Below are 60,948 nucleotides of genomic sequence, written 5' to 3' on the forward strand. Positions count from 1 at the left end.
TTTGTATCGTCCCTATATAACCAGCAGTATTTGCACATCCATTTGGATAACCCCGTATCATCCAAATGACGTCTTTATCCAACCTGATATGACTGTATCTGACCGGGCAGAAAATCAATATCAGCTTCTGATGTTTATCTTCTTTACTTTTGGAAGTAAACCATATCAGAACCTTGACTTTGGCTTATGCTGATACGTCGTCTTAGAGTGCTACGCGGCCCGATAAGGAAAACGCCATTTATTAATCTATATTTGTATTTTAAAACAATGAGTTATCCTGTTTCCTTAGTTGATAAATGTCTGTTCAGTGGAAAAAGTGGAAAATATAAAATAATATTATTCGTAAAATTAATTAAATTCTGATCAGTAAATAGAATTATTTCACGATGGAACCAACAAACAAATATTGTATTCCAAAACAAATTGTCAGCTCTTCTTTTCTCAAATACACGAAGGAGCTTGAAAAAAACGCACATCTAACAAAAACTCAACATTGTATGACCGAAAGTAAAACTGGCTAAATATCAGAAAGAGATGCAGATTACTTAATACTGTTACGATGTAGCAATCGTAATGGATCTCGTGTTATCAATAATTTATAGTAGTAACTTAACGAGTCAGCGGTTTTGTTTACGTTTTACCATAGCTATTGTAACAATTGAATGTTAACTTGTGCCAAATATTTTATAATAAATTATGTGGTAATGTGTTTACCTTTTTCGCTCACATATTTTCTTAATGTGATAACTTGTGTTTTAGCCGTAATCAATTGAATCCGAGCAGTGCCATAGTTTATTTACTAGAGAAGCCATATTTATTTGTGTCTTGACGGTTTATTACACGATATTGCTTGTTAGCATAACAACATTTTGATTGGTTGATCCATTGGTCGGAAAATTGTCAATAGAAGGTTGACGAAGAAACAAACTTTAGGATTATTCTCATCGTCTGCAAGAGCAGTCACAAATTTAGCCTAGTCTTTATGTTTAGTAAACCTGCTAATAGTAAAAATGCCTGAACCATAGTCAACCATTAGTCTGGTACGCAGGTTTGAAATATTTTAAGAAAAACTTAAACCTTCTAGCTCATGGCTTTTGTTTGTTTTGCACAAGTCAACCTTCGACCTATGGGAATGTCCCGTAAACCATCGTTATGTCTATCGATACGATCACATGGGAGAGGTTTTCTGGAAATCTAATTTCATTTCAACAGAAGGATTTAGATACATGAATATTTTATGAAATTAACTCTTATAAAAATTTTATACTTTCGGTAACAGAAGGTTGAACAGTTTAACCTTCTACCAAATCAGCCTACGGAAACAATCAACCTTATTGAAATTTGAAGTCAGACTACCGGACCAATGAATTATAGCTGATTACGGCATATTGTATATGATTATAAATATATGTTTTTTATGATGAATTGTATATATTTGATTATATAGATGTTACATAAAGTAAACTTAGTTATCATTTCAACCTTATACCAACTCAAAGGATCCATCTGTTAATGATCTCTGGTGGCCTCTCCTGGTACCTCTCATGTTTTACATCACTGTGTAGGCAGTGATGCATGTGGCTATGGGAGAAGGCTGATGCAATCATTAACCGTATCAGCATATTCAGGTAATCTAATCCAGAGTGATAAAGGATGTGTATGATCCAGTAGAAAATTTAGAACAATTAGCATAACTAACTTTTTAATTTTAGACTGTTATTGAAAAAGTTAATATCATTCAATTTATATGTATAAGAATTAATTATATAATTATGTATCACAACAGATACTTGGTGTATTTTCAGATGAAATAAAAATAAATTACAAAAAAAGAACTATATAACAAATGACAATTGTAGATATGGTTTTGTCCATCCTTAAGCCTCGGTCACACCTTACCGGATAGCTCGAACGGACGCCTAACTTCTTTTTAATCCGTTCATGTCCGTTAGACGTCCCTTCTTATCCGTTAGACATCCGTCAATATTCGTTGCATGTCCGTTAAGCGTACGTTTTATCCGTCGATGTCCGTTCTGTCCGGTGGAAAATTTTGAGCATGTTCAAAACTTTGAACGGACGTCAAACGGATAAAATGTCCATTGAACGTCCGTTAGGCGTCCGTTTTGTACGGTACTCGTCCGTTTCGTTTCCGTTTTGTATCCGTTACGTGTCCGTTATATATCCGTTGGAGGTCTGGAAGATAAATTCACCAACGGACTTCTACCGGACGTTTAACGGATAAAACGGATGCTGAACGAATGAGCACCGGACTTCTACCGGACGTATAGCGGATAAAACGGATGATGAACGGATCTGAATCGGATAAATGCCAATAGAAAATTTCGCGTCAAAAATGCCAATTATTGGTATGTCAGATTTCTTAAGGTTCATGAATTCTTATTATTCATAATCGATTTTAGAGTAAAGGCACGTCTTCACAATCAAGCAGCTCTTATTCAGGCAAGACACTGTACTTTTGCGGCATTTTGAAGAACAAACCAAAACCAGTTACACAGAAACATTTTGAATATTTATGCGATTTACATGTATTATTATTGTCGCCTTTAATTTTTCCGTATATCTTGTTCATCCGTTTTATCCGGTACGCTTTCGTTAGGTGTCCATTTTATGCGGTACTCGTCCGTTGGATGTACGTTCGACATCCATTCTGTCCGGTACGTTTCCGTTTCTCGTACGTTGCATATCCGGTGTGTGTTCGTTATGTATTCGTTACACGTCCGTTTTATTTGGTCAGTACATCAACGGACTCTCAACGGATAACAATTTTGTCAGCGGACAACTTTTTTTTCATCCGTTAGGCGTCCGTTCGTGCTATCCGGTAAGGTGTGACCGAGGCTTTACATGCAAACTATAAAAATTTAATTTTTTTGTGGGAGGCACCATTTTGGATTAAATATTCAAAATATATGAAAATGGCAGGAAATTACATATAGCGGCTTCTTATCGCTACCAAAAAATACTGAAGTGCCTCCTTCCCACAAAAAGACTTGAAAAGTAGTTAACTATGTGGTACTAAGAACCATCACAGCCTAATTACTGAACTGGATAAGTAAATGTCACATCAAAATATGCCTGTTCCATGTACAAATGTATTATTTACACCATATCCCATGGTGGTACTCCTCAGATAGGAGATATATATAGTACACACAAATAGCTAAGTCCTTGTTTAACATAATTGACCACACAGTCAGAATGGTGGATAAAAAAAATTAGCAATTTGTATATCTACAAATGATACCTAAAAATAATCCTATGAAGTTTTAATTAATTCTTACAAATGGAAATGGCAAGCGATATGATGATGACATTTGAAATAGAGTAATGGCTAATTAGAAAGTCCATGTTTTTACCATGGGAAACCCCTAATATTAACTTGTGTATCTGCAAATAGTACCTAATTACATTTCGAAATTTTATCAAATTCCCTTGGAAACTTTTAAAGATATATGTTGATATGAAACCTCTACATGCATAAAAATTGTTTTTTTTTCTGAATTAGTACATAATGTCTGCATCCGTGGTATGTCTTTCAGCAGCAATAATAAAAAGAAAATATTTGTCTTATATTGCCTGACATCAAGCTTTACAGTATGAAATAATGAGCAACTTCTGTCATTTATTTTGCTCTGAAAATTCAATCAAAGAGATTTTATGTCTGTTTTCCCTATATTTAGCCTATGTGCACTCATTTTTAGAGGTCAAAAAGTCTCTTGGATGGCCGGTGACCCCCAGATTTTATTCAAATTTTATAAAATAGAGACTTCAAGCTTTACAGTATGAAAAAATAAGCAACTTCTGTCATTTATTTTGCTCTGAAAATTCAATCAAAGAGATTTTATGTCTGTTTTCCCTATATTTAGCCTATTTGCACTCATTTTCAGAGGTCAAAAAATCTCTTGAATGGGCAGTGACCCCCAAGTTTTATTCCAATTTTATAGAATAGAGACTTCAAGCTTTACAGTATGAAATAATGAGCAACTTTTGTCATTTATTTTGCTCTGAAAACTCAAACAAAGAGATTTTATGTCTGTTTTCCGTATATTTAGCCTATTTGCACTCATTTTCAGAGGTCAAAAAATCTCTTGGATGGCCGGTGACCCCCACAATTTTTATTTCAATTTTATGAAATAGAGACATCAAGCTTTACAGTATGAAAAAATTAGCAACTTCTGTCATTTAGTTTGCTTTGAAAATTCAATCAAAGTATATTTTTGTCCATTTTTCCTATATTGCCATATAACCTATTTGCCCTCATTTTCAGAGGTCAAAATATCTCTTAGATGGCCGGTGACCCCCATTTTTTTTTGCATTTTTTCATTTCCAATACTTCAAAGTTAAATTTCACAAAGTATAAGAACATTCTGTCATTTTTTTTTCTATACCCCTGAACTACCTTAAAACCAAATATTAACATATGTATTAATGTATTACAGTTAAACATCACTGGATGGCTTTCTCATTGAAAAATACCGTGTATGGTTATACCTTTTTTTATTATAGCAATAATAAGGCTTGGGGGTCGGAAGGACCTTCTTTGGTCCATAGTTTTAAGCCGTGCTCTTTTGCAGAGAATGTTAAATAATGAATATGTTTTTTTCATAAATGCTTTTCCGACTCTTTTTCTCTTTACCTGAGTAATAAATAACAAACCGAAATCATCACAAGACGAAACAAACGCTCAAAAACATCGAACGAATGTATAACAACTTTCATATTCTTGACTTGGTACAGGCATTTTCTAATGTAGAATATTGTTGATAAAATCAGGTTGTGAAGCATGCAGTGAAACGTATTAAAAGAATGCCGAACTCAGTGATAAATTTAAGAAGGGAAAGTTCGTGAAACATATACTGACAATTTCGAACGTTGGATTTTAATCAACCGAAGGAACGAATGTAAAACAACTGTTGAAATCCGATTAGCAGCTACAAGGTCTTATACATATATGTTTGTCATAAATTAATTTATGGTACTGATATGATCGATACAGTCAAATTCTGGGCCTATGTAGATAAATGAGCTGTATAAGAGAGAGGTGAAAGATACCAACCTCATAGATCGAAAATATACTTACAACACCATTGCTAAATGAAAAAAAAAGATAAACAGACAAATAATAGTACATAACAAAAACCAGCATAGAAAACTAATGACTAAGCAAAACGAACCCCACTAATAATTGGGGCCGGTCTCAGGTGCTCTGAAAGGGTGAGTAGATCCTGCGGTGCACGTGTCATTCAACGTGTTGCTCATGCAATTACAAATCTAATAAATAGTCTAATTCAATAATTTATGTTCGTGAAAAGGGAACGGTATTATTGTAACGACATAAGGAACATAACATGTATCCTCTCTGCATTGGATTTTCCATAACGGTCAACCAACTCTTAATGTCGTCCTTAAAATGTACGAAGGAATTATTTAAACTGCACCATTTGGAACTATTCTTGGTTTAATAGCTCCTTTGTGTACAGCAAACAGTTAAATCACAAAACGTTCTTGTGAGTGGTAACCTACTAAATGTAATATCTGTCATTTATTTTATCTCTAAATCAGGATGATATATCATTATAAGCCTATCAGAAAACTGGATTATTAATGGAAAAAAATCTTAATATACCAATATGTGAAATTAAGAAATATATATTTTTTTTAAATGTATCATGACATTTTAATTAGTATTTGTTCTGTTGTTGTGAAGAACCAACTTATACAGGTGAATAGACATAAATACGTACTTTCACACTTTGGTCGACATGGTATGCGTGCTTAAGTTTTCTTGAAGTTTAACACATGTAGAAAAAATAAAAAATGCAAATATGGCAAGTAATAGAATTTGACTTTAAATGTTGATCATGATTCACTCATCAAATTGAGTAGTACAACCAAATATAGAAAAACAAAACGAAAAAATATTTTACATAGCATGTCCCTTTACTCATTTCTTCACAAATCATGAAGAAAGACGGAATTATTATTATGCAAACTAATTGTACTTTGCAAAACGTGTGCATTGGTATTGGTAACATAACTGTATCTGGAAGGAATAAATATCTTCTCTCGGAATTGAATGATTGGGAAGATTTTATTGTGGCATTTTATCTAATTTGTGTTGGTGAGTTCAATGTCTATTTATTTTGTAACATTATAAATTGTAATCACTTAATCGTTAATTACAGTTCAGTGATGTGTGGGAAAGGGGGAAATTTGTCTCTTCGGTTTTTTCTTTAGGAAAAAGGCTGTTTGTATTTTTTGTTTATTCACGATTTTATGTTCCGATTATGTCTCCCCCTTTTTTTGTTACCAATATTTACACACTGTTATATACATCAGATGAATATGACGACTAGCATAATACATATATGCATCATGTATCAATATACATATACAAATGTTATATATCCGTGAAATAGATAGTAAAGCAATAACACTGTTTAGTTATATTAAAATAAGAGGTATTTCATATCTCTTATATATTAACAACATTGCAAATGAAGGCAATGCCAAATTCGACATTATGAAAACATCTGTTGGTATTCAAAACTTTGTTAGGTAACATGTCATATACTTACAAATACTGGTTACATTTAGATAATAATTAACACATGTTCCCAATGAATAAATGTTTATTACATAAAATAGCACCACAAAGGAGAAAGTCCGATAAGGTATATTTTTGATCTTAGATTCGAAGTACATCTGATATAATATTTTTACACTTATCAAATTCGAAATCAATATGTTCTTTTCAAACGATTTCATTTGTTTTTGTAAAAAGATATGAATTGATTAAGACATTATTGACGCTAAAATTCATGCTTAGAAAAGAATACTCTATTTTATATTCCATAAAACGTCTCTTTTCTAAAGATTTTTTGTCTAAAATAAGACCGGCTGCATTCGTTTTAAGTTTCATCCTTCATATATGTTATGTGAATTTAAATTGTGTTTTGTCATATACGAAATAAGATGTTATATGATGTCAAAAACTCTCGGGTAGAAAGTCAGATCGATGAAGAGCAAGGTAAACTATCCCGAACATTCTTGTCGATTGAGTCAGACCAGTCTCCCAATCACGTAATTCAGCTTGATCGGGCTTGATCGAGTTGCTATGATCGGCAGCGTGAACCTAGCTGTATGAAGAGTTTAGAAGTATTAAAGGTAAACTGTAACAGAGTGTTAATTACCCCGACCATACGCGTATGGTTGGACCATATGAGTATATACCCATATGGTCATGACCATACGCGTATGGTTCAAATACTCATATAGTCCAGAACATATACATTATCAAATGAATTACCATAGACATTATGTGTTAAGTGAAATTCAATAAAAGGTGACAACCTTTAAACTAATTCGAAAGGTTCCAAATTTACAGTGTGTTGTTTTCATATCTAAAACATTGATTTGCGACGAAAACAATTTTTAGGGCATTATTTGAGATTTCAAAAAAACTTTTTTACCAATGCAATAATTTAGAAAAACGATATTTCATCCCATCAGTTTCAACATAACTTGATTAGCATAGTGCATTTTTTTAGATAAATTTGAAAATTCATTTAGTGCTTAGAAAAATATGAGTCGATATTTATCCATTTTTCCGCAAAAAAGATTAGCAACCTTTGGTCGTTTACATGGAATTTAGTTATCATTTTCTTTTATATTTAATACTTTTTGATAAATTTTATTCCAAAGTCGTGTAACGTTTCTTTTGTTGACTAGTATAGAAGTAGTTTCTGTTAGTTTAAATTGTCAGATACTTTTATTTTAGTATCCTGCAGTTTTATCAAAATAAGTGATCATTTGATCTTCAGCAGAATGGAAAAAAATAATACCAAAAGTGTTCGAGATTTCCTCCATTGTTGAACTGTACGATGACAAAGACTTACCTTAATCTAGTTTCTGGACTGTCGTCATAAAAGCATACTACCACGTAAACATCTTCTTATATATATGTAAGCAAATGAACTGTCCTAATTGTTTCTCCTGGTCACGTTTTCATCGCGTTAGAACATCAGCAGACCGTTACCTTATCAGTCATTGGCAATATTCATGAAAAGCCTTAAATTGATCATACATTAGTTCATCTTCTTGAAAATAAAAATAAAAATAAATATAACTGCATTAAAAAACACAAAAAAACAATTTTAATATTTTTTATACACGATTTCCACTCTAAATTGCTAGAACAATACTTGCACTTTAAATCAAGAGATTAAACAGGAACTTGCAATTAAGAGACTAACCTATGAAATTTGTTTGATATGCATTGTTCTGATCGTTCTCGTTCCAATTAGTATTTACAGTGTGTTTTGTTGGAGCCTATATTGCTAGTTAAACATATTAAACGGAATATATTGTGTTCCTGGTTTAAGGATCTTTTTTTACCCATAGTAAGTTATGTCTACGTAGTTTTCTAACGGAATGTCATCACATGGCAATTATACCACGTGTGCACCTTCTTATTATTATATATATCTAGGAACATTTACAGTCATAACTGCTACTACTGATGACGTTCTAGTCAAGTTAAAATACCATGAAACCATAAACTAATTAGTCATTTGCTATATGCATTAAAGGCAAAAGGTAAAGTTTTATCTTCAACAAAACGGAGACAAAAATAAAAATAAATTATTCGACAGTTAGCAATTAATTTTAGGTGTAAGATGGATCATATTAAATTACATCTACGTCATTAGGTCTCTTATGGGTTATTATCACATTTGCATTAATACCACGTAAACATAGGTATAAGAAGATGTCATATTAGTGACAATGAATCAACTCTCCATCCAAGTCACAATATGTAAAAGTAAACCATTATTAATCATTGTACGGTCTTCAACACAGAGTTTAGGCTCACATCGAATAGCAAGCTATAAAGGGCCCCAAACTTAACTAGTATTTACATATTTATACTTATTTTGGCAGATGCACAATTATATTTGTAACTGCTGATCATGTTCTAGTCTTGTAAAGACACCATAAACAGTTAACTGATATTTATAAAAGGTCATAAATTGACCATTTGATCTTCAGCGACATCAAAAAACAATTAATAAAACGATATAAGATTTAGTGACTATTTCAACTGTTTAGTTAATTAAACAGCCTGGAATGTTATAACTGATTTAGTTGGAGCAACTAATCAGTCACCTACAACTTTCTTAAAAACATTAAATCTTCTGCAAAATAAAGAAAAATAAACCACAAAAGAGACAATTTCAACTTTTTTCACACACTTTTCACACACAATTGCAAAAATGATATTAACTTCATGTCCTGTGTTTATACATGAAACCGAAACTATCGGACTTGTTTAATATATATAAACAGGCTGTTCTTGTTTGAATTAAGTTTCTTATTCACATTAGTTGGGTTGGAATATTTTAAAGCTCTGTCACGGTATTGGTTTCCAATTGTTTTATTTTTTTTTTTAAATTAATAGGAAACTAAGGTTCTAATTCCCTCAGGCAAAATTGACTTTCGATGCATTTGGCTATCTATTTTAGGTATTTTTGTCATATAGCTCTTCAACGGTTTCGTTAATTATATATTTTCGGATTTCAAATGTTTGGCTTTGAGCGTTCCTGATGAAGGTTAATCATGAAAAGCGCTTCGGACGCATAGACTTAATTACATATACATGATTGTGTCTCTATATGTTGTTATAACATTTGCTTTTAATAACACGTGCCCATCTTATTATTTTTCTATATATCTAGATCCTGGACAATATTCATAAAATGCCATAAAGTGAACATTTGATTTTCATCTTAAATATTAATAGCATACGTCAGACGCGTAGAGAGCCGCTAGTTTGTACATACATTTTAAACCAATGATAAACAGTCAATACGAAATGTCAACATACTATAAAAATAATTGTTGATTTCTCACAAACTTAATAATAATATAGACACTGATGCTCATAAGTCACGAAATGTGTTAAAATAGTTAAATAGTCTTATATTTATAAATATGGAAAAGGAATTAATTGAAAAATGGCTTATTTGTAAACAAGAAGCAAATTGTACGTTTGCTGATAATTTTCAGTATGAAAACCACTCATTGCTGAAAGGGAACACATTATTCTTGTCAAAATTGGATATTTGGGAAGATTTCATTGTAGCAATATTTCTCCTAACAGTTGGTAAGTAACGACTTGTGTTGCTTTAAATAACGACTTAACAACGGAAGATGCATATGTTTTACATGTGCTTCGTAACAACAGGAAACAAAAATCAGACAAACTTATGTTGTTTCAATTAAACTACTACCTAACAGTTTAAGAAACAAATCCAGACAAAGGATTTTAAATACATGTAGTTGACAATGATATCACATAACTTCACTGATTTTTCAAAGTTTATTTGAACTGTTAGATGCATTTATCAAAATGCACTTCAGCTTAAGATCAAGGGACAGTAAACGGACATGTGAAACATTTGGAATATCACTTTGGCTCGTTGTACTATATCTGAAAGTCGAATTAAAAAAAATAACAGATCGATTGACTGATAAGCTGGTGTTTAAAACCACTTTGAGCAAGTTTTTGTATATTTCCTTAAATAGATATTCATAGTAATATTAGTGCAATATTAAGCGTATACACACATAACAGGTATGCTACTAGTGAATGCATAGGCAATACATAGTGTTACTTGCTTAGACATTTAAGATGATATACACAATCGTAAAGTTTATAGTTATGAGAAAAGAAGTTAATCAAACTATCAGCAAATAAACCTAAAGTAGTGCAAAAGTAGGACAGTGTAATAATATTAATACACCGTTTTTGACAAGGGACTTTCCGTGTTGAACAATCCTTTGCGCTCTGTGTTTTAGTTATTTTCTTTTTTTATTAACTAACGCTTTTGTTTTCAGGAGTTGCATCTATCGTGCTAAATGGTCTGGTTATGTATCTATGTATTCGAAAAGTCAAAAAGTTAGTTTCCTGTGATTTCTACATATTAAACCTAGCTATTATCGATATAGTCATGCCGGTGTTTGGTTTTCCTTTCACCATCTATTCATCTTTAAATCACAAATGGATGTTCGAGGAAATTTGTAAGTATGAATAAAATATTATATATGGTTCATTGTACGTGTTAGAATATATGGCAAAATTTAATCAATTAATTGTATGAGTGTCTGGGTTGTCTGTGTACATGTACTTTATTAACAGTAACCACAAGGCTGACAAATCGGAGGTTGTGGGCTCAAGTCCCGCTCGTTGTTAGGTGTGTTTGACATCACTCTACATTTAGAAGGTACAGTAAAAAAGATTTGTGGAACTCTCTGGCTACTCCGTTTAACCCGACCACAAACTGAAATCGACAGCGTCATGATATAGCCAATTGTGATTCAAGTGGCATTAAACATCAACAATCAATTATCAATAAGTTATTGTCATGTAACCAAATCTGTTTCTGATTTAATTGATATTTTAACAAAATAATTGCCTAGGAAACATGTTGTCCCTATCCTGGACTTTTTCTTTATAGTTTCCAATTTCAGGAAACTGGACGACCTTGCCCATCTCCTAATACAAGTACATATCAATTGATGTCACATTTTTGCTTTTTGTTTCAGTTTGTGCAGCGTATGGTTTTATTTGTTTCTTCTGTGGAGTTGTAAGCATAACAACCCTAGCTGTTATTAGCTATGTACGATACCTCAAAGTATGTGGAGTCAAACGTGGTAAGTTATTAGAATGTTTATTTATATTTTCTTTTTTCATTATAGCAAAGTAATTATTGTTCACCTAAATGGTGGTATTTTAGACCTAGACTAAGATATACAGGTTATTGTCATAGTAAATTAACTTATCGAATACATTCAAAAGAACGGACGGAAAGGTTATAACAAAAAAAAATATTTTCTTTTTATTATCTTGAATTTGAATGATTAATTTTGTTTCAAAAAGAGAAAGAGCCAATGTCCCATACAAGAACATACACACTGTATTAAGAAAATTTACACTTTCTATTATTTTTTTTCAATTTTTTTTTTTTTTTTTTTTTTGCTTCCTTATAAAAAAAAAGTGTTATTTTGTTTCATTCAATAATAAATAGTCTTGCCTTCTTCTGTAAATTGTATTGGTTTTTTTTTCATGAATTGTAGTGTGAACTTAATACGATATATTTTTCGAAATATCATTTTTTTCATACAGTACAATGTTTATTATTGATCAATTAAAAAAATAAATATTTTCACAAACCTTTGAAGTATTTAGTCTTAAGTTGATTTTATTTGACAATTTCTGTGAAAGTTATACTGATCTTCTTAAAACTTGGGACGATTTAAAATATTGATATATTGATACCCGTAAATGGTTAATATCTGTATGTTGCTATATATGTGTATATTTCTATCTATAGATGTCTTTTTAATTAAGAGAAAGAGAGACAAACAACAACACGGGCATATTTAAACTAATCAACCGACAATAAACTGACAATGTCATGGCACAAAATGTAAAAAACGGATAAAAAAAAATAGTACACAAAACACAACCTAAAAATATAAAGACTGCGCAAAACAAACCCTTCAAATAGTGGATGTGATATCAAGTGTTTCGGAAGAATAAGCCACTGCTCAGTGTTGACTCGTGCGTTTCTAGTACAAAAATGTTAACTTTGTACTTTTTTTTACTTTCGAACTTTTATATCTGGGCGTCACTGAAAAGTCTTGTGTGGACGAGGCGCGTTTTTGGCGTATTGAATTTTAAACCTGATGCCTTTTGTTATCTATTATTCATGTGTTTTTTTGTCTAAAACGTTCTCCTATTTATTTGTATTGTAGTCCTGTAATATTATGTTGTCATTTTAATGTTATATTTAACATTGCCATTAAAGTGCGAGGTTTAGCATGCCACAAAACCAGGTTCAACCCACCATTGTTTTCTTTAAAAATGTCCTGTACCAAGTCAGGAAAATGGCGATTGTTATATCATAGTTCGTTTCTGTGTGTGTAACATTTTAACGTTGTGTTTCCGTTGTGTCGTTTGTTTTCTCTTATATTTGAGTGTGAATTCACATTACTATAAGACGTGTCACGGTACTTTTCTATCCCAAATTCATGTATTTCGTTTTGATGTTATATTTGTTATTCTCATCAGATTTTCTCTAATGCGTCGTTTCTGTGTGTGTTACATTTTAATGTTGTGTAGTTGTTCTCCTCTTATATTTAATGCGTTTCCCTCAGTTTTAGTGTGTTACCCCGATTTTGTTTTTTTTGTCTATAGATTTACGAGTTTTGAACAGCGGTATACTACTGTTGCGTTTATTTAAAAGCAAACAAAACAATGGCTATTCGACATATAAAATGAAATTGTTAATGCACACAACTAAATCATTCATGAACATAAAAAACTTCATGTCTTCAAATAATTTACATTTCTATTTCAGGTGATACCATCCTTCTGCACCCCAAAACATCACTTATTGGAATATATTGTTATGCTAGTTTTTGGGCTCTTCTACCAATATTTCGTGTTGGTGCATATGGACCTGAACCTTATGGAACGTCTTGTACACTAGCATGGAAAGGTTATCCAGTCTTTGTGACATTTTTCTTATTCGGCTGTGTACTTTTACCTGTTGTTATTATGAATTTATCATACGCGAAAATAATATGGACATCAAAAATGGCGCAACGGAGAGTAAGTGTCGAAGCTAGAAAATCTGGACCAGCTTTGAAGAAGAGAGATGCATTTTTAATTAAGGTACAAACATTTTAATTTTGGGTGTAACACGTCTTCTGATTGGCTAAAAGCTTGTTGTATGTTACTTCATAGACAAAATGTTATCCTGTGAAAATTATCTCATCAACGTTTTTTGCATAATTTAATCCTTAGAAATGTCATTTAAAATTATTTAATGAGGAATGACTGTTATATTTTTCTGTCTATTCGAAAGAAACTTATATTATTTCTTCATTGACAGTAAAAGTAATAAAGTCATTCTTCAAATAATTATAAAGGAGGGGAATATAAAATTAAAAAAAAACTTTAGTAGGGACTTATGTATACTGTGTTTTAAGCATTGTATATATTATAGTGATCAAAGTAACCAGACTTATAATTGAATAAGTCAGACGCGCATTTTCTTTACATGAGAATCATTTGTGACGTTAAGATCAAAATAGTTAGAAAGCCAAACACGTATATAAAGTTGAACAGAATAAAACAGTGTTTGGTGTTACAATATATGATGAGGAATTTAAAATTAACACCACCCCATACTCCATATATCACTAGTTGTAGCGGAATGCGGTTTGCTAACCGACGGTAATATTGAAACCAATTGATTGATAGTTGCATGCAATTTTTGGTGTTATTATCAAGACGAGAACGAGTAGGTGATGTAGTTCACCGGGATATAGTATCAATAATTTGAAAGGACATTCGAAAATGATTGTACGTCCAGCGACGGATTCTTCATAGAGTTAATGCTTCTTAAAAATAACAAAAGCGTTGTATTCGCCTCACACAAGGAATTGTTACATGTGTTAACGTCCCCATTCCGATTGACTGACTTCGTATTTATACTTCAAAAAGAAGCAATATACATGTACCGACTGAGAATTAATAATGTTGTCATATTTGATATAGATTGTGGAAAGCGCTTCCATATATTTTTTTTACTTATATATATATATATATGTTTCAATCAATAACATTACCTTTGTTTTACAGATGACGTTTTGTATGTGTGTTGCATTTGTTGGATTATGGTGTCCATATGCAGTGGTCAGTCTGTGGACAGCGTACGGTGGTGAAGGAGAAGTGCCTGTAAGATTGACACTATTTGCAGTGCTGTTAGCAAAGTTGTCAACTGTTGTTAATCCTATTCTTTATTTTATGCTGAACAAAAAATTTCGTCCATTTCTCAAAAAAACGTTTTGCAATAAAAGCTGAAAGATTCTGACATCATTGTTGATTAATATCTTAATCTGAAGTATTCCTTACGCAAGTAAATACATATACTAGAGCAAAACAAACACAATACAGTAAAAGAAAAACACAAGAGTCAAAGTAAAACACTAGAGTTGAAGTAAAATAGAGAGGAAAGACATCAATGAACATGTACCTCATAAGTCGCACATAAACTGCAAACGCCATGAAAATACGAAAAAATACCAAGAGTCACCCACAACAGAGACAGTTTAAGACTGAGCAACACAATTATGGTTAGTGTTAATTAGATGAAATTTTTACAAATATCACGTATTCACAGGGACATGCAAGAGACACATTAAGGTACTGTAAAAGTTACTCATAGCAAAGAGGAAATCAACACATAGATAAAAAAAAAAGTTGGTTATTTTTTTGCTTTTGCTAACCACTAATTAGACAAACGTTCAGGAGTATTGTTTAAGAGGGTGTCCATGGAAAAACAAAGCAGTGGATGGCACATGACATTTAGTTTTCAAAATTTTTTCATCTATTTCATGTAAAAAATTGATTCTTTCTCAAAGTTAAATTGTGTTTTTGTATTAACTGCAACAAATAAAGATAAAAAAAAATACATAGAAAGCACTGAAAATTCATTGAAAAGGGGAGATAACTCTTCATTTTGTACAAAATTTTGTTGCATTGTTAGTGAACTTTAAAATCATTTTCTGAGCCATCCACTGTTACTTCAAAATTATCTTTGACATATATATCCTTTGTATGATATAAACATTGCATTGGAACTAAAAACTCAGTGGGAAAAAAAATATGTTGTGCCACCCATATCATAGGATTTGCCTGATATTTACTTTGACAGCCTCTTAAACATTACATAATTAAAGGCGCATCAGATAACGGAGAAAATGCTTGAGTTGTCATTTGAAAAGAGCGTATTTTGAAAAGTACAATTTTAGCACTGACCACGTCAAGGAACTTTTAGAAGAGCTTACAGCTTTAACAGAGTTATGTTACCTTTCGTCCCGAGCCTTTATCATCAACCTCACGAATTTGATCGAAGAATTCAAAATCGAAGTTGGTTAGACTAAAAAAAGAACACAATGGAAGTGAAATGTTACAAGAGAGAACATTTAACTCTCTTGATTCAAGATAAACTATAAACGCCATTGCAAAACTTAACCTCGATAAAAAAAAATACACTAAAAAGACTAACTGACAAATTATAAACAAATACTGCATATAATGCAACAATAGTGATACAGTTCTATGTTTGTATACACAAACTAAAAGGGAAACGAAAGATATATCATTATAGATCCTGTTAAACATAAGGTCTGACCTCAGGTACTACAAAAAGATAAACAAAATTAATATTAATGCTTCAGTAGTACTCACAACAAATTATGGTCATTAATATATGTGTACGTGCTCTAGACGGTTTATAGAGGTGTTCTGTATAAAATTTGCTGTCGACATATTGTCAATTTAAACAAACAATACGGGGCCATTCTCATTCAGGACTAAGTTTAGGCGGAAAAAAAGAAAGAGAGGTATCATTTAGAATGGCTTTGACTGAGCTTACCAATAAAAGCAATTGGTTAAGTAGCTGTTTCGTGTGTGGTAATCTTCGATCATTCTAGAGATTACATGTTTCTAATATGATGCGATATCATATGCATTGTGTGAAAAAATGTAAAATCACAAAAATACTGAACTTAGAGGAAAATCTAATCGGAAAGTCCATAATCGCATGGCAAAATCAAATAACAAAACACATAAAAAATGAATGAACAAGAACTGTCACATTCCTGACTTGGTACAGGCATAATCAAATATAGAAAATGGTGGATTACATTGTATAAAGGTGCCTCTAGATCATTGTCCCTTCGTTCTATTCGTATGAGGATCTTGGTGGCCTTTACATACTGAAGAATAAAAGGAGACAACTTCAGAATAAGGGGGAAACTATAAAAAGAATAGAGAAACATAGAGTCCATCCAAACCCTCTGGTATCTTTTGTCTCTTTTTCACGCGTAGACAAGATGCAAGATTTAGGTATACAATAATGAGAACAACCCGACTGATTTATTTTTAAGAAAGTGAGAAAAGACGCATCGAGTTCAATAAACGGTCGTTCATAAGAGGAATTTGTCAATACAATTTGAAAATAGGTTTATTAGTTTAATAAACCTTATTTGTTATTAAGAGTGTATAGCGCTATCGGCGATTAACCCACCATTTCTTGATTTATGATACATCTGAAACGTTTTAATATTTAGAATAACTCACGTATTTTTCTACACAGCGATACTTATAGAAAAATAGTTGATATGAGGTTCTTTTTAATATAAATTTTATTTTAACATCAATTCGGAAGTGCGTTTTCTACTTTGTAGGACTGTACACTATAAATATAAGGCCTAAAAAAATGTTGTATGATTGCCAATGAGATAGCTATCCACCAAGTTCAAAATGAAGCGAACGTTCAGTGTATGCCATTTAACATTTCTACTACAAAAAAGCAATAATATTACGATTTTGAATATATTAAAAAGTAATGTCGAATTATAATTCTTTAATCATATTTGTTAAACTCTAGGAAGATATCTTTCTTAACGGTCAAATTTGCAAATTATCTCTAATAGTTCCTAATATAATGGCTGCAAACAACCGGGAACTAAATATTCATTTTCTAACAGAGATTGTAGCATTTCAAAACTGAAGACCCTTATCTTCCACTTTTTTACGGTTATTTTTTTGTGCACTGCCTCTCTCAATGCTTCTCATATATATGAAACGTGTCCTTCCTGGCAAACTTGTCCGATTCCCCAACGGTGTCCATTTGACGTCACGTATTCTCAAACATGTTTAATTTATTTAAGAAGCAGCTGATAAGAGTCTGTTTCAAGAACAAACAATCATATCCATATTGATTTAGCATACGCGTCCACCCTCATGAAACAAGTTATCTTTTATCACAATTAATACTCCCATTGGCGGATCCAGAAATCTATGAAAAAGGAGCTCAAAGTGGGGCCCGCTCAACACATGATACCTTAATCAATCATTTTTTTTTCTCGCAAAAAACGATGGGCCCCCTGACTCCGTCTATGAATCGGAACAAATCAAATTGACACATGTTCGGCCTTGAACTAGCTATTAGTAACTCTGAGCACTCTGACACCGATACTCTAATTGTCTTTTCATTTGTTGCTGTTTGGCGTAAGATATGCCGAACTAAGGAGTAAAATCTTTACAAAAGAGAAAGGGGGGATAATCATTCCAAAACGGATATGCAAACTTATATGTTTAAAAGAACATTACAATGCTATAACATGGCATAAAAACGTAAAAAACAAAAACAAATCGCGGGTAGAATCGGCATACAAAATGTAATAAAATACTGAACTCCAACGTTAATTAAAAAACGAGATGGTTCATAAACATGATTAAAACAAATGCAACCAACAATAACAAAAAATCCATATTGAATAGTCGCAAATTTGAAACAATACAATTGGAAAATTTGACGGCCTATACATAACAAAGCAGTTTGCAAAATAAAAACAATTTGACAAATATGAACTAACGACAACTACTTTATGGACAGACACACACAAAGTGTTACGTGATTAAACCATAATTGTTTAAAGCTACCGGCGATTCAATCTATTTCCGATCTATGACATCATTGCTATCTAAATTACTGTACTAACTACAAGGTAAATAGAAAAACCAACAGGTTCATGATCTATTAAAAGTTAATGGTATCTTGATATCAATCGGTAAGTGCTTTTTCTTACTTTGTCTAAGGTAGTTGACTATACTCAATCATTTAATCTTATAATCGTGATTTTATTTGTACTGCATAATAACAATATGACGCTTTAGTATACTAAAACAAAATTGCAATGACTAATCATCAATTATAATACCACTGTTTTCCATTCTAAAAGCATATCCTCTGTTGCTTATCATTCTTAACGTCTACAATTTCGCTCTGTGAATTATCATTGATATGGTATCATGCATTAACTGCTTATGTTTTGATTTTATTTTATTTTCGAAATACTAGGAATTTTCTACCATTGAAATAAAATACCAATGCAACATTTGACAAAATCTTTCGAAAATCTGAGAACTTCGTATTTAATTTTAAAATCGCCAAACATGGGAAAAACTGGAACACAATTCAATATTCAATTGACAATTTCGGTTATGTTCACTTATTGTGTAAATCATAATTTACCGAATTTTTTACATTTCTCTGTGAACTGTTTTTTTTTCTCGATCTAAGACATACAATAGGTGTATGCTCTTTTAATGTACATTTGTACACGTTATTTTATTTTAAATTAATAATGAATATGAGTAATATGTCAAAGAGACAACAACCCGAACCAAGAACAGATAACAGCCAAAGGACACCAATTGCAATGGGTCTTCAATGAGGCCCCTCATGAGGGGGTCCTAGTAATCACATAATCACCATTTTTTTGCCAATATAATCACATAATCATTAAATATTTGCTTATCTTTAGTAATCAAATAATCATAAACTAAAAATACAGTCCTAGGTAATCAAATAATCATGAAATAATTGGCTTAATAATCAAATAATCATTAAAAAAACGGCCAAGTAATCACATAATCAAAAACCCCATGAGGGCCCTCTTCAATCAGCGACAAAATCCCGCCCCGTAGGTGGTCCTTAACTTTTCACAAATTAAAAATGTGTACTAGTTCAGTATGTATATTGGAGCGAGATTTTTTGTTATACCTATAGTCGAGATCACTTCTAAACTCTCATCAAAGCTGTCAAAATCTGTCAGGGGATTTTATCTAGGACAGAATGTAGAGTTGTCATCCGGACACCTTTTATACAGTTCTAGCTAGAACAGTTATAACCTAGAATTGATATGGTCATCTGTTCTACGTAGAACTGATTTACACAGTTCTACCTAGAACTGATTCTGACAGGTTTAGACAGTTCTACCAAATCTTTGGTCAGTACTACAACTAGAACAGTTCTATGGTTCTTTGACACAGTCATCATTTCCATTTCCAATTGCATATTAAACGTGATATTGTTTAAATAGTTGTTGTTGGCATTCAACTAGCTTTCCACTTTGTCTTTATCCGACCTGCAATAAAAACCCTAGCAAATTTGGGCGTACAGGATGATTCAAAACGCATTCACGTCAGGACGTTTAATCCGATGTTTACTGTAGAGATAATGCCACTCTCTCTGCACGATAAGAAAATTGCAACAACTCTGTGTGGTGTTCGTAGATGGTCTACTTTCAGACCAAATTCGTGTTCCTACCAAATAATCCCTCTTTTCCAATGCAATAAAAACCCTAGCAAAATTGGGCGAACAGGATGTATAAAAACGCATTCACGTCAGAACGTTTAATTCGATGCTTACTGTAGAGATAATGCCACTCTCTCTGCACGTTTAGAAACTTGCAACAACTCTGTGTGGTGTTCGTAGATGGTCTACTTTCAGACCAAGTTTGTGTTCCCACCAAATAATCCTCTTTTCCAATGCAATCAGTTAATCAAATGGCTTTTAGAAATTTCAGTACTCTCCGATCTACGGGTAATGGTCATTACTATTCATATTCCTAAGCAGGAAGTGATTTCACAGTACAAAATATAAAGCAATATGCATTTCTTGAATTTTGTTAGATAATGTGATCAGAACAGAACTTCTGCATGAGGCATTGACTGTGTCTGTGTATGTGTTTGAATGTCCGGGAGAGGGTGTTGTACGTTTAAGAATCAAAGAAGAATGGTCAATGCGTAGTCCAAAAAGTTTATTAGTTAATAGTTATATACTGTAATCTCATTGTTTACGCGCCAATTTCTTAATTTTGGATCGACGAATAATAGTCGATATGTACAATCAATTGGCGTATATATCAAATATCCACAAGTAGACAGTAATAGGTATAAAAATACTAAATAAAGTGTACAGCTGATCTACGATGAACAATGCAGATAGTATTTTTTTTATATTTTGTAAAATAAAAGTGCATTCTCTAATTCTCCGTTTTTACCTAATGCCGACTAACATTTTGTTTATCGTCATTTTAGAAGTGTTATTAACATGATTAATATAGATTAATAAGAGTTATGTAAAGTTTTAAGGTGTGCTGTACATATTAGAATATGGAAAAGTGTGTTAAACTCATAACATTTAAACAAGGACGTATAACTAACATTTAATATCTAATATACGTCCTTGATTTAAGTAAGTTTTAACACATTGTAAAAATGAAAATAAATTTCATAACCAGTTTAAAAAATTTATGTAACATGTCACAGAAATACCAGCATGAATGAATTAACACAATTTAACTTGTTAACTTAGTGTCAGCATTAAAATATTAACACTTTGTTTACAGTGTATGTACGATAAGACTGATAATTGAAAGATGATTAAAAAGTACTTATGTAAACATGGTATCCTCATAAACAAGAATATAAAAAAACAGCTAAAGCAAAGACAGAAATAGTCAGAAAAGTACTAGTTACGTGGTTAAAGACAAATTAGTAGGTTTCAGTTTGGAAAATATCATTTATCTATTAGTTTCAAATGCCTATGAACTAGCTTAGTAATTCCTTTTTTGTGAACCTTTCTGTCTATTGGTTTTATGTTAGTTATTGTTGTTGTAGGCGAATTGCAACTGGTTTTTTTTACAGTCTTTAATTTTGGGGCCCTTTATAGCTTGCTGTTCCGTGTAGGCCAGTGTTCCATGTTGAAGGCCGTAACTTGACCTATAATGATTTACTTTTATAAAATTGTAACTTGGATGTAGAATTGTCTCATTGGCACTCATACCACATCTTCCTATCTCTATTTAACACCACAATACAAGGTGAGTTTGATTGTGAGCGCTTACACACATGCTTAAATCCCACCACGTGCGTTATGGGCCTGTTTCAAGTCAGGATCCATTGGTCAGTAATGATCATTGGTTCATGTCTGTCGTTGTTTTATATTTGTAAATTGTTTTGTTATGAATTAGGTAAATGGTTTTTCGATTGAGTTATTATACATTTGTATGTGTCTGTTTTAAGCCAGGAGACTGGAGTTCAATTGTTGTCGTTAGTTTAGGTCTGTTATCTGTGTTTTTTGTTAATTGTTTTGTGATAATGTAGGCCGTCAGTTTTTTCAATTGAATTATCAAGTCACGGTCTCTTTAGTCAACCATACGGTATGTTTTTATCATTATTGAAGGCCGTACAGTTGCCTATAAATCCTTACATCCACTTCCTTTGCAGTCTTGATTGATAGTTGTATCATTGGCAATAATACCACATCTCCTTATTTTCATATAGATACCGTAGTAAAGTTTATGATTAAATGAACAAGTAGTTTAAGAGAAATTGATTTTAAGCAAATTGAACGATGGCGGACGACGAAGACAGAAAACGGACCCCAAGAGGTGGTAAAACCTTATTTACATAGTTTTATTTTAATTGTCCGAACAGCCGTAATTCAGGATCAATTTAAACAAGACTGAAAACAATGTTTTTCTATACAAGACAGTCATTGATACTAACATGGCATTCTGTGACATATAGTTTCATTATTTAAGAATTTGATTAGCCCTAATACGGAGCAATTCTAATTTAAACGGAGATTGAAACTTACTGGCTATGCGGTATGGTCGTTGCTCATTGTCGGAAGCCGTATGGAGACCTAAAATTGTTGTCTTCTGTGTCATCAATTGTTTGGTGGAGTGTTGTCTCATTGGCCAATATATCACATCTTTGTTTATTTTTATTCCACACCTAGGGGGATTATGTTTTACGGCCTGTGCGTTCGTTCAATCGTCCGTCTGTCTATCCTGCTTCAGGCTTCAGTTTTTCGTTTACGTTTTAGGTCAAGGTAGCTTTTGATGAAGTTCAATCAACTTGAAACTTAGTTCATATGTTATCTATGATATGTTATTTCTTATTGAAATGTTAGTTCAATTGACCCAAATTAAACGGTCATCTGAACATAAACATAAAAGTTCGAATGGAGCATCCGTGTACCATGGTCACATTCTTGTTACTAGCTTAATAAAAGTATGTATAATTAAATTGGTATTCAACAAACATGCGTACGATGACCCCTGCGATTTACATAAAAAAAAAGTTTTATCAGATGTGTATTTATACTGTAATTGTTATTATGTTGGCTAAAATAAAAATACCAATTGAGTGCATGGAAATATTTTAATGATGAATATTTAAATACAGTATAAGAGCTAATGACCATTAAATGCCGTAAATCAATGACTAATATTTTCCACCGTCATTTTATTTCTTCCAATCTCCCCAAGAATCTGAAGATGGACCCCAGTTTCCCCAAGAATCTGAAGACGGATTCCATGCAGACCAAGATGATTGCACTGCTTTCTTTGTTCCCGCTTTTGGAAGTTGATTGCCTGCAGACCATGCGGACCAGCCTGATTGACCACCTTTGTTCACATTTGCGTTATTACCTGCTGACCATGCTGACCAGCTTCCTTTGTTTACATTTCCGTTATTGCCTGCTGACCATGCGGACCAGCCATTGTTTACATTTCCGTTATTGCCTGCAGACCATGCGGACCAGGTTGATTGCATGTTGTTCTTCCTGTTTACTTTTTGTGCTATTGCTGACTTCACTCCTTTATTTCCTGCTTGTCCCCATGCTGACCAACCAGTTGGGAGTTGAGATCCTGCACTCCATGCAGACCAAGCGGATGCTGCTTTTTTACCCATTTTTTGACGCACGGCAGGGCCTTGTGATTTTTTACCACCCTTCCATGCAGACCAGGCTGACTTAATTTCTTTCTTTATTTCTGCTTTCTCTGAAATAATAATGTTTAATTACAGACGGGTGGTTAATAATTATGCTTTCAATTTAAGGTGGCATATACCACTAAAGGGAAATAACTGTAAAACCAGCTGAACGGTTTAATCACGTTCTATGATTACGGAAATGTCAAGCCTCTCAACGATCAAAATTAGTGTTTGTCACTGCTATAGGTCCAAGACTTTTTTTTCTTGTAAGGTGTGTAGTTAAATTTTTTTCACATTCTATTATTTTGTCAAAGGATCACGGTAAGTATTGTTTCAAAATTTTTTAAAACATATAACAATCCAAATTAATTTAAGTCAATGTATTTGATCCCACCTTCAGGTGTTCAGTTTGTGTTTGAAACTTTGTTATATGATATAGATATCTTATCAACAGTTTCTTCATTGCCAAGTTGGCGAATATTTATAACCTATTGCCAAATTATAAAGAAAAAAATCTAGTGTAGCGTTTCCCTTAGTCAATGAAGTGTACATTTATATAACTATAACATTCTTTGTCCTTATCACCACTGAAATCAGCCATCGTAAAATTTACTTTTCTTGAATTCTGAAATTGCAATTAAAAAAGAATCTCCGTATGCAATAGCTTTTTTAATATGACTGTATGGAAATAAACGGAATCTCGTTATTCATGAAACCGTTCGAAAATTAATGGGGACAAAAAGATAAACCTCACCCATTGATCCTATTGTGTATTTGCCTCCTTCTTCAAGGACAACATGGATTGTACCTGAAAAAAAGTAAATACGAATATAAGCAAATATGCATTCAGCCGTTGAGCTTCAACAATTATCAAACTTTTATTATATAGAATCCTATAACAAAATACAAAAATGCACATCTGTACCCGAACATGTTCGCGGATTATACTTTTACATACATGTACATGTGACATAAAGCAAGCAACAAAATATGTATTTAATATTTAGAAAAATTAAGTTAAATGTACAAAGGATGAAATTGGTACCATACAATTATTCATAAATACTGACCCTTTGAACCAAAGAGAGAAAAAAGAGATGCGCTTATTATTCTCTTGAATATAAAAGACCTTTAATTGTTCAAGACTAACCTACAAAAGTCTGGTCAGTGACACTCCGAAAAAAACAACGTCGAACAGGTCAAATGAATTGCAAAGTTGAAGAGCATTGAAACCAAAATGTAAAAATGTAAAAATGTGATCCACAATCATGTTGATTTTTCTATCGCCTATGTAAAATAAAACTTCGATTTCCAATGAGACAACTCTCTCTCTCTACACAAGAGACAACAAACATAGAAATAAACAGCCATAGGTCACCGTACGACCTTCAACAATTAGCAAAGCCCATACTGCATATCGCATAGTTAGCTATTAAGGCCCCGAAATCACAAGTGTAAAAACAATTAAAACGAGAAAACAAACGACCTAATTATTGTACCAAAAAATGAACGAAAAAAAAACATGCATATTATAAAACTTGCCATCTTTGCCATCAATTCCGTTCTTTCCATCTGTTCCTGGTGTTCCTATAATGATGAAGATGTAGAACGATTTATAATACATGACATATACCAGTAGTTATAAACATGAAGTAAGTGTTCCGGGCCATATGTGTATTCAGACTATACGCGTATGATTATGACCGTTAACTCATATGGTCTGACCATATGATTTTTATACGTGTTTAGTTTTTAACGGAGCCGACTATACGCGCATTGCATCTTTCCAAGAACAGATATTTTCTTACAAAATGAAACGTTTTCGGGGCACCTGTCCACTTATATCATGCGGTAAAACAAGTTTCCTTTTTCTTGACTTGATGACATATTATTTAATGGATCTGTTCTACACCATATTGTTCTGGTACATTGTAGTATTGAAGAGTTTACTAGATCTTAAAACAATTTCCTACTTCCGCATTTCTTCTGCGATATAAAACACTTTAGTGAGAGAATGAGTGATGCATGTACAATATTCTAATTAAAACTAAATGTACACATGATTGTACTCACTACATTGAAATAAAGCAACAATTTTGTAATGAAAAGTATTAATACGGTTATGTTGAAATTTCTAAGGGTTTCACTTTTTTTCCAAATTGAACACTGAGCCAATACAGTTTAGCAACAAAAATTAAAAAAAAACCATTTTATAACAAAATCATAACACTATATAATTTTAAGAAAAACAAAATGGAAATCTGACATGCCAGAAGCAACATGCATGTTTACCACTCACATCCATTGGGAATTTCTTTGTAGGGAGCGCAGTAGGGTCAAAATGCGAAAATGCGCATATAGTGTTTTCAAAATCACTTTCTCGTCAATGCTCTACGTGCATCAATGAAAGATTGGCAAGCACTTCAGTAGCTGCCTTTAATCTCTGCAATACTCTTGCGGCCAGAATAAATGTCACGTGGTGATGTTAAGCGAAGATAGTGTTCCTCCTTTGACTGTAGTTTATGCGGGTCTACCATAAATCGACCTATCCTGTGCAGTTGCGATTTGTCGATATCTGTTTGTTAGTCTCTAAACTGATGACCTATTCATATTAAATCGAGCCGTGATGTCAGCAACACTCATCCTAGCATCAACTATTCCTAGAGCTTTCTGACGGTCATTTTCTGGGAGACCTGATTGAGGCGCCATGCAATTTTTTTCTAAAGTTCATGTGTTTTTCTTACCAATGGTACGTCACTGAACGTTAGTGAAAAATAAATTTAAAATTTCGTTTTAAAAGTACAGGTAAAGAAGGTAAAACATCATTTACACGTGCAACGCTTAAATGGCGCAAAAATCAATCATCAGGGATAAAAGTACGACTCTTTAAAGGGGCACTAGCTGTCAAATTCATGGTCACCGATTTAACTCAAATTCTCATATTTGATTTATAACAATGTAAAACATTATCCAAACTATCAAAAGTCTAAAATAAACAGTTTACAGAGCATGGGGTAGATAATATATAGGTTAGTTTCGTGTGTATTTTAGTCCAGACGCCATCTAATTAACTATCGATTTGACCTCAGATGACCATATAAGCGATGTAAACATAAATACAAATATGAATAGATTAAACCAACACGTGCAATTGAATTTTAATAGGTCTGTTTGATTTTGATTTAAAGATTAGAAATATATGTTTCTCATTGTTTTTAACCGAATAATAATGATTTTATGTGGATCGAATCAGTAATCAAATGATTTACCGTAGTTTCACTTTCATTGTTGACATTCTTTTTCTTTAAATAACCAGTACACGTACAATGCATGCGTTGTCAATCTCAAGCTTGGGGTTAAATTGAAGTTCACATGAATACGGATTTAAAGAGGTCGACTCATTCACTTGCAAGTGAATAACTAATTATCAATGTTTCTTAGAGTAATTTGACAAAATTGAACCTTTTTGGCTGCAAAAAGTGAATTGTTATTTCACTATTTCACTTTCATTATTGATTGTACAAAAAAAAAAATCAAACTTTAGATTTTTTATATATCTCGTAGCTAGTGCCCCTTTAAAATTACAGGTAGATCTTAGGATTATATGATGTTTAATTATTTTTTTTTGAAGAAACAATGAAAAAAGTAAATAAAAAAAAGAGTGTTGCTAAACTTTTTTGGTTCAGTATATATTTGCAAAAAAAAAAAAACACTCTTTTAGTTCTTTTAATGTATTATTAAATGGACATGATTTAATATATTTTTTTGCAATTTTACGAAAAAAAATATCTTACTGATTATTTTCTTTCTCAGCACACAGTAGAACGATATGAACAATTATTCCTTGTAACCAAGGACACACGTGCATGTAATTGACATCCTTGTAATAGGTAAAATAGCGGTAAACAGATTACCGTTGGTCATCTCAACTCGAGTGTTTCAACATTCGCCGTAACGACTGAAGCGAGTAAAGATTTTGTTGAGATGACCAACGATAATCTATCAATGTTTGAATCTGTCATTAGTTATTTAACGAAGAAACTAATCCCTATAAATGTATTACTGACCATCATTGCCTGGTTGGCCAGGATCTCCTGGTTCCCCTTTACTTCCTCTCATACCATCTGGTCCCTTGCCACCAGGTTGACCGGGGTTTCCATCTCTTCCTGGGTTACCTGTATGTAAAATCAATTAATAATAAAAAAAGGTATAATTATACTTTATGAGATATACATAAAACTGTGATGTACGTTGAGGTATAGCCGTTATTTCTGAGACATTTGATCTCTTGTGAAGAGTTGTCTCATGGCCAATCGTACTATATCTCTTTTTTTTATATTTACTGTTTCTATTAACATGTTTAAATGCAAGAAATATCTTAACATGTCGTATTTGTCGGATAGGACTTATATCATGCCTACATATATATATAATTGTCTTGATGCGGAAAACACAAAAGCGGTTTTCGAAACTCATAAGAAGAAGACACACTCAATCTGACAATATCAATCAGGTCGTGGTCAAATCAAATAAATTATCTATTAACATAAGGGTTTTTCATTGTTATGCAAGTTTTTTCGCTGCCTGACTTGTACATATCCAATAGATTTTACAATTGAACAATTGCAGTTCTTTTTCGTAAAAATAATAAATAGTCGTTTTGCTCACCTGGTGTACCGGGGTTTCCATCTTGTCCATTTTCTCCTGCAGCTCCTGGAGATCCTGGGTTTCCATCGGCTCCTCTACCCCCTGTTTCACCATTTGGTCCTGGTTGGCCTGGTGGTCCTGGTGGTCCTGGTCGTCCTAGACAATCAAAATCGAGAATCATGAGAACTAGCTTACAACAAGGAATAGATTCATGAACCGTTTAAATATATATAATAGGCCGAATGTGTGCAAGTTCACTGGTATAAGGTTGTTAACGTATTTAGTCTTCTCATTTACCTAACGAGTTAATGCTCTTTTTTACAAAGTTGTGACAAATATTTTCAAGAAGTACTAATTGGAATATTATTGTAAACTCATATTGATACTACCAAATAGTGCAGAATGTAAATAGTTTTGAACATTTCATGAGGTTTTGTTTCGGTGAACAAAGGGTGTATGGACCCAATTAAAACATAAACGACCCCTAATATCGATCAATTAAAACGGAATATATTTTATTTCCTTACCACTTATTTCAAATGATACAGCGTCTCATAACCTACATTTATTCGTAATATACATGTACCTAAGATCTGTTTTTAGTTCGACGAATTCTGTTTGGTAATCAAAAAAATATAAACTACTGTAGTAAAGTTTGATTAATTATGTGAATATATGACATAAAATTGAGAATGGAAATGGGGAATGTGTCAAAGAGACAACAACCCGACCAAATAAAAAACAACAGCAGAGGGTCACCAACAGGTCTTCAATGTAGCGAGAAATTCCCGCACCCGGAGGCGTCCTTCAGCTGGCCCCTAAACAAATATATACTAGTCCAGTGATAATGAACGCCATACTAATTTCCAAATTGTACACAAGAAACTTAAATTAAAATAATACAAGACTAACAAAGGCCAGAGGCTCCTGACTTGGGACAGGCGCAAAAATGCGGCGGGGTTAAACATGTTTGTGAGATCTCAACCCTCCCCCTATACCTCTAACCAATGTAGAAAAGTAAACGCATAACAATACGCACATTAAAATTCAGTTCAAGAGAAGTCCGAGTCTGATGTCAGAAGATGTAACCAAAGAAAATAAACAATATATGTATATAATTACATAAGATGCATGTTTCATTATAATGTTTTATTCTGATTGGCTAACTGCACATCACGTGTTATTCCGTAAGCAGTTGCATTGCTCAATACAACTTTTCATTCATGATACAACGTGCTCCAACAATAAAGTGCACAGGTGAATTAAATAATAAAATATATAAAATTCGTGTTTTCATGATCATAGCTAAAAAATGTAATTATAAGTATAATAGCTTCCGCGCTTCATACAAAATGTACTTCGGTCAACGCTTTTACACCCCAATAAATTTACAAAAAGAAGCATTCAATTCTTAAAATGAATACCATGAGGTATATTTAAGTGGTTATTATAATTATTGTAACTAAACTTTCATTAAGGTGGTACCTAACACTACAGGGAGATAACTCTTTCAAGTCAGCTAAACGTTTTAATTACGTTGTGTTGTAAAGGGAATACAATGTATTTAGATTCTCAGTGATCAAAATTTGTGTTTGTCAAACTGCTATATAACCAGTGTAATTTTTCTGATAAAATGCTTGGTTCAAATTTTTTGAATTTTTTATATTTTTGTCAAAGGGTCAAAGTAAATACTTTGTAAAAATTTTATGAAAATTAAACGAGCCAAATTAATTTTAGTGAAAGTGTTGGGTACCACCTTAATATGAAATAAAACAAGTCCATCTCGAAATCCTCATTATCTAAACGAGAAGCAGAAGATACCAGGGGACATTCGAACTTATAAGTTAAAAATAAACTGAAAACGCCATGGCTAAATAAAAAAAAAGACAAATAATAGTACACAAAACACAACATAGAAAACCAATGACTGGCCAAGACGAACCTAGTCAAACAACTGGTGATATATTGTGTTTCGGGAAGGGTAAGTAAATGTTGTTACATAAATGGCATCCGTTGTATTGATCATGTTTGTATAAACCCGGTTATAAGTATAATTTGAGAGGTCATATTCGGCGAAAGAAAGGCGGGATTTTAGTTTCTAAATCGTTTCTAATTAATATATCTCACTTAAAAAAATAAATTAAAAAAATACTGAATGACATAGGAAGCTACCATTTGACTTCTATGGAGGTGGCAGGATGGACATTTTTGTCTAGCTTCTTTTTGGTTGTAATCTTTGTCCTCTGCGTTATTATTTTTCACTATAATCAGTCCTACCTTTCGTATTAGTTTATCGTGACATTTTTTACATTATTGTTATCCTGACTTATTTTTTACTAAATTGCTCATCCTGCCTTTTTTTCATTTAAAATTCCTGCCTGTCTTTTTTTTCAAATTTCATCCTAGATGATCCCCACCCTCTCCTCCCAGACAAATAAAATGGTACATGTAGCTCCCTTACCTGGTGTTCCTGGGTTTCCATCAGCTCCGGGTCCTCCGGGTGTTCCTGGGTTGCCGTGTTTTCCTGGTTTTCCATGGACAACCTCTGGCACGTATGGATTTGGAGAACTTGGTGGTACGTATACATCTGGTGTACTGACTGGCACATACGGTTCTGGTGCAACATATGGCTGTGGTGTAACATATGGTTCTGGTGCCACATACGGTTCTGGAGCAACGTATGGTGCTGGTGTACTTTCTGGTACATACGTATCAGAGCTTGATGGACTACTTGAACCTTCTAATATAATGTAGAAAAAATGTAGTACGTAAGTACATGTAGCTTGATACTGTATGCTCATTGTTGAAATCCCTACAGTTGCAAACTTATATTTCTTTTAGCTTCTGGTGGACAGTCACACATTTGCAATCATACCATAGTTTTATATTTCATCGCTAACATTGATGATTTATATTCGAAATAACTGTTTACACTAAGAAATGTCACAGTCGTTCTATACATAATCATAAAAAACAAATGGTTTGCGTTAAGGATGTTCGCTTATCTGTTTCAAAATCAAAAGCGTTAATTTTTTAAAAGACTGTTGTAAATTGAAAGTTTATATGTAAAGTTGTATTTGAAATTATAAATTTGTAATATGTCAATTGGCGTGTTGCATTTATGTTATTTAAAAGCAATAATATAAAACCAAATAAAGTTAAATTTCAGCGCTAGTAGTGTTAGTAGTTCCTCATTTCGATGAATACAATATAGTAATCCATTAAAATGTAACCACTTACTGTTCTCACATCTTTCACCAGTATAACCGGAAGAACAGATACATTGAACTTTGCTTCCCATGTCCATACAATACCCATAATGCTTACAATATCCGGGGGAGCATTTGCTTCCTGTTGATAAAAACATAGAAAATAAATTTACTCTGAATATGTATACAATATCAGTCTATGGAAGAAGCGATTCGATAAAAACTTTTCTTATATCAACGAGCGATATTGTCTTATATCAACGAGTTGCATTGTGGGAAATTTTAGACGAATGTCAGCATTTGTACGAAGAAAGGCAGATTTCTTGGCATAAAGTTAAGACTCTTCTTAAAGCAGGGTGACATTTAACACTACATACGTCTGGTGTATAATTTCCATGAATTATTAGATGTAATAACAAGCAAGGTGTATTTAAACGAGAAAATTGTATTGTTGAATAAATGAAACATAAATGCACGATTTATCATTTGTAGATGTACACATTCTATAAATATCATGTAGCAAATTCAGTGGAATACATTTGAGATGGATTCAATTGTTTACTAAGCCAAAATCACCTATAAGTCAAAGATACTGCTATATTTTATTATATCAATGCGATATTTGTGATATATCATAGCGATGATTTTTTAATATCAAAAATTTATGAATGCGATACTTTTCTAATATATCTGCTATAGTTTTCTAATATAAAATGAATACGATGATACATGTACGTCACAATGCATGCTAAGAAAACTGCAAACATAATTCACAAACTTAGATCATGACCGGTTTAATGTTTTAGGATCAATATCACTAAAATTTCGTAACTGTAACAAAATTAACGCTTACATGAACTTATCATTTCGAAAATATTGCTTGACCTTATTGATAGCTGAAAGTGTTAACAACCTGTTCAGTCTATTGTTTTCAATCACATGGTTTAACCGACTAATTCTAATTGAAGTGATGATACAAGTGCGGAATTTAAATGCGGTTGCAAATAGTCTACCGACCTATTAGATTCTAATATACTGGTCACACTGCTATAGCCTATCCACCTTGGTAATATCGACAAAAAATATCATTACTTAAAAGAAACATTTATTCAAACAATCCAATCAAATACAGCTCCAAATTACAATGAATAATGAAATGATAAAATAAATAGTCCAAACAAATTATATGTACAAATGCTAATGTCCTCCTGAACTTTGAAGATACCAACTGAGTAGCCTCAGACTTTAAATTGGACAATTTTAGATACAACGATAATCAAAAATCTTGTCAAACAGAAAATGTATTTAGTATTAACATAGAAAAAAATATTGAGAAGGAAAACAGTTGTTTTTTTTTTATATATATATATATTAAAGACTTTTCCCGTTGGTAAATCGATATCCTTTGAACATAATCAGCTCGCTGCGTGGACGCTCTTTTACATCACGATGACCATGAGGGCATTCCGATGTATTGTTCCCACAGAGATTTGACGTTCGTTTTTGACTAATAACCGATCGTTTAAATACGCGAACATTTCTTAGTGCAAAATAACAATCCGTATCGCTTGTTATAATTTCATTTCTTTAATGAGTACTAAAAAAATGTTAAGAACACAAATAAATAAGATGTGTATGTCTTTTGACGTTAGAAATGAGTATATATCTTTTCTATATTTATAAATTTAGATTGTTCAGTTGGAGGACTGGAAAGTAGTTATTTATAAGGGACATTTTAAAGATTTATAGATATAAGAAGATGATGCATGAGTAACAATGAGACAACTTTCCATCAAAGTAATGATTTGTTTAAGGTAAACCATTATAGATCAAAGTAGGGTCTTAAACACGGGGCCTTGGCTCACAGCGAACACAAAAATTGCTAGATAGTATATATGTGAACAATCATTTTGACACTTAGCTATTTGATTACGACATTGTTTATTAAACCCTTATTTGATGAGATTTGCTTCCAAAACCAATTGAGAAATTTTTAAGACGTTACCAAAAAACAATTTGAATTTAAGCAATGGCCTTAAATCTGCTTATTTACATACAATACTACTAAGAAATAAAATCACAAAAATACTGAACTTCGAGGAAAATTCAAAACAGAAAGTCCCTTATTAAATGGTAAAATCAAATGATAAAACACACCAAACGAATGGATAACAACTGTCATATTTCTGACTCAGTACTGGCATTTTCAAATTTTGAAGATGGTGGATTGAACCTGGTTTTATAGCGCTTAACCTCTCACGTGTATGACAGTCTCTTCAAATTCTGTCATATTTACAACGATGCGTGAACAAAACAGACATAACAGGTAAAATTGTCAAAATATGGGTACAGCAGTTTAATATTAATACTAATAAGTACTAATATTGATATAACAAAAACACCGCTATGATATTTTAAAAGTATCGCATTGATATAAGAACTAATAGCATTTGTTTATTTATGTATATAAGAAAAACACAGCACTTCAAATTTTACATGGACATAAAGTTTAGCTTCTAATTAACTTTTGAATGTATATTTAGACTCAATTGTTGTTTATATTTGAAGAATAAGTTTTAAAGTTAGTATTTTATTAATTTTTCGTTGCTGAAAACAACGTTTTCCGCATGGAATGTCTGCATATTTACAATTGATATTAGACAATATCGCTATGTGATATAAGAAAAGTTTTTATCGAATCGCTTCTTCCATAGACTGAATATCTGTAGTACTTACCATATATATAATGGTGATCATTGCTTCGTGCTAAAATTAGCATAGTTGAAAAAGAGGCAAACATTCAAAATTATAATTCAAAAATAAATGCATGATCGATTTTTGTTATATATTATTTACTGAACAAGTGGCTGTGCCTTTTCCCACTTGCGTTGTTCCCTTTCCATGCTTATAATACGACATTCGTTTGCTCTTCATTGATTGCAGTATTGTTATACATCCTTAAAATAACTTATAAATATTTGTCTCTCTAGCTATCATTCCATACATGTATTTACTTATTTGTATATTGTACCATATTTGTGGTACGAATAAATACACAAACAGCATCAGAAGAAAACATCGTACATATATGCTGGATGTTAAACAGTAGAAAAAAAAATATGTACAAGTTGCATTACTGATAGATAATACATTCCTCAGACTTCTTAGGTAAAGTTAATACCAAACAAATACACAACTAGTTATCAACCTGTTAGCTTTGGTTAGTTATTTGAATACCATTGTCAGCACTGTTTTGAGTGATATGAAAATGTAAATAGTGTGATCATTGTCATACCATATTTATCATAAAGTATTACCTGATGGTGCAGGAGTGTATACATCTGCTGAAGGAGGAGTGTAAACATCTGCTGGAGGAGGAGTGTAAACATCTACTGGTGCTGGTGCTACATACGGTGGTGCAGTATAAACTGCCGGTGGTGATGGTGTATATACTGGCGGTCCTACTGTGTACACTTGTGGCGGTGCATCTGTGTATACTGGTGATGGTGCTGGTGTGTACACTGGTGGTGCTGGTGTGTATACTGGTGGTGCTGGTGTGTACACTGGGGGTGCTGGTGTGTACACTGGTGGTGCTGGTGTGTACACTGGTGGTGGTGATGTGTATACGTCCGGTGATGATGGTGGTGAGGATGGTGGTGAGTACACACTAGGGCTGGATCCACCTGTAATATAAATGGTTGATAATATGTTGTTGTCAAGTATTTTGGGATAAACATCATTTCGCAAAAAAAAAAACCAACATAACATTAAAGTTGAATAGAAACAGGGAATGTGTCAGAGAGACAACACATCGACCAAAGGGCAGAAAAGAGTAGAAGAGAAAGAAGTAAAGAGAAGAGTAAAAGAGAAGAAGGGCAACAAGTGGTCTTGAGCATTGCGAGAAAATCCCGGAGCCGGTGGCAGGCTTCAGACTGAAATATCTTATTCATTTTTCTGCCTGAAAAATTAGAATTGTCTTAAATTGTAACACCTAGTTGCTGAATACAACAATATAGAAGGACTGCTATTCATATTAGAGTGTAGTTATGAGTACAATCACATCAGCGAGCTAAGTACTTTTGAGTTTCCTGTCAGTGGCTTTCATCTCCTTTTATACTGTTTATCTTATTATTAGTATTAGTATGTTTATTGGTACTTGTGATTTTGGAAACAATATTAAAGAGTTAAGTGCTGTACATATTTTATTGGGCTTATATGTACCCTATATAGTCCAATCAATTAGATTTAAAAAGGAGGATACCAGAAAAAAAAAAACTAAATAAATTCTAAAACCCAAACTTGAATAGTGAGTGAATGTATTTTGAAATAGCTCAGTACAGTATTTGTAGTCTTGAAAAATGTTGTTCATGGCATATCTATAGTTGGTAAAAATTAAGACAGACAGACGTGAAAATCCAGCACCCAGAGTATGTTTACTTAAAGACGTGCATAGTTTTTGTTTTGTGCCGTTTGGTTTTAGTTTCTTTGAAGTATACTCCACATTCCATTTTATTTATAGACATACAACGCAGTGATGTATATATATAACACTTTTGTTTGACTTTTGCGTTCGAACCAGTGACACTTTCTACTTGAAATCAGTGAGGCCTTTAAAAAAAAGAACACAACGTAGAAAACTAAAGACTGAGCAACACAGAACCCACAAAAAACTGAAGGTAATTGTAGGTGCTCCGAAGGATTGTGATCCATTATAGGTAAACGTTTATGCTTGGCCTTAAATGAATGAAGAATTACGACAAGGACGTTATGGGTTATATCACTATATTATTTGTCATGTTTTGGGGTGTATTTTATATCATGGAGTTTGTATTCAAACCCAAACAAAGGAAGCTTAAACAGTGAAGGATATATGAATATTTTATATAAGAACTTGTGACCTTTGACCTTCAACTAAGACAATGCTTCATGCGATGTATAACAACAGTCAAATAATTAGTAGACAAAAATTATATTCCAACTTTCGTGGTCGCCTCAAATAGAAAGAAGAAGATGTGGTACTAGTGATAACAAGACAACGCTCCTTATAAGTCAAAATGTCTAAAATGTAAACAATCAAAGTCTGACAGAGAATATATGATACATTTATTTCACATGCCGTGTTCAACATTATTGTGCCAGAAATCTGGAAATCAATTTGAACAACTCAATTATATTCAAAGCCATACAATACCATACCAACAGAATTTAAAACTGTTTAAGAGCTAAGGGATTTATATGAAAGAATAAGTCAACAAAGATAAGTTTACTTTATTTCTACAATTTTCATAAATGTTTTATTCTGTCCATCCGGAATAATCCGTAATAATACATCCGCCATCTTAGGAACTCCCTTTTATCCAATGGCTGTATATTAAAGAAAAAATGTACTTTCATGACTTCAATATTGTTTTTTTAATATTTGTCCGCAGAAAAAAAAACACAACATATACACATTATCGAGTGTCGTTTTCCTTGATACATAAAAAATGTGTTAGCCTACAATCATCGTAATATTAAATAATATGTGTCTTTTTAAAATCTTCGAACTTCTAGATATTTGATGAAGATTAGTAGCAAGATGTCCATGAGAATATGAACCGCCTATGTGGTTTCGTTGTCGTGTGTTCGTCTCAAGTGCAGGATTTCGTGAGTGCAAACACCGGACGGGTCAAACCATATACATTGAAATTAGTATTTGCGGCTTTCCTCCAAGCACGCGGCAATAAAGAAATAATTGAAAGACTAGTGGGTTCGAAATCAGTATAAGGTGTCTGAGTAAAGTGAAATACATTACTATGGACTGCTACCTTATCAAGGTGGTACCCAACACCTTCACTAAAATCAGTTTGGCTTGTTTAATTTTCATAAAATTTTGACAAAGTATTTGCTTTGACCCTTTGACAAAAATATAAAAATTTCAAAAATTTTGAACCAACCTTTTTATCCGAAAAAATACACTGGTTATATAGCAGTTTGACAAACACTTATTTTGATCATTGAGAAGCTTACTATTCCCTCAAAACACAACGTAATTAAAACGTTCAGCTGATTTTACAGAGTTATCTCCCTGTAGTGTTAGGTACCACCTTAACTAGCACGTTAAAAATACGGCTTAGCGTGTCGGCCTAGCACAGAGCTGAGTAGAAATTCATATTACATTATTTTGTTCTCGTCCTGAATATGCAAATTTAATGGGCAGACCTTGGTTCTGGGAGATAACTCTTTAAAGTAATTATGCGTTTGTGAAAGTTAATTTGTATCATAGTATTTTTAGCATTTGAAAATAACCTATGTAACCTAGAAGCTAAGAATATGTTTATGGCAATTATTGACACAAACGTACTGATGATTTTATGAGTTATTTCCCTTAATCTAGGTCCACCTCCTTAATTTTCCGCTGGACGCTAAGCAGCCATTCATCACCATCATCATTATCTATGAGACAATGCTATTTAAATGTTTATGTTCTTACCTCCTGATCCTTTCTTGTGTGCACGTGGTTTACAACCTGTAAAATACATGTGTTTTTTATTGCAAAACTTCAAGCATGTATTGTATCTTTTATTTTAAAATGATTAACAAAGAAGCGCAAGGAATATCTAATACACATGAAGTGTCAACATTTACTTTTTTTCGCCAAACAGAAGATTTCATGAACACTTTTTTTATAAACGATATAATCATATCGGGTCTTGTTGGAACACATATATGTACCATGTGTTTGTTCCGTAAGGAACACATTCTAGAAATAATATTACTGAACAATTCTTCCATTTTGAACAAGTATAATTTAATGGAGAGACCACACTTATCTTGACAAACACTTGGATGTTTTTTTTTTTATAGAACATAAGCCTTGTAGAAGAAGATTCTGATAAGAGTATAATGATAAGTATACTTTTTCAACAATTGTTCAAAAATTGAAAGCGTCTTTTACATATTAGGAATTACTTTTTTAATAGAGCCGTCCATGGTTATGATTTTTATTATCAACATTGAACATTTCCGCGATATCATCTAATTATTAATAAAATTACCGAAAACAGATCCAATGCGAAAAATCTTTGTTTATTCCAGTATTCAGATAAATTTAGAATGTAATTATTTAGATTTTGCAGTATAAAAAGAAACAACTTTTCTAGAAAACAAACATGTGTAACTTTGAGATGAAGAACCGCAATAAAAGCGGTGTTCCTTTGTTTTTTGTTGTGCATACACTGATTTTCTGTCATAGATAATTACCCCATATCATTTTTTTTTCTATTGTATCTATATAATTGAGAATGGAATTGGGGAATGTGTCAAAGAGACAACAACCCGACCATAGAACAAACAACAGCAGAAGGTTACCAACAGGTCGTCAATGTAGCGAGAAATTACCGCACCCGGAGGCGTCCTTCAGCTGGCCCCTAGACAAATACATACTAGTTCAGTGATAAATTCTTACTCATGCAGGCTAGTTTTACAACATCCTCCATAATCTTTGACAACTTATCGAATGAGCTAGTTGTAAACACGTATTCTTCGGATGAGGCTATGTTAATCAATTCAGATTTAAGGAATCCGGTTCCAACTCCTATAGCAACTATGACAACTCCTTCCTTCCTTAGCAACGAACTCTCGTGCTCGGGAGACTTATGGCCGTTATTTTGTCCATCTGTTAACAGAATTACAACCTTCTGTACTTCCTCACGTCCTCCACCATTTCTATTCGGAAAGATTTCTAACCTAGCATTCTAGGAAAGACAAAAAAAAAAAACAATAATAAGTAATACATAATCTAAAGAAAATGTCCTCCACTGTCCTATTCGGAAAGACTTCTAACCTAGCATTCTGGGAAAGACAACATACAATTATGTGTAATACATAATGTAAAGAAAATGTCCTCCACTGTCCTAGTCGGAGGACTTCTAACCTAGCATTCTTGGAAAGACAACACACAATAATGTGTAATACATAATCTAAAGAAAATGCCCTCCACGTTCTGATTCGGAAGACTTCTAACCTAGCATTCTGGGAAATTCAACAAACAATAAGGTGTAATACATAATCTAAAGAAAATGTCCTCCACTGTCAAATTCGGCAGACTTCTAACCTAGCATTCTAGGAAAAAGAAAAAGAAATAATTTGAGATGCGTCGAATAGAAATTGACCTTATGCAAATGAATATCTACCATTATCAATGCATCTGTTATCTTATTTCGGGTTAAAAAAAATATTTTATGCAAAGTCTGGACTGTTGAAATTGATTTGATATAAGAACCTTCCTAAACAGACCAAAATTCAATTTTCATTCCGTATTTGAATGTTCCAAAACCAACCAAAATGTTATACGTGTATTGTATTTATGTATACGTGCACTTGCATAAGGACGATTTATATCCGATGCACATCACTTGTTACACATAATATAAAGAAATATTTACAATTTTCATTTTTTTTGCACGAAGATTTGGTACTACATGTACATGCAAAGAGAACAAAATAACAACTTAACAGAAAAGTCTCTTTTGCGCAGGTCAATATATTACGATATTTAACAAGGATTATCACTCCAATACGTTTACTGTTTTTCAGTCAGCGCTCATGAAATTCTTATATCATATCACAACAGTTTTTGTTATTGGACGAATGAGCTATACATGTAGGTGTGGATAACAGATAGTTTATTATTTTTAATTCAAAATATGCATTAATTGAAAATCTGAAATACCTGCACAAATAAGGGTTAACTTAGATTCTTAACATGGGTAACGGATGCTTCTCAAGTTGCGTTAAATTTTGATAAAACAAATTGCCAATGTTTGTTTTTTTCCCCAGGTTGTACAATATACTGACGTGTTTCAATGTCGGAAAACCAGTAAACAACATACGTTGCAAAGAATCATTCCTCAATGGATAGTACTTTGAAATTATATATTACCTCACGTGGGACACAAAAATAACTAAATCATAGTTTGTTCAGTTCCATTCGGCTAGGTACATACACTTACATCGAGGGAAAAGAATGAAATGTAAGAAATGAAAGCTGTTTTTATAAACATAAGAAGATGTGGTATGCTTGTAAATAAGTCAACTGTCCACAAGACATCAAATGACACAGAAATTAACAATAATAGATCAACGTATGGCCAACAACAATGATCCAAACCCATACCGCATATTAGTACAGTGAAACATGGCTAAACCGAATCCTGTATAAACCAAAAACCTGTAAAAACCAAACATGTTCGTAAGCACCGTCATACCAACTGTACGCGTTGTGGACATGATAACCCCGAACATCGGCCAAAACCGACGAAATCTTAAGTTCAAAAGAGGTTCGGTTTAAACAGGTTTCACTGTACACCTCAATTACAGCCTGAGTAATGATTACCTCTAATCCATCCCCGATTGCTGTCTGTCCTATAATTGATGGCGTCACTTTATCAATGGCTCCTTTGATATCAGCTTTTGATGAGTAGTCTTTTAACCCGAACTGTTTTGTGGCACGGTCAGCAAATGTTACTACAGCGAACTGTGTTCCGTCGGGACCAGTTTTGTTGAATCTATCAACGATGTCTTTCATGAAATTTTTCATCAATTGATAATTGTTTGGGTTGTTAGCGTTGATACTTGAAGAAGCATCAAAGACAAATGCTATGTCAGCATGTCCGGCACAGTCGACAACACACACTGGAAAAAATGGTATTACTTATAAATTATGCATTACACATCTACAAATAAGTAACTATTATCAGAATGTCAGCTTACTTATATTGAAAATATCAGCTGCGAGTCAACACATGAGGCTTTTTGTCGAGTGAGCGCAGCCTTCATATTGGGATATGTCCTGTGCAAAGTTTTTAAGGTCAGGACAAAGTAATTGACGTCACAAAACCATGATATGCAATTTTATTGAGAGCAGAATTATATAGACAGTGGAATGACCGATTTTATATTATGTTTATGTCTACGTATATAAATGTATTAAGGTACTTCTTTAATTTTGAAAAAAAAACCTATCCATACATTTCGTTAAGTTTCGGTTATATTTCATTTTATATATATATATATATATATATATACTCATCTTACAGAGTCTTCAGGCCTGAAGCTTAAGCCGTCAAACGGCGTAGAATTCTATTAATTTTGATTAAAAACAAATCTGATAAATATGTTTAATTCTATGTTCACATCTTTATGTGTCAGATGTCTATTTTAAAGATGGTGTTCATCTGTGTAAACTTCGCCAGAAACAGCAACAACATGTTTAAAAGTGATATTATATATATATACGATTGTTTTTCCCAATGTTTAGCCACAAATACCAAAACAAAACAAAAAAAAAAACGTTAAGAATCGTTACAGAAACAACATGTACATGAATAAATAACTAGAGCATACAAATATGTTTTAATATATAAAAAAAATGTAGATGTGGTATGATTTCCAATGAGACAAATCGAGACCAAAATGACATTGAATTGAACCGCTATACGTCTAAGTATGTTTATAACAAAATAATAGCTTTTTCAAATGGTTAGCTCAAAGATCAGTATGTAAATATACACATAAATAAAATTAAAAAATATACGAGTTTTACTCACCTTCACATGCTAGATCGATTACCAATTTGAGCAGTGTGGATAATTCAGAGAAGGAGTTGGTGGTCAATACGTAATTTTTCATTGTAGCAATCTGCTCAAGTTCGGTTTTAACAAATCCTTGACCAATTCCAATAGCGATTACTGTGACGCCTTCGGCTTTCAATTTATGAGCTTCGTGCTGTGGTGGAGCACCGGCGTTACTCTTACCATCAGTCATCAATATCACTATCTTTTGTTTATCTGGATTACCGCCACCTTCTGCTCCACTAAAGCTGTTTTCTCGTACGTGCTGAAAAAAAGAATAAACGTTCAAGTCTCGGTTACTTTTTGATAATGTCCCATATTGCACCACACGAAATAACACTCACGGTGGCATAGTGTTTTATAATTGGGTGCCATATGGAACGTTTTCCAAATAAGTAAACGAGGTTTGTCTTTAAAAGGTAGAAACGAAATATGCAAACTCATACAAAATGTGGCATTCATTTTTAGACACTTAAAAGATATACAGATACCAGTTATTTAACTCAAAATATAATGACAACTTGTAAATTATGGCCTTTGAATCGATACAACCATATACGAGGGTCAAGATGGTTGTTTTTGTCGAAGGGGAACGGTGTTTTTTTTTTTCATTTGGCAATATTCTCTATTCTTTATATTGTAGCATCATTTGTCATGATTGTTTTCTATTCTTCATATTTTTTTTTTGTATTTTTTGTCTTAGTATCATTTTCTTTGCCTTATATTTGTGTGTTCTCTATGCTGCACTATTTGTCCATTATTCTCTTAACCCCAACAAGACACAATCATATACATTATAAAATAATAATTAAATGTACCTTAAGGCCAGTTCCAATCTCTGTTTGGCCCCCGTTTCTTGGTACCATATCTTGTATTCCTTTCTTTATATCCTCCTTTGTTTTGAATTTGTTTAAGGGGAATGCTGTTTTAACTCCTTGTGAAAACTGCACAACACCAAATTGTGAGCCGTTACGGCCGTTGACACCAACAGTGGTGAAACTGTCAACGAGCTCTTTGACGAAGTCCTTCATCATTTGGTAATTCTCCTTGTTATCATATTGGATACTAGAGGAGTCGTCAAACAAGACAATTATATCAGCTTGGACATCGCATTCCTCAGCATCTGCAACAGGTAATCAAAATAAAAAAACAACAAATAAACACACACATAACTAAGAAAGGTACGAGGTTCCTGTCTTTGGACGGTCGGAAAATGTAGACCGAAATATATTCTTGTCCGTTTAAATACCTTTTTTGTTAATTTTTTTTTTTATTAAAAGCCGATAAGAAAAAACACAGATTATTTATTATTATCTACACCTATTAAAGTTTAGCTGAATTCTCTTGGCATTCGCTAACATAAAAACAAGACCTCCATTTTCTTTCATTGTATTACAATTTGGCTCATTGGTAGGCAGAGTATTTTGTATACAAATCAAAGATCCTATCGAAAAAATCGAAAGGATTTCCAGGCAAATTTTCATCTCGGTTATTAAATTTGCATGTCAGTTACATTCGAATGTTGGAAGATCGATGGATTTTTTTCTATTTTAAATGATGAGTCTTCGACTGACCTACATTACAGCAAAGCTTTTATGAAACTGAGGAACTACTGTCACTTCAGCAATCTTTTCAAACACAGGGATCGGAGAACCAGAGAAATCAATTATGGAAATGGTCATTTATAGAAAAAAGAACACCTTTGCATAAATACAGAAATGCCCGACTTTTAAAATGACACGTTTACATCTTCAGAATTTACATTATCATGACTGTTAGAACGTGTTGAGCGTTAAACATATTTTGCATATTTTGTTGATATACACTCGTGAAAATATAAAACAATAACTGAGAAACGTGTTGAGCTTAAACAATGAATGAAAATAGATGTCAGACTACGCGAGTGAGACAGGCTACCTAACTACACTAACTAAAATACTTTTATTTGTTGAACAATTACTATTCCTTATTCTTGGTCCTGTAATATTCCAAGCTCATATCAACTATTTATACTGCAGCTAGAACTTTGATGGCTTTTTTTAAGTTTAGATATACACTACAGCCCACATGGACTCATTTCCACGTGCCCAAGGTGTAATACTGTGTACAATATAAAACAAAGAAGTTGTGTTACGGCATTTAATAATGAGCCAGACCAATACAGCGTAGTAAGCTATTAAAGGTCGAATGTCATTTACATGTCATGTAACCTATCTGCACAATCAGTGGCATATCTAGATATTGGTAAACATATATTAATATGTTACCGTTGCAACGGTTAATTATGCAGGCAATATTTGATGAACTGTAAAAAACAACAGTTAATAGTTAATATTCAGATAGTTAATATCAGAAAAATGATATATTTGGTATATGGCAAGAAACTGTCAAAAAGCGCTTTAAATCACATTCTCTGTTTTTTTTTTCTAAGCGTCATGACGGTTATACAAACAAGTTGATATATTTCCGACATTGACCTTGTATTTTATATAATTTTCGTTGAGTTACACGACTTTGAAGTACAACAACCTCAGTGATTTCTGAAATCGTTCAACTGTAAAAATATAAAATACTCACCTTTCCCTGTATTGCCTGAAATCAAAAAATTAATTGATATTAAGTTCCAAAACCAACATGAAATACTTTTATGTATATAACACAGTGTTTAGTCTTTATATATATATATATGTACTACTTAAGGAAAACGTATCTCACCTGAAACTTTACAAAGTCGGAAATATTTGTGAAATGACGTTTTTAAAAGTATTGTGTTTTGAATAATAAACTCATCATAGATAACAGGACTACATTTTGTATATACGCCAGACGCGCGTTTCGTCTACAAAAGACTCATCAGTGACGCTCGAATCCAAAAAAGTTAAAAAGACCAAATAAAGTACGAAGTTGAAGAGCATTGGGGACCAAAATTCCTATAAGTTTTGCGATTTTTTTCCGCAGAAAACTCCATTTTTCAAAAAAAATAACTCAATTCGAAGACCGTTATCGATCAGTGTATACTACGCTTTCGCTTATACTGAGTTGACGTACTACCCGCAAAATTTTAAAATTTCTTATTTCAACACTTGCCCAATTGTACCGCGATTAAGAGGGCATCCATTTGTTATCCCTTCGTTTTATTTGCTTGAACTTTTGGATTTATCACTTGATTAGGGACTTTTCTTTTTTGAATTTTCCTCGGAGTTCAGTATTTTTGTGATTTTACTTTCTAGTATGAATACAATGAGACGTCTGTGTTCCCATTTGATTAAAGTAAAATTAACTTTATATTTTAGATCAAAGAATATTTCTCCTATACAGTTATAATTTCTACATTCATACGTTTTTTTTTTGTCAGAACTATACCTAACAGAAACGTACCACCTCACTAATTTTGTTGGAGTAAGAATTTCTATAGCGTAATATTTTATAAAATGAGTTAAATACTAGTAAGTTAAAAATTTTGATGAACGGTTCTCTTCTGAAGTAATCATCACACAAATCGCTCTTTGTATATCTAAGAAAAACACATCTATAACCGACAGAGAACACATTTGTAACAACTGAAGTCCTTTGAACCATTTAACATGAAGATACAAAAAAAAAGTAACGTTCAGTCCCTTTTTTAAATATTAGACGACCAACTTTCGTCTTATCTCAAATTTTGAATTTGGGTTAAGTGATTGAAATCTCAATTGTAGCCACTAGAATTCAAGTGTTTTTGTATTTATTTTATATGTATTCAAAATTATCTTAACATATACCAGATTTCTACAAATTTGAAGTAAACAAGAATGTGTCCATAGTACACGGATGCCCCACTCCCACTATCATTTTTTATGTTCAGTGGACCGTGAAATTGGGGTCAAAACTTTAATTTGGAATTAAAATTAGAAAGATCATATCATAGGGAACATGTGTACTAAGTTTCAAGTTGATGTAACTTTAACTTCATCAAAAACTACCTTGACCAAAAACTTTAACCTGAACTTTGCACTATCATTTTCTATGTTCAGTGGACCATGAAATTGGGGTCAAAACTATAATTTGGCATTATCCATTATTAACAGATAACATAGACATACTTGGTTTATACTTGGTTGGAGAGGTAACTACTGCAATAATAATTATTATTTTAATAATAATAATAATAATAATAATAATAATAATAATAATAATAATAATAATAATAATAATAAAAATAATAATAATAATAATAAATATCTTAGTAATGATAATAGTAAAAATAAAAATGAAAATTATATCAATAATAATTTAAATAATAATTATCTTAATAATAATAATAATAATAATAATAATAATAATAATAATAATAATAATAATAATAAAAATGAAAATAACATAAATAAAACTAATATAAATGAAAATAATATAAATGAAAATGATATTAATAACAATTTCAATAATTATCATAATTATAATGATCATTAAAATAAAAAGGAGAAGAAGACGAAGAAGAAGATGAACATTTATATAACGTATACATTGCATAACAGATACTTTTGTCATTTTCATAAAGATTGCAAATTAGTTATAGACAATCATGCTTTTACAATTTATTCTTTATGTGAGCATATTTGCATTCAGTATATCATTTCAAATTGAAGTGTGATCCGAAATTATGAATCTGTCATTCAAAGCCACTTAATTGGGACGATAAATATTATTTTCCTTATTCATATAGGATAGGTGCAAAATATTCTTTAAACAATGAATATGTAAAGACACAAATGTTTGATTTGAAAAAAAATATACAACAATGATAGATGGATGTATATCATTTAAAACAATGATGTTATGATAAATAGATGTAAGAATATGTTGTATGAGTGCCAATTAGACAACTCTCCATCCAAGTCATAATTTGTAAAGGTAGACCATTATCGGTCAAAGTAAGGTCCTCAACACGGAGCCTTGGCTCACATCGAACAGCAAGCTATAAAGGGCCTAAAATGACTAATGTAAATCCATTCAAAACACCAACAGTCTAATCTATATAAAAAAACTTTTATGAACCATATGAAAAAACGACAAACACTGCACACCAGGTTCCTGACAAAGGACATGAGCAAACAAATGCAGTGGGTTTAAACATTTTAATATGTATCAAAATTCACCTTTATCTGAAATAATAGTGTAACATCACAACATAGAAAGACACACGATAAAATATCAAGATAAGTTTTTTTTGTTGTTAAAAGATTGTATAGCTTGTCAGTATAACCATTTTCTAGTAATCATGTATACCAAATACATACCAGGTCGATATGGCGGTGGATCAACAGCTGTAAGGGAAATAAAAGTAATATTAAATAGCATTTAATGTACAACTTATACTGTGGATTCATTTGTTTTCGTGGGTACCAATTTTCGTGGGTAAAGGAAATCTTACGTGTTCGTGAATATTTATTTTCGTGGTTTTGCCCAAGGCTACATACAAGCCTATAGAAAATGTGTTATACGTTGAACATTTAATTTCGTTGTTCATCTGTATTCACGAAATCCACGAAAATATGTATTCAACGAATAATAGGGTATCCACAGTAATATATAAATATGACAATGTATTTAACCTTGTAAACTAGTAATAAGCGAAAATAAAAGGCGACATATACCAAAGGGATAGTGAAACTTATCAAACGAAAACGAGTTGATAGTGCCTTAGCAACAAAACGAAAACCGTCCAAAACGTTCTGCGAACACAAATCACAGAAACTTAACATCACGAACCTCACCAAAAAAGGTCCATTTTAATGTGCAATTATACTGTACTATTTGTGTATGTGAGTGTCATGCTGTCCATCAAACCTGATGCATTTTCATTTTCTATTCATATAGATGCTAAATATTTTTTGATCAGCTAATTGTATAAAAAAAAAGAAAAAAAAAAAGAATGGTATGATAAGTCAATTTTTGTTGATTGAATATCTTTTCAATATAACCATATTATCTAATAATTTAATCTCGAATGTAACGCCTCTTCTGATAGGCTGACGTCGTTTTGTTTATCAGCTCATAAACCTAATTTTGTTATTTTGACGTCATCAACGTTTTTTCAACATTTACTCCAGTTTAAAATGGAATTAAGAATCTAATTATAAGAAATGACTGTGATATTTTCCCTGTCGATTCGAAATACGCGGGTTATTCAGTGTGCACCACATTTTTGATGTTATTTCTCCATAGACAAAAACAATATACAGTTATTCCTTAAGTAAACATATATAGCACATACATACCAGGTTGGTATGGCGGTGGCTCAACAGCAACAGCTGTAAGAAAAATGATAATAATCATATAATTATTCGAAGAATTCAAAAAGTATTCAACGAGTGACCGGACAACACATTCGTTCACGAATGAGCGTAATGCATAAGTTAATTAGCCAATGAAACGACTTCCATCCAAGTCACAATTTGTTTAAACGAACCGTTACAAGTCACAAAGAACGTTCTTTAACACGGAGCGTTGACACACACCGAACGGCTTAGTAAAAGGGCACAAAAAATTATATTAGTGTAAAATTATTAAAACAGGAAAAACAACGGCCAAATCTATATAAAAAACTAGAAAAGAGAAAACTTATGAACCACAACAAAAAACGATAACCACTGAACAATAGGTTCTAACTTAGGACAGTTGCAAGCAAATGCAGTGGGTTTATCCGTTTTAATTAGTACCAACCTATACCCTTACCTCAATCAAAAGTGTAACACCACGACATAGAAAGACACACCATAAAATATCAATTAAAATGGCTTAACTCAAATGTTTTAAAAATGATTTGGTAAATCCAGTTTATGTTATTAGACTCTTTGCATTATAAGACCAATCGAGTTATTAAATCAATACATACCTGGTGGGTCATATGGAACTGGTACTGTAAGGATAATAATAATCAAAATCAAATTCATAATCATAATCATGATAATAATTATCAAAATCAAAATAATAAACATAATCATGATAATTATAAAAATTAATAAAATCAATAATAATTGTTATCAAAACATTGAAAATATCAACTATCCTTTAGCGTATAAATGCATATGTATATTTATTTATTTAACCTTGTTAAAGAGAGGCGCAGGAAAAAATTTGAATGTAAGGTACTTTTTTATTTGAATTTAAGGCAGTAAGCTACTTTTTTTATTTGAAGTTAAGGATGTAAGCTACTTTTTTATTTGAAGTTAAGGATGTAAGCTACTTTTTTATTTGAATTTAAGGATGTAAGCTACTCTTTTATTTCAATTCAAGGATGTAAGCTACTGTTTTATATGAATTTAAGGATGAAAGGTATTCTTTTATTGTTAACGTTTTGTCATATACTGTGGATTCATTTATTTTCATGGGTATCAATTTTCATGAATTGCTGAAAACTTGCATATTCGTGGATATTTGATTTCGTGGTTTTGCCATTTCTGTATACATAGCCTATTGAAAATATGATATTCGTTGAACATTTGAATTCGTGGTTCACTTGTACCCACGAAACCCACGAAAATTGGTATCCAGCGAATTATAATGAATCCACAGTACTCGGGATCCTCTGGATTTACCGGTATGGTGCCATTTACAAATTTATTTCACTGACCCTTTCTTATTTTTTTCATTATATTTTAGTATATAAAGTAATGTTTGAAAACTTTAGACAATCAAGGGGTTTTCATTTTGAAAGACAAAAATGTTAACAATAAACGAAAGAGTAAACTAGAGAGAATAATATCATACCGATCGGCATATATAAAACCTATCTTATCTATAACAATTACAAAGTACAAATCCCTTTATTTTTATTTTTTTTTTGTGTACTTTGATATTTATTGTATCAATCATGCGTCTTTTTAAAAGTTTGTTATTCCTTAACAGAGTATCAAACACACTTAATATCTTCATTTTAATGTTAAAATAAGTCACGCATAAATCCACCACCGATACCATGATTAAACTTTGTACGCCAGACGTAATTTTGTCTTTAAAAAAAATCACCAGAGATGCTTATGTGTACTTTTGTTTTTATTTTTTTATCCATGGCGTTGTCAGTTTATTTTCGATTAATAAGTTCGAATGTATCTGTTATCTTTAGCATCACCTATAGGTGAATGTCATGCTGTCTGTCGAGGCCCCTAAATTGTAACTTTACTATACTTATTCGCATTCATATTATCGTAGGTGTCGAATATGCTTTGAACACTAGGTAAATTAGAAAATGTTGGATTCGAAAAAATATGTTCATTTTTTTTACATAAATAAGGCCGTTAGTTTTCTTGTTTGAATTGTTTTACATTGTCTTATCAGGGCCTTTTATAGCTAACTATGCGGTATTTGCTTTGCTTATTGTTGAAGGCCGTACGGTGACCTATAGTTGTAAATGTCTGTGTCATTTTGGTCTTTAGTGGATAGTTGCCTCATTGGCAATCATACCACATCTTCTTTTTTATATTTGAATGAACTGTGGATATATTAAATATATGCCGCAGTTTTAGAAATATTAAGATATTGTGGTGAAAATTAATAATCAATCGTTTCAAAAGCAGTTGACTAATTCATATATATAAAATTTTAGTTCAATTCTTGTGTCTAGATTCTTAGCAGCTTTTACCCACATCCAGTTATCAAGACAATTACATACCTGGTTTATATGGCATTACACCATCTGTAAAAATAAAAAAAATAATAATTATAAATATTTCATAAAGATAAGTATATACATTTTCTTAACATTTAAAGAAAGAGGTGGAAGAACCCACAGGTACATGTTATAATCAAACACGAAAGCAAACTGATAACGCTATGGCAAAAATTGAAATAAGATAACCAAAAGAAAAAGTCTACAAAAGCAACAAAGAAAGGTAAATGTTGAACAAAACGAACTCCGGTTAAAACTGATGTTTCGTTAGACCGATAAGCAGATACTGTACCGCATACAACTACGAACATAAATTTCCAAGAAAGTCCATAAGTTTACTATCAAAATCACAAGAACTGAAAAAGAAACTTGATAAAAACGTGATAAAACAAAAACTTTATATACATTGCATGAGTACCGAGCACTTTTCTGGAATAATACATATATTTGAAATCAAAAGTGATTACAAGGAACGCAACAGTTGAACAGCTACATGACTAAAAGGGACCTTAAAAATAGTCAAATCCATTTGAGATCAAAATAATGTGATTGATATAAAGCGTTAGTTTATGTAATTTCTAAATTTTAAAAATTCTGATAGACACCGTTTGTTCTTATCATTGCATCGCACATTATGGGTATTCAACTACATGTAGTAATGTTTTTGTATAATCTAAACTTATTTTACCCTTCAAATTATTGTAAGATGAGCAGTACCAATTTCAGACAATTTGCTTTATAATCTGTCAGAACTTGTATATACAACTGACTCACTTCCATTCTTGGCAACGTATTGCATTCAATGCAGATGTTGACATAAATCCGTAAACCCATGAAAGCCGATTGGTTGTATTCACCACTTTTTAAACTGCATGTTTCTATGTCGCAAAAACTGTCGAATTGGATGTTCGACGTGTTTATATTAGAGTTTTCATTTAGAATTGTTTATGTCTACATTACGATTTAATTACTGGTTAATTTATTACAGCTAACCACGCATACCCCGATAATTGTGATGGCGTATGGACAATTTTCTCTAATGTTCCCGAATTAAAGTCCAAAATGTACAAACCTATACTAGAATGGAGCAATAACTACTTCCCCTCCGTAATAAAATGTTAAATGATAATAATCTTTATTTGTCATATAAGTAACATTATACTTGTGACATAAACAAAAGTAACAACAACAATAAAATAACTGAGTTGAACACACACATATCTTTATATATATACAAGTAAAACTAACTAAGAGTCCCCTGTCCTCAGCTCTAAAGACTGTTTTATAAAGGAACCTGTTTTTTTTCACTTGGTTTATATTAGAAGGATTTATTATAACGTATGACTACTAATAACAGTACTACCAAAAGCCTAGGAAAATTCAAGACGACAATGTCTATTCAAAGAGCAAAATCAAAAGCTCATACACACCAAACGAATAGATAGTAACTGTCATATTCCTGAATTAAAAAGTTTCCACGGAGATGACTTACAGGTCGTACATGTTATTTTGTCTCCTATCGATCTAAAATCGGGAATTTTGTCTGGTGACCACGAAGAGTAGGCTGATCAAGCTGCACATGCAACTATAAACATACCATTCCAAGAAAGTGCACATGTTTTATGGTAAAACTTAGCCATGTAAGCAAGATGAATAAAGTATGTTCAACATTTTTGAAAAAAAAATATATATCATGACTTCGATATTGTGTTCATCAATTTAAAATCATGCTGTCTGTTTTTATCAAACATTGTTTAAGTACTTGAATTTTTCTACAATGAAATAATTCAGTGAGAAGCTGTAAACGATAAAAGCTTCCATGGTGTATCCATACGACTTACAAATATTAACATCTCCAGGACAAGGAATATGATTTACTAAATAAAAACTGAAAACCACATTTTATAAATGTCATGCCTCCTAAGCGCTTTTTCTGTAATTAACTTTATCAGGGAAGTTGAAAGCAACGTTTTGAAATTCAAGGATGAATAAGAACAAAAACAACTGAATAGCCAGAAGGAGTTGAAACCTTTTGTATTTTTATAAATTAAAGTTTGGAAATATATATTTTTAGAAAGGTTAAGCATGCCAATATTGAATTGACTAGTGTGCATTTGTAAACACAAAAAAAAAAGGAAAATTATTTGCAATAACGTGCATATACATTAACATGTATAAATCATGATTTTGTGTTCATGCATGTTGACCCTTATTGTGTACTGATATCTGGAATTTCATTTCTGTGTAACAAGATCGTCTCCACACGAGGAGATAATTTTGAAAATAGACTTAACTGTTTCTATATCATTTTGTAAAACATAACGTACACATGTGTGTTCATTGTGGTAAGGTGAGGGAAATGTTTTTAAAACTATATTTTTTAAAACTACATCCAAAGTAAATATCAATGTTTTATTTTTATCAATTAAAAGTAAGAATCACAACACTGTTTTGTTTTCAAAAACGACTTTTGTTCAATTTGATTGTAACACTGTGATTAACCATAACTGTAGGTTTAATTAAATAAATCAATATTTCAACTATTTAAAGAAAAACCTCAACAATTATGTCCGGATTGTAATTGTGTTCGCCAGTAGCGCTTTTATCTACGATACTGGAATAAAAATATGTAAAAGACCACAAATTAAGAAATAAGAAGAAAAGCATTGAGGATCACAATTCAGAAAGAGTTTTTTTTATATGCAGATAAGTCAACTTTTCCTTTGATATATTAAAACATTTTCATAGTTTTTTCCATTGTTTCCAATCATGTTTTATTTAGACATTTTTTTTCTAGAGACTGCATCATATTTTTCTTCTTTGTTCTGGTTAGAATGGGAATATTTGTTATTAAAAATCTTAACAATACACATACGAATGTCATATAAACATTTATAAACGTGTTTTGTTTTTTAATCACTAATATCATAACATGTATAAATATTGTATGAACTTGTAATGATTTTGCCAATTCTGAATCCTCTATTGTAAACGGAAGAAGCTATTCTTATTTATTCCCCTTTTTATTTATAAAAACAATTGGTGCGGTCAATCTCATTAAATATGCATTTCCAATCTGTAATGTTTTAAATAAGCAATACCCGGTATATACAACTGGTCCAACAACTTATACATGATAACATATTGAGTTTAGTTTAGATTTTCATTAAAATCAATGAACAACCCACTCAATAAAGCCGAGAAGTTATTTTACATCACAAGTACATCTCATTCACTTAGGCTGATGTGTTGTTTTCGCCACCTTTTACACTAAACATATTTTTACCTAGAAAGCTGACGAAGCAATTTTTCCTAGTGCTAAGGTAAAAATCGTCATTTAGAACTGTTTATATGTCACCATCCAGATCTAGTTCATGGATACGGAATATTTGCGTAAAAGTTACCAAGCATGCTTTAAGTGTCGTCCTGATTTATAGACAAGTCCAGGCAATGTCTTGTCCATTCAGTTGCATTCAATACAGAAAATGTACAAACATAGGGAAATTACTGATTCTCTCCCAAAATTAATGTTCATGGATTTTGTTTACATGTAGTATTCTGATTTCTCGCAACACAGAAGTACGTAATGTAGAATGCAGTGTGTTATCTCAGGCGACCAAAAAATCAAGGCAAACATTAGAAAATGGCGAAATGAGAAACAGTTCTGCAACCGCTATTTAGAAAAATAAAGATTGGAAAAAAAATGATACAGTCCAACTTTAAAGATTTTTTGACTCCTTTATATGTATTTAAATGTAGTCTGAATTGTAATATCTCAAAGTCTATTTAGGATTTTCTCCACGTTGATGATCAGGGGCAATAAAATGTACAACTGTGCATCAAAATTTAAAGATAAATCGGGGAGCCAACTTCTATATTTATAACAAGTTGATAGGACGTTTTTCCTGAAAAGGTTACATTTTCCAGCTTGAAAATAAGTGAATACTGGGGAAAACTATAAACAATGTATGATTAGCTCTATAACGTTGACATTACTTGTCATATGGACAGCCCTGTAGTTTATTCATATCCAAAGGTCTCTTCGTAAGTTAAACAAGGACTATGAGCCTAAATATCAGAAAAGGGTTACATTTCACCTTCTCAATATATTAAAAAATTAAAGGTGTGATTTTTAAAATTTTGTAACAGAACCCAAGGGGCACTCTCTATCAATTAAGTGTTGAATTCCCCCCCCCCCCTCCCACCTCAAGAAGTAGCACAAGACAAATGTAGGACTTGATAATATCTTTTTAAGCATGTATGTACGTTTATATTGTGTAACTGTTTATACTAGTACATGTGTTTGTTTGTGTCAATGTTCATTTAGACCTTACATTTGGAATTTCTTTGTCTGGATACCTAATATTTTGTTTATCTGCCTCAGTCACGAGCGGGAATAATCTCTTCATTCTTTTCATAATCTATATGCTTGTACTTCTGGTGTATGGTTAACAAACACTAAACATTACAGCATATTTTTAAAGCATCAACGCATTTTCTTTTACCTGTTTGATGGTGTTGTTTTAATAATCATTAAAACATGTTGGTACCATGGTACTTATAGGGCCATTATGAATTCTTTATTCGAAATCCAAGTATCAAATCCTTTATTTCCTTATTTTCATTTTAATTATAACATGTATAAAACAAGCGCTAACAGTCAGGAAAAAAATGCTATTTTTTTTTTATTATTATCTTTTTTCTTATTATTATCATAATTTCTGAATTGGCAATGTATAAATCTGCGAGATAAACATTATTTAGTAACAAATCAAATATGTTGCGTTCATGTAGACTTTCATTAAAAACAAACAACTCACTTTAAGTGAGATGTTGTTTCCATCACCTTACTACCCACTCACTACAGTTGAGATGTTGCTTGCGTCACTCTTTTCCGCCAAAATGTGTCTATATTAGGAAAGCTGATGAAGCACTTTAAAGTTACATGTATTCTTTTTGGTGAAATTAAAATCCTAATTTAGAGTTGTTTATTTGTCAAAATCCAGAACTAGTTTATGGATACTGAATATATATAATAAAGGTGACAGCAAATGGCTTCAAGTGTTGTGCTTGTTTATGTATAACTCAGTTACACTAATTAGAGAAAATGTACACAGATGTACTGGGATAGGGCAATAACTATTCTCTCCCAAAATGAATTTCCACTGATTTTATTTACTTGTGGTACATTGTCATTCTGGCTTCTTGCAACAAAGAAGTACGTAATGTATATTGCAACACATTGACAAAAGAGACAAATGTATTTTGCGAAATGACAAACAGCTGTCTACAAAACGCTATTTAGAAAAATAAAGGCTAAACAACTAAGCAACACGAGTCATGTTACACGCGGCCGATATGCTTGAGCTTTTTGCATCAACAGAGTAAATACTGATTCAATCCGACATCAAAACGTTTGACTACATTATAATTAATGGGTTTGTGTTGCTACAAATTCAGTTTAATTCGCACTATTATATAATAGACTATTTATATTTTTCCAAAGATTACAATGGGGCTCAACTTTTTAAAATAAATGCTACATTTTTCTGAAGAATTTTTGTTAATACATTGTGCAGTAAGACAAAATGTAATTGTGTTTCACATGCTTGCAGTAAGAGATTGTATGAACTTGACTTATATACACTTATTACTGATCTCAATTGTTATCTCCCCTACTCTTCGTAAATCTCCATAAGTTAACCGTTCAACGATTTTATTATTTGTCAGGAAAAATTGTTTAAAACACCATGCGCTGATGCCATTGTCCCCATCTGTGATCTGTAATACAGGTTACTTATGGACAATCATTCGGGTTAAATTGTCATCATTCAGTCGGAAAATAAACGCTAAGCAATTTTACAGTTGGAAAGAGAGGTAAACAATATGATTAATGTGAAATAAACTGTTTTATATTAAATAAATATTTCTGTATTACCCTTTGATCGCAAGTTAATCAACTAGCTAATGTTTTGAACATTTGAAAAATGTCGATAAGCGGTGATTACACGTTTAAGAAATAATGCATGCATATGTTAATATATAAGCACGTTGTTTTTGTAGATATAATAAGTTCTTGTATAGTAGTAATGATATTTGTCATAGATACTTTTGAATTATCATATTTTCATCATTATGCAAAAATTTTCATTTTTTTATTATACACATGTTTTCATATCTAACAAACCGTAGTAGAATCGAATGATCGTAAATCCTTTATACATTAAAAACAAATCAGTCGTTAAGAAATCCGTTTTTATCTAATTTACCTGATGCAACATCATAATATTTTGATTGTTAATATAAAACTGAATTTTTAGGTGAATATTTGATTTCTTATTAATAAACACATTTTATGAAAAGTATATATGGTATTTACATTACAATTGTATATCACAACTCGAATATATTCAGATTGTTGAATGTAGCGTATAATCAACAAACTATTTGTTTCCGGATTTTGTTCAACAATATTAAACATGAATAGCAACACATGGTATATTAGATCTGTAAAATTATTGTTCATGTTGCGTGTTGTAATGAAACAATACGGATACCGTTTTCGATAAAAAAAAAAATTGAATAAAAAAGTCTTGTGTTGTATCAATGATTATTAATGGCCCATTTCTTCTAACAATATTTATCCAAAAAATATGATTATACCACATCTCAGAGTCTTGCTTTATTCAACGTTTACTTTTCGAAAAACTAAGGATTTTTTTTTATTCCAGGCATAGATTACCTTAGCCGTATTTGGCACAACTTTTTGGAATTTTGGATCCTCAATGCTCTTCAACTTTGTACATGTTTGGCTTTATCAATATTTCGATTTGAGCGTCACTGATGAGTCTTATGTAGACGAAACGAGCGTCTGGCGTACTAAATTATAATCCTGGTACTTTTGATAACTATTATTTATTAAAACGACATAAATGAAATTGATAGATTTTGACATTGAATAAATTTTATAATTCAGAAACCGATAAAAATGGAAACTGTTACAAGGATTATAAAATTTTGTTTAGTATTTAATTCCTCCTATCGTCTAAATGATAAAATCATATTGATATATTGGATAACCAAAAGACAAAAATGCGTTATTTTTATGTATTCCCGCAAAAACAACACTGAAATAAATTCAAATATTTAAATTCATCCTTTCATCCACCTATTGCATTTAATTGTATTGCTTTGTTTTAATTAATCTCGGTGGCAAAATGGTCTAGGTAGTTCATATATTGTATAATTGTCAATACTGAGGTTGTCAGTTCATATCCCGCACGTTGCAGATGCATTCGACATCAATATTAATTAACTAGGATTGTCATGCCGAAGTTCGGTGGTGCTTTCTGTGCACTCATGCTTACTCAATCAATAAAAACTTAACGATATTGTCCATTTAGACGAGGAGTTGGATGTTTAAGGGTTTTGTATTTCATTGTGTACTGTCCAATACACTTGATAAACGCTGATATTTACACAAGAGAGCAAACTTACTTGAAACAGTAACTGCAACTTGCAAACATTTCGAGTACTCGCATGAAATAATTATAAATATCATAAAACATAACATTTCCAATCATCAGTAATTTATGGTATGCATTTCGTCCTGCATACGTGTGTGTGTTGCTTCAAAGTTCTTGAATGTTGTACAAAACTTCCAAAAAAAATCAAAATTTTAGAACCACTCGTAAATATTTAGATGTTAGCCAAGTTTTACCCACAATATTAGTATTTTATAGAGATGGAATTGTGTGAAAAATATATTTTTGGAAGGTACATGGCTGATTTCTGTTTTGATCATGACCTTTTGGGTAGTTGTTAAATGCCCGTTAAGATCCGATATGTCAATTTCAAGATGTTCAGGAGGTCATTACTAATTTAGTGATACTGATACAGTAAAGTATCAAGATTATTCAAAATGCTCATTAATCAATTAAATGAATTTAATTTTGAAAGGCTTAAATAATGAACTATCTGTGCAATTTAAGAGGCCTGATAATGTATCTTATTACACCTCCTTATGTAAAAAAAAAAAGAAAAAGGAAATAATGGCAACAGTAGTATACCGATGTTCGAAATTCATTAATCGATTGAGAAAAAAAAACAAATCCGGGTTACAAACTAAAACTGAGGGAAACGCATCAAATATAAGAGAGAACTACGACACAACAGAAACACAACATTAAAATGTAACACACACAGAAACGAAAGAAAAGACTCAATTGAAAACTTTGAAATCAATAATCGAAAGAAATACGTATAATGCGTTAAAAAATACAAAAATAAAATAAAGAATCACAGTAAATTATTCAACTATTCAATAAGATGTAAGATGTTAGTCGCTCCTGTGTTACTTATTCACATACTCTAAATATGTTAAGCCTCCGAAACTGACGCTGATTGTACTCGCCTTAATTCTGCTTCTGTGGCTTTCTTAGTAGAGGATATAAAATAAAACAATGATATTAAATAAATTCTTCAAACAACTTTTCAAATGTATCCATCTTCTGAATTCAGAACTCTTCAGAAGGAAAATTAAAATTGATAATGGAAATGTTGAATGTGTCAAAGAGACAACCCGACCAAAGAGCAGAAAACAGCAACAGGCCACCAATTGGTCTTCAACACAGCGAGAAAATTCCTCACCCGTAGGCAGGCTTTAATACAGAAAGTTGAAATGTGATCAGAAAGTTGAATTTCGCTATATAGAAAGTTGAAATGCGCAATACATAAAGTTTTAATGCGCTATATAGAAGGTTGAAATACCCTAAAAAGAAAGTTTGCATTCGCTGTACAGAAAGTATTAACGCGCTGTACAGAAACCTTTGATTCGCTCTACAGAAAGTTGTAATGCGCTTTACAGAATATTTGAATGCGCTATACAGAAAATTTGAATGCGCTGCATTGAAAGTTTAAACGCGCTGTACAGAAGTCGTTATGCGCTTTACATAAAGCCTTGATGCGTTGTATAGAAAGTTTTAATGCGCTTTACATAAAGCCTTGATGCGTTGTATAGAAAGTTTTAATGCGCTTTACAGAATGTTTTAATGTGCTATACAGAAAATTTAAATGCGCTGTATAGAAAGTTTTACCGCGCAGTACAGAAAGTTTTAATGCGCTGTTTAGAAATATTGAATGCTGTCATTGGAGATCGGTAGCGTAATTTACAACAAAAGCCACACATAAATAAACCTTATGGCTCAAGATTGTCTGTACTCAATGATTTTTAATCTTGAATTCATTTGCCAAAAAAAAATTGTTGATTTTTTTAATTTTTTAATTGTCAGAATAATTATAGTAGCATAACGGTAGAAAAAAACTAAAATGTATAAACTGAAATAGTGGAATATATTTTATTGATATAACTTACGATGTCCCATAGAGCTTGCATAATAAACAAAACACAAAACAAAAAATCCCGTCGTCACAATCCTGCCCATGGTCGAAGTCAGATGGTTTCCAGCAGAAGAATAGTTAAAATGAGTCGGTTAAATAGTATTGCCTTGCCCCTTTTACAGATAACGTCACGTGATTTGTAATATCTTATTATAGAGGATCAGGTAACAGTTGTTGTCATAATAAGGATTGTGTTTTGTAATATTTATTAAATATGTAAACACGAGTTTTGCATGTTTTATTTGCTGTCCCTGATCATCTACAGTAAAACCTGTCATTATACAAAATTTCTTATTTACCGTTCTAAGAAAAAATAACGGCCAACTTTCTGAAATCTACAATCTGTGTTCTGATTTCAAATAATACAGTAACTAACTTTCTTATTTCAATTTGAAATGAAAATCAAACTGGACTACTATAAGAAGGAATGCACTTTTACGCAAGTGAGACTTTTATCAGGTTTTACTGTAAAATGTCTTCATTAGAGCAACCGAGGCATCTGTGTTCAGTCAGTAGAAAAGAATATTAAATTCGCAAATTAAAATATTATTATTTTGTTTGATATTAAAACGCAGTAGGCTGTGTGATTAACATAACACATTCATTATGTACAGAATTTATATAAACAAATTTATAATGTCCGGAACATACATTCTTTATTGCACTCAAACCTTCCACATATTGAAGGTCATGGGAGGTCAT

General features: G+C 32.1%; 3 protein-coding genes across 3 annotated transcripts; 1 reads left to right on the plus strand and 2 right to left on the minus strand.

The window, feature by feature from the left end:
- Positions 1 to 10,011: 10,011 nt before the first annotated feature.
- Positions 10,012 to 14,953, plus strand: LOC143050782 (opsin-5-like). Its single transcript, XM_076223898.1, has 5 exons — positions 10,012 to 10,183; positions 10,918 to 11,100; positions 11,626 to 11,733; positions 13,443 to 13,759; positions 14,732 to 14,953. Exons 1-5 carry the CDS (start codon positions 10,012 to 10,014, stop codon positions 14,951 to 14,953), a joined length of 1,002 nt encoding a protein of 333 aa, XP_076080013.1.
- An 8,207-nt stretch (positions 14,954 to 23,160) lies between these two features.
- On the minus strand, positions 23,161 to 24,535 carry LOC143052303 (uncharacterized). The gene is made up of 2 exons (XM_076225320.1): positions 24,486 to 24,535; positions 23,161 to 23,799 (listed from the first exon to the last, which is right to left on the minus strand). Exons 1-2 carry the CDS (start codon positions 24,487 to 24,489, stop codon positions 23,264 to 23,266), a joined length of 540 nt encoding a protein of 179 aa, XP_076081435.1. The 5' UTR covers positions 24,490 to 24,535; the 3' UTR covers positions 23,161 to 23,263.
- Positions 24,536 to 24,601: 66 nt separating this feature from the next.
- On the minus strand, positions 24,602 to 60,341 carry LOC143050783 (uncharacterized). The gene is made up of 18 exons (XM_076223899.1): positions 60,221 to 60,341; positions 50,851 to 50,874; positions 49,075 to 49,098; positions 48,458 to 48,490; positions 47,477 to 47,503; positions 44,778 to 44,792; positions 43,019 to 43,323; positions 42,177 to 42,465; positions 40,964 to 41,262; positions 39,035 to 39,323; positions 38,060 to 38,095; positions 34,905 to 35,270; positions 31,619 to 31,729; positions 30,840 to 31,118; positions 28,400 to 28,534; positions 27,799 to 27,906; positions 25,274 to 25,318; positions 24,602 to 24,624 (listed from the first exon to the last, which is right to left on the minus strand). The coding sequence occupies exons 1-18, from the start codon at positions 60,288 to 60,290 to the stop codon at positions 24,602 to 24,604; spliced, it is 2,478 nt and encodes an 825-aa protein (XP_076080014.1). The 5' UTR covers positions 60,291 to 60,341.
- Between the last annotated feature and the right edge of the window lie 607 nt (positions 60,342 to 60,948).

Source organism: Mytilus galloprovincialis, chromosome 11 (assembly GCF_965363235.1).
Source record: "Mytilus galloprovincialis chromosome 11, xbMytGall1.hap1.1, whole genome shotgun sequence".
Classification (NCBI taxonomy): Eukaryota; Metazoa; Mollusca; class Bivalvia; order Mytilida; family Mytilidae; genus Mytilus; species Mytilus galloprovincialis.

Coding starts and splice junctions, on each gene's coding strand:
- LOC143050782 (XM_076223898.1), top strand. CDS start 10,012: ATGGAAAAGGAATTAATTGAAAAATGGCTTATTTGTAAACAAGAAGCA. Junction 10,184..10,917: donor AATATTTCTCCTAACAGTTG/GTAAGTAACGAC, acceptor TTTTGTTTTCAG/GAGTTGCATCTATCGTGCTA. Junction 11,734..13,442: donor AGTATGTGGAGTCAAACGTG/GTAAGTTATTAG, acceptor TTTCTATTTCAG/GTGATACCATCCTTCTGCAC.
- LOC143050783 (XM_076223899.1), bottom strand. CDS start 60,290: ATGGGCAGGATTGTGACGACGGGATTTTTTGTTTTGTGTTTTGTTTAT. Junction 41,263..42,176: donor AATCGATCTAGCATGTGAAG/GTGAGTAAAACT, acceptor CATTTTTTCCAG/TGTGTGTTGTCGACTGTGCC. Junction 31,730..34,904: donor ATACACTCCTGCACCATCAG/GTAATACTTTAT, acceptor TTTTATCAACAG/GAAGCAAATGCTCCCCCGGA.